This window comes from Ascaphus truei, chromosome 9 (assembly GCF_040206685.1).
Source record: "Ascaphus truei isolate aAscTru1 chromosome 9, aAscTru1.hap1, whole genome shotgun sequence".
Classification (NCBI taxonomy): Eukaryota; Metazoa; Chordata; class Amphibia; order Anura; family Ascaphidae; genus Ascaphus; species Ascaphus truei.
In genome coordinates, this window is record NC_134491.1 from 22,879,896 (window position 1) to 22,948,727 (window position 68,832).

The 68,832-nt window shown below is 45.0% G+C and overlaps 1 protein-coding gene across 2 annotated transcripts; it reads right to left on the reverse strand.

Moving 5' to 3' along the window:
* Nucleotides 1-18,097: 18,097 nt before the first annotated feature.
* Nucleotides 18,098-60,235, reverse strand: LOC142502598 (prostaglandin D2 receptor-like). Of its 2 annotated transcripts, none has more exons than XM_075613788.1 (2): nt 59,402-60,235; nt 18,098-21,241 (listed from the first exon to the last, which is right to left on the reverse strand). In XM_075613788.1, the coding sequence occupies exons 1-2, from the start codon at nt 60,206-60,208 to the stop codon at nt 21,032-21,034; spliced, it is 1,017 nt and encodes a 338-aa protein (XP_075469903.1). In that variant the 5' UTR covers nt 60,209-60,235; the 3' UTR covers nt 18,098-21,031. The 2 variants fall into 2 exon arrangements, 1 of the variants encoding a protein (XP_075469903.1); XR_012803805.1 differs by lacking the exon at nt 59,402-60,235 and adding an exon at nt 29,849-29,941 and having other exon boundaries at nt 21,108-21,241.
* Between the last annotated feature and the right edge of the window lie 8,597 nt (nt 60,236-68,832).

Sequence of the window (68,832 nt, forward strand, 5' to 3'; positions counted from 1 at the left end):
GCTGCCCAGCCCCCTAGCAGCAGCCCTGCTCTCTCCCTGCTTGGGGAAATCCCACGATCCCCCCCCCAAGCCGGTCAGGTTAATATGCCAGAGAGGTAATACCAGACACATACATGTCCAGTATTACCTCTAATGTTTTACTGGAGAGACTGTCCAAATAAAGGGCAGTCCGGTTCATTACTGGACACCTGGCAAACCTACGACTATGGGCTAGCATAGGGTCCATAGCGAGCCAGAGCTCCCACACCAACTGGAATGTGGCAGTTGTGTCATTAAGGAAAGCTGTGAGTTTTCTGTAGACCTCTATTTGATTGATTTTGTTTCTAATTACATTCAGGGCAGGAGTAGGCTGTTTCCATGTGGGAAGCGATGCAGCATTTTGTAGCTGACAATATTCTGGGTCACAAAGTTCATGCTTTTTTTTGTCACTATGAGGAGGCGTTAATTAAGGAGTGCTGGGTCAGGCCTTAGGGTAGATCTGGGGGTTCGGTTAATTAGTGTAAAAAAATGTGGGACCACAACAGTTGCTCAGATGGGGCACTCCCACCATATATGCATAAATGTTCCAACCAGTCCACATATTCTGAAACACAGCAGGGAGGTTGTGGGAAATGCTTGATGTGATCTCTCTTGTGGGGGGAGGGGAGGGGGGGAGGCGTAGTACTATCTGTAAATAACTTTATAGAAAAACACTACCCCAATCTGAGCCCTCGAAAAAGGCAATTTGTAATTAGTTTTCAGAGGATGAAAACAAGCCAGATCTTTGCTTTTAGCACAACTATATGTATTTAGGGAATAATAAGATTATGTTTTTTGGTCAGCTACCAAAGATTGCAGATTTGAAGACCTATTGAAATAAATCTTGCCTAATTTCTGCTGTTGTTGCTTTTAATACATGCATTATTACTGTAGGGCGTTACAGACTGGTGCCCCCAAAAACCTATATGAGATTAGAGTCATTATGATTCCATACAGACCCTACTATATGTGCTGATTTGGGTAGCAAAGGTGTAAAACTGTCATGATTTCACTAAAATGACATTGTAGATAATCTGAAGCAGTTTTCAATTTGCAATTAATGTGTACGAGTTTACAGATAGAAACAATAATGCTTCCAATACGTATTTCTCAGACTTTTAAACTTTACACTGAGTCCCGCCACTTATTTTGTCTATTGGGAGTTTGTGCAAATCCGTAGCAAAACAGAATACGCTGTACAGCATTATTCCTGTAAGAAGTACAGGCATACCCCGCATTAACGTACTCAATGGGACCAGAGCATGTATGTAAAGCGAAAATGTACTTAAAGTGAAGCACTACCTTTTTTCCACTTATTGATGCATGTACTGTACTGCAATCGTCATATACATGCATAACTGATGTAAATAACGCATGTGTAACAGGCTCTATAGTCTCCCCGCTTGCGCACAGCTTCGGTACAGGTAGGGAGCCGGTATTGCTGTTCAGGACGTGCTGACAGGCGTATGCGTGAACTGCCGTTTGCCTATTGGGCGACGTACTTACTCGCGAGTGCACTTAAAGTGAGTGTCCTTAAAGCGGGGTATGCCTGTAATTACTTCCAGGAGGCACACGGAAAACACAATGGGAAGTTGAAAATGATAAAAGTACTGGACATAATGGTGCATTATGCAGATAATACAGTACAGAAATATACTATGATATTGCTGCCCAAGATAATACAACCTGAGAATCCAAGATATCTATTCATTTACTCAAATATAACTGTGCCCCCGTTTTCTTTTTGTACGTTCCTTTCCGTTTTCCCTTCCAAAACGACAAGACTTCTTGTAGCTTGCATGCAAGGGTTAATTAATATAAAATGTGTTTTTCTAATACCAAGTCACAGATTGCCCCTTTAAAAGCGTTGTTCTTTATCTGTTATATGCAACTACTGCACATGGCCTTTTAATACATTAGCGTCTATTGCACTGACCTTTGCCGTCTAAAAATTAATTGACAGAGATTTTTCATTCAGCTCCAATAAAATATATCGCAGTCTGCAAATAATTCCCAGAAAACAGAGGTAATATAAAACAAGCAAATATTAAAATAAAACGTTAAAACTCCATAAAGTAATCGAAGCTCATTAGATGTGCAATTTATCATACAATTAATTAAATGAATTGCAATCGATTTAATTACACGTGTTGTATTAAATACTTAGTAAAGGTCATAAAACAAGGTCAAACACTGGGTTAATGAACACACTATTAGAAGGGTATATCAAAGTTCTGCAGCCACAAATCATTGTTTGGCCACATAACCAGTCATATATGAAATGTCACAGGCTTCTGCTGCAATTTCCTCTTTGATGAGGATATTGTCTTTATAGTGAGTTTGTTTGCTGAAGAAATCCTTCTCACGAAGCTGCAGTGTCCGCCACAGTGGCCTAAATCAAATGCAGAACATAGGCCATAATAAATAGTTTCATAACACCAGCACCGAGTTGAGTCCTAACATAACACACGCCAAGGAAATGAGCAGCTTATATTTTCCTATAAATGTGAAGACATAAGGCTTGTACAACCCACCTACACTGGCCAATTCAAAACATGTGATTCATACTGTATACCACACTGCGAATCCCTCTTGCTGCAGAGTGTGCTGTGTTGGCAAAGGACAGCCACCAAATATCTGAGAGGGAGAGGTTTGTGTCAACAGCAGTATATTAAAGGGGGAATTCCCTCTGGGTCCCCCTTTCTTTCCAGCTGCTGGTTGCAGACTGCATGCCTTGACAATTCTGCACTTAAACCCATCCCACGCTGGGAGATTTCTGCAGCACTGTGGGAGATTTCTGCAGCCAGGCTAATGGCCCATTGGATTAACACAGAGGGGATGCTTGTATTTGAATGGGACTCACGCTGTGTGAATCCTACCAGGCTAGGAGTCCCATTCAAACGCAGGGACCCCCGCTGTGTTACTCTGATGGGCCATTACAGCCTGCTGTGGACCATCTCATGAGTTACTGTGAGATGGTCACAGATTTTCCTTGGCAAGCAGTCTAAAACTGGCAGTTGCATCTGTATAGGAAGCAGGGGGTCTCTGGAGCTGAACAGCATTCATTTCAGCTTTGGGAACAACTTGCTTCCTGAGATACTTACCAGGGACGGTGCTGCCGGTTCTTCAAATCCCCTCACATAAACCAATAGGAAGTCGCGACGGATGATGTTGCAGCTTCCTATTGGCCCACATCACGTGGGAGATATAAACCTCCATTTTGTTTCCCCTGAAAGGGACGGTACCTGGGGCACCTTCGAAGATGAGTATCTCAGGAAGCTGAAATTAACGTGGTTCCGCTCTGGAGACACCCTGATACCTACCCACGTAGAACCAAAAACACAGTAGGTGGAACTCTCCTTTTAAACACTGTGGCAGGGAAGGGGTTAACCAGGCTTATAATAAAGGTCAAGCCCACTTGGTTAACCCTGACCCGTGTGTTAGGGTCTTAGAGTGTCAGCTCTGGGATCCAGATGTCACAAATATATTACTGCAACTGTACACTGATTTTGCGACATTAAAGAATTATGTGATTTTTTGCCTTTACTGGGATGCTGGGATCGGGAGATTTCTAGGCTGTAAGTTTCAGGGTGGGTTTGGCGGAGAAAGTCTTTGCAGAATGTGGTTATGTAGTGGGGTTCCAGAGTTAGGGGATACCCCAAAAGTTGTATCCGGAGATTGAGTGATATCTTCGGATACAGCTAAGCGCATTACTCCACAAACCTCGGACCCTGGAAATGTTCCTACGACTCACCGCCAGAGTCCCTGCTGCAGCATCTTCCAGACAAGGTAAATGGGTATGAAGGGGTTAAAAGATATCTGCAGGTATACACAGAGTCCTTAGTATAGCAGGGGCTCCCCAGTATAGCAGAGGTACTCACATACATGCCCAGGTATACTGAACCTAGTTTAGGGGTTAAGGGACTAACGCCAGCTGGGTGATAAAAGCTCGCCAGCTGGGTGATAAAAGCTGAGAGTTTATTGGGGGGTAAGGAAAATGTTTAATTCATGTTAGAATAAAACTGTGTAAGTTAGGTTTTAAAGTGTAGCAACAGTTAAGGTTTTCACTCTCTCTCTCACCCCAACAGACTTAGTGCATGTTAATACAGAATTGTAGAAAAGTATAGGTTATTGGAACCAATATAGTTTTAAGCAACAGTGTTTTAAGATATGGTTACATTTATGCATTAAATTAGACAGGATCTTTAGTCTGCAAAAACCCAGTGGGGGGCATATGGCTAATAGATGAAAGAGACATTTGTCCAGAGGTGCGATCTGTTTAGTTAGCAGGAAAGGCTGTGTCCTCTGGTCAAAGGGACATTTGTTCTAGAAGTGTTAAACCTTTTGTTCACAGGCAGGAGTGAGGCAGACTGATCGGCATTCATTAAGAAAGCAGGAAGCCATATGCCCAGTGACAGGTGGGGGTATTTCGAATAGTGAGTGAGCAAAATGGTGATTCGTGCACATGCTCTGTCACTTTTCTGAAGCCAGGTTGGCCAGGAGTTATCCCCTGGCAAAGCGTGTGCGTGGCCAGGGATAAAATTCCCATGCCAGAGATTGGCTGTACATTATGGAAATAGGACCTGTGAAGTTTTTAAAAGTCCCCTCCCCCTCCCCACCCATCTCCCCTCCTTCCCCCTTCCTTCCCCTTCCCACCCCCTCCACCCTTCCCCCCTTTCCTTCCCCCTTCCCTCCCCTTTCCCCCATCTCCCCCCCCCAAAATGGAGCCTTTCACCATCATTGGCCAACAGCTATAAGCCAGATGCAGAGAGAAGTATAGGTTGAATATTCAGCAATCATGTATCAGGTTATAAGTCATGATATAGATCCTTACACAAGTATGAATAATTCCGTTCCTGGCCTTGTGAAACGGCAGTGCTCACATTCAATTGTCTAGCCCCTGGGTTTTTTCTGTCAATACTGGCTGTTGTAGGGGGAATATCACAACCCACTTTTTCGCGGTGTTTCCCCCCAATTACTTCTTGGCCTGAAAAGATGCATTAGGAATTACAGGGAGGAGCGATATCGCTTTCGTATTACTACCATTCCCTAAATGCACACATGAAGATTCTGAGTGTAATAGAAGGGTTCCCCTGAGTCCTGCCATGACTCCCATGCCCTGCGTCAGTCATCCGTCTGAGTCAGGTTTGAGGCTGGTAGTTTAAGAGGTGGATGGCTGATGGGTGTGTATGGCAAGTTCCTTAGGGTCATCGTAATCATTATTATTATTTTTACAGGAAATCTAAAATAATTTGCTTTTAAATTGTTGTTGTTTAGGTGACACAGGATATGGATGCCGACCTTTTCTATTCACTCAGTCTCCAACCGGAGTGCTCCAGCAAAGCACAGCTATAATGAGCAACATGTATTCACATGCTCTGTCATCAAGTGGATATTTGGTCTGTTGAAAAGTCGGTGCAGTTGTTTGGCTAAATCTGGGGGTTTCTTACAGTATTCACGTGCAAAACTGGTTGAGATCATTGCTGAATTTTATATAGCATTTCAGTCATGCATAACATTTCCGGCGACATAGCAGAAAGTTTGCAGGAGGATCCACATATTCCACTTGCTGGACTACTGGAGTCACGCTTTATAGGAGATGACTTCCCATGTAAGTGTTATCATGGTTATTGTGTGATTAAACATCCTGTGTAGATTACATTTTGATTTTCCCCATGTGTCTTGTATAATTATTAGCAAAACTGGAGACCAGCCAAATGTTGGCTGTTCTACTCTCCAACAAAGATGGATTTTGCTGTTGAAGGGATCAAGAAATAAAATATTATTTCAAACATACACTTTTATATTTATATTTTTCTAATGTACAAAAAACTGTTTACATTTGCCTTAAATTACATAGTTTATCAACACTATCCACGGGGAGTTCCAACCTGAATTTATGGTTCGCCAATGCAATACCTCACAGGTAAAAGCACCTAAATGAATATTTTGCTGAATATTTGTTTTTTGTTAACCTAGTGGGGTAGTCCCTGAGGTTGGTCACATTTACAGTGGATTTGGTGTTAACAATTATTATCTTATGATCATTCCATCTTTTCAGATTTGGCAATGAAGACTTGGTTGTGAATACATCATTCATTCTATTGCCCCTTCATCTTTAATATGGGAAGAGAATGTGCTGACCAAATTTGGAAGTATTGGAGATATGAGAAATATGTGACTCCTGGGCATATCGTTAAGAACAATTCATGGAAGGACAACTCATAATCACAGAGAACTTGATCAAAATGCCACCTTAATGGGTTCATGGTTTTTGTTATATATATAGCTTTTGAAAAAAAAAAAAATCCTTTTGGGCTGGTGATTTCCTGTCTTTCTTGTGCCTCTCTTCAGTATTTGCTTTAATAATTACTGTGAAATATGCTATAAAAACAAAACATATGTTGCTGCTGATATAGTGTCAATATTAACATCCTCCTAGCTGTCTGTCTTTAGAGAGGTATGTCTCTGTCTCTCTGCCTATGTGTATGCATATGGCTGTATGTCTGCATCTCTCTCTGTTTGTTATGTTATTGTTATTTGTGGTTATTCTTGTTATACTGTAATTGTTGATATTTTTGTTATAATTCTAATTATTGGTTTAAAGCTGCAAAACATGCAGCACTGTCATTTATTTAATTACAAGATTGAAGCAGGGGGTCTCCGGAGCTCAAGCCTGCTAATTTCAGCTCTGGGGACCCCCTGCCTCCAGAGATACTTAGCTCCATGGTGGGTGCCAGTATCTCTGTGCCGTTTAAATGTCGCGGTCACTTCGGCCAATAGGATGCCACAAGGGATGATGTCACAGCTTTCTATTGGCCCACATGACACAGGATATTTAAACGCCACCATTTCGTTAGGCACACAACCTCCCTGCCTGTAGAGATATCTGCACTGTATCTCTATATCTGGAAGAAGGGGGCCCCAGGAGCTGAAATGAACACAGCTCAACTCCGGAGACCCCCTGCTTCTATCTTGTAATAAAAATAATTACAATTGCGCCGTGCTGCATATTCTGCTGCTTTAAACAAGAAAAAAACATACAATTTGTATGAATACATTTATGTTGTTTAATTCTACAAAGTTGTCTTTTGAAATGTAAAGTTTTTATTATAAAGTCTCTAGAAAGGAACCATTATTATCTATCTTTTTTTTGCCTGCTTTTTATCAGAAGTAGTAGGAGATTTTGAAGGTGCTCTTTCCCACACATTGGCACACCTCTTGGTGGAGGTGTGCCAGCTGCTTTGATTGGATCAGTGGAGCACTCTGTTCTTGTACTTTGTGAGGTTGACGGTGTTACTGGTTGCTCATTTGGCCGGTAAGTCTCCAGTCAATATGCTGTCTGTGGTATAATGCGGCCTGAATTAAGTAAATATGCTGTGTTTGTGTGTCAGTTTGTTGTGTTTGTGTCAATTTGCTAGCAGAACAATCTCATGTCTGTAGGACAATACAAAATGTGCCCCATAATAGTGGCTGCTACTCTTGAGACACCAATCATTAAACCCACCTATAACAGAGGTTTCACACGTGGCTGGGATAACAAAATTGTCAATTACAGATCCATGCTAAGCAAGCCAAAAAATAAAAATGCACAAAACAGATCAAATCCTGTGTCAATTTGCTGTGTGTGTTTCAGTCTGTCAGTGTGCTTCAGTGTGTCAGTATGCTGTGTGTGTTTGTGTGTAAATTTGTCAGTTACCGTTTGCTCGGTTAGTGTGCTATTTATGATTCAGTGTCTGTCAGTGTGCTGTGTGTGATTCAGTGTCTGTCAGTGTGCTGTGTGTGATTCAGCGTCTGTCAGTGTGTTGTATGTGATTCAGTGTCTGTCAGTGTGCTATTTGTTATTCAGTGTCTGTCAGTGTGTTGTGTGTGATTCAGTGTTTGTCAGTGTGCTATTTGTTATTCAGTGTTTGTCAGTGTGCTGTGCATGATTCAGTGTCTGTCAGTGTGCTGTGTGTGATTCAGTGTCTGTCAGTGTGCTGTGTGTGATTCAGTATCTGTCAGTGTGCGGTGTGCCTCAGTGTCTGTCAGTGTGCTGTGTGTGATTCAGTGTCTGTCAGTGTGCTGTGTGTGATTCAGTATCTGTCAGTGTGCAGTGTGCCTCAGTGTCCGTCAGTGTGCTGTGTGTGATTCAGTGTCTGTCAGTGTGCTGTGTGTGGGAAGAGTGTGAGAGGAAAAAGGGGGTAGTGATGAAGGGTGAGGGAGGGGGCGTAAGAGAGTGGAGAGAAATGCAGAGAGAGGGGTGAATAGTGGAGAGTGAGGGGGGGCTCGCAGGGCCGCCAATACGCTGGGGGGTGGGGGGGGGGGGACTGCTGTATCTCCGGAATATGTTCACTCATTATAGGGCCCTAAAAAATGTTTTGCCCGGGGCCCCGCACATGTCTAGCTATGCCACTGCCCCCGCACACCTGTTTCTTGGAACATAGCCAACAGCTTTCCCGGGTCCCAGGACTAAAGTCTCCACTGGGGCTCTGGGTTGTTGAAAGGTGTGTGTGTCTGTGGTCCTGCGAGTCCCCCCTCTCTCACACATCCCTCCTTTATCTCTCTCTCATCCTCCTCTCTCACCCACTCTCTCTCACTCACCCCCTTCACTCTCTCTCACCCTTTCCTCTTCCCCCTTTACGTCTCACCTCCTCTTTCTCTCTTCTCTCCCTCTTTTCCTTTCTCTCTCCCCATTGTCCTCTCTCCCATCCACCCCCCCCCTCATTATATTCACCCCTTCTCATATATACTGCAAATCACAAACTAATGCATCTCTGGCAAAACCAGACCTCCAACTCCATAAGCTCCGTGAGCTGCTTCTCTCCTCCAACAGCACTGCCAAAGTTACTGTACATTGTTACATGATTCTTTATATGGTAGGCACCGCTTCCACCAACGCATACGTTTGCTCCCGAGATTTAAATGTTCTCGTGCATGTGAAATCACCGCTAGTGATGTTTAATGGCAATTTAACATCTATCTGTATCTCTAGTGATATTTAACAATGATTTCTATGAATTAACATTTCTTTTTATCGCTAGCGGTTTTTACCGCGGAATTTTCACTTTTATGGCGTATTCAAATGAGATGAATATCGCAAACCCACTTATAAATACATCATTCTTATTAAATATAGCAACATTCTAAAATGCAATACCAATTTTTTATACTGCAAATTTATAATGCAGCAATATAAAAGTTTAATGAATCTAGCACAGAATGTCAAGGCAACCTTCAAATTATTGCCAAAGATCATGTTTACCCATATACAAATAGTTACACAAGTTAACATTATCTTTGCAAGATTTAATAAACACCGTTTTACATTTGCAGACAGCACACAGCTAAAGCTATGCTCTCAAATCAACTAATAAAATGTACTCGCGGACTCATTTTTCTCAGAACCATCGACCTCAGAGTTCTGTACAATATTTAAACACATGAAATTAATTATTAAGAAGAAAACATCAGTTCAGTACTTTTTGGAGCTCAATCACTCCGCTATTTCCTGTGAGACAGACACAAGTCAATAGGAATGTGTTTTAAATGAATATCTAGTTTAACAGGCAATTTGTTCTTACATTGGGAGCACTGCTACGGTGGCTGTAAGGATCATCTTTACGATCCGGGAAAGATGGAGATGAGGTGGCTCACTACAATAACATTCTGATACATTTCACTTGAGCTAATTATAGAACTTCCTATGGCACGCAGGATCCAGGTGGATGCAATTAGAGTGGGTTTGTAATTTTCCTTCGTTAGTAACATATGAAAACAATATAGAAGAATTGAAAAAAAGTAGAAAAATGTAACATTCTTGGGGACTTGAGAAGTTATTCTAGTTACTTCGAAGCAGCCAAGTCTATGGGGATTTTGGGCTAAAAATGGCCCAGATGCCATTTCGGTGCAGGGCAGCAGACAGTTTTGGCGGTCTACACTGGGGTCTCGGGTTGTTAAGTGGGAGATGAGGAGTTGGCGTTCCTATAAGACCCCCCTCTCTCTGACTCTCCCCCCTCCCTCCCACCCTCTTTCACCCTCCCTCTCCCTCTCACCCCCCTCTCCCGTCTTCCCTCTCCCACCCCTCTCTCCACTGGCAATAGTGCAACACAGGTTTGTCCAGTGATGGAGAGACCAATGGACTGATGACGTATGCACAAATTTGGAGTCATTTTCAAGCGTTTTTTTGGTAAGGGAAAGCAGTGATACTGATAGATGTTCATATTCAGTAGATTCCAAGTAAACAAGAGACCGACGCTGTGGATCTTCCACCAAATGCTCTCAAGCAGGGGAATTTGGAACATTAACACTGCTGGAGCCTGTGTGCTTCAAACGCTGAGTGCACCGATTTTATCTTTCCATATTTATAGTTTTGTTTAATGGAAGGACGCTATGTTGGCATTCTCTCTCTCTCTCTCTGAGCAAATGCTCTGAGGACGTCCCTGATCCTTGAGAACAATGCCTTCACGATACCATTATCACTGCTTTCACTTACCAAAATAACGCATTAAAACAACTCCAAATTTGGGAGTGCATACGTATTCTCTCCTCTCTTGTCTTCAAATACTTTCTGGGCGAGCTACCCGTCTACCTGAGCAAGCTCCTCACCCCTACCACATGCAGCACTTATCACCTGAGATCAGACTCCAAAAGACTGTTCATGGTCCCAAGGCTCAACAAAGTATCCGGCCGCTCCTCCTTCTCTTACCGTGCACCCCAAAACTGGAACAACCTACCAGAGACTCTCAGCCGCCACCAGGCGAAGTTCTTTCAAAACTAAGGCTGTCTCACATTTTAATCTGGTCTGTAACTGTTTCATAAGCCTATAATATATTATCTCTTACTGCATGCAAAGTATTGTATATAATGTATACCCTGTTCACTTATGTAACTGTATTTGTAACCATGTATCTGTCATCATAACTCTGTGCCCAGGACATACTTGAAAATGAGAGGTAACTCTCAATGTATTACTTCCTGGTAACACATTTTATAAATAAATAAATATTCAGTCCATTGGTCTCTCCGTCACTGAACCAATGTCCTGTTCCTGGTTCCCGTGTTTCCTGGGACCTGCTGCTATTCTCCTTTCAGCAGAGGTCTGTTCCTGGTTCCCGTTCCTGGTTCTGGAGACCTGCTGCCTTTCCCCCTAGCAGAGGTCTGCCTTCGTATCCCTGAGGCCTGTTTCAACTTCTGTGCTGAAGCACTGGTTTGCCAGTGTTGCTCTGTGGTGTGCCTTCCGGTCTGCAGCCTCCCCTTGCTGCGACCGGTACCATGGGCCGTGCCCGCTCCTCGCGCAGAGGTCACTCCTGCGCTGAAGCGAAGCTCACCTGATTTCCAGATGCCAAAACCCTGCCTGAATTCTGACTACGCTGCCTTCTCCAAACCTGACCCAGCTTCGTTTGATTATGAAATCCGCACTCCGGATCAGGCTACACGGTCTAAGGTTGGTGACTATGTAACCCCACCTCAGCCTCGCGGTCCGGTCCCGGTTTGTGGCGAGCATGTCCGTGACAGGCAAACTTCAAAAATGTAAGTACAGTATGCTGAACTTTTTGCTTTCAAGCTAATTTTTGAGAAACTTTCACATTGCAAGACAGCTTTGTACAACTCGCATTTTAATTTGTACACCAAGTAACGCTTAGGAGTCCATGCAATCGATTGTTCACAGAGCCAAGAGGTGTCAAGGGTGGATTAAAACTTCTTGAAACATTGATGCTAAGAGATGCATGTTCAAAAGGCCTGTCTTGGGGTCTCAGCCATTAAATACACACTGATTGGTGCTATTTTATTATGAATGGACAAAGGGATCTATTTCCACCGGCTTCGAAACTCGGGTCAAACTAATGCAAAAAAAAAACAGCACCATCAATGAAAAGAAATCCATCATTGAAAGCAACTGAAGCAGTGACTTTGATAAACCTAGTGTCATTTTTTGCACTTCTTTTGCTACAATTTTGCATCCAGGGGACCTTACAAAATTGTACGTTTGCAATATATAGGGGGTGATGCACTAAGCAGTGATAAGTGGGTTTTCTGGGTGCTATGCACAAAGCAGTGATAAGTGCTTTTAAGTGAGATAACTGCCTTTATAGCGCGATACTGCCTGCTGTGAGATTCACAAAGCAGTGATAACAGTGCAGTAACCTGCTATAATGGCTACTTAAAAGCACTTATCACTGCTTTGTGAAACTCACAGAACGCAGTATCGCGCTATAAAGGCATTTATCTCACTTAAAAGACTTATCACTGCTTTGTGAATCTCACAGAAGGCAGTGTCACGCTATAATGGCTTTTTATCTCACTTAAAAGCATTTATCACTGCTTAGTGCATGACCCCTTAATGCGATATACTCTAACTATTGTGACGTCATTATCCATTAAACCATTTCTCCATGCAGTAAAGGTATTATTATTATTTTAATGAAAGTGTCCTGGCTTTAAAATGAAGGCAAAAAAATCGTCCCCAGATGTCATTTTAACATGGAAACCAATCGCAGTTTCCTCATTGATAAATCTAGTGCCGTGTTTTAACACCAGTTTCGCCCTGGTTTTGCAGGTAGAGGACTTTGATAAATGACCACCTATAGAATTGGTGGTTCCAAATTCCAGTCCTCAAGCCCCCAACAACAGATCAGGTTTTAAGGATATCCCTGGGTGAGCACAGGTGGCTCAATCAGTGGCTCAGCCTTTTGAATGAGTCACCTGTGCTGAAGCAGGGATATCCTTAAACCTGACCTGTTAGGGGTTCTTGAGAACAGAAGTTGGGAATCACTGCCCTATAGGAATTATATGTAAGTGGGTTTATTTATATAGCATATAGAGGATGATCCAGGGCACTGCGGATATATATATATATATGCCAGTCACGTGAAAAAGGCAACGTGGATGGTCGAAACGTTATATTGCTTTGACAATAAATTTAAACTTTTGAAAATCCGCAGTGCCCTGGATCCCCCTCTATATGCTTATTCTGGCATTCTAAGCAGGGCCATCTTAATAACATTAGGGGCCCCCGGGCAGAGCAGTGCACGGGGCCCGGCCTACACTGCCGCTCCCAGCCTCCCACGCGCTCACTGGCAGCAGCAGGCACCGGAAGTGCTGCACTGCTAGGCTGCGAGCGGTTGAGACGCGCGCCGGGGTGCCGGGAGGGAGGAGTGCGAGCGGAGCCGTGGTGCCAGGCGGGGGGGGGGGGGAAAGGGTAGCGAAAAGGGGTGCCGGGCGGGGGGAGAGCGAGCGGAGCCGGGGTGCCGGGCGGGGGGAGAGCGAGCGGAGCCGGGGTGCCGGGCAGGGGGGGAGAGCATTGGTGGGCACGCATGGGCCAGGCGCGTGGGGCCCCCTATGCTGTGGGGCCCCCGGGCAACTGCCCAGCGTTCCCATACGTTAAAACGGTCTGATTCTAAGGGCTCATCCAGGGTGGCGCTAAGCGGGCGCGCACGCTCACGGTAGACACGTTGCGACAATGCACGTGTCCTGCGTGAGCGGGCGGGTGCACCTGCTCGGCGCTCAGCCGCTTGCCGAGCGAGCAAATTTGAATTTGCCCCTCACAAGCGCGTCACGTGAGTGGTTCGTCCAATGAGGACGAACCAGCTCCGTGAGGTAGAGGCCGAGCCCCCAGATGCGCGTGCACCTAGCCGGCCAAGAAAACCACGGCCGAGCAGGGCACAGCGCTGGAGCGCCAGCGCGCCTTTAGCCACCCTGGACGTGGCCTTAGACAGGTATTCCCTGAGCCAGGAGCACCGGTAACGGTAGGTATTGTTCATTATTTTGTTTTAGCGTGCAGCCTTGAATCTGTATTTATTTATATAGCGCCATCCAGGCACGTCGCGCATTACAATCCACGTGACATAATATTATAACAGATGTGAAGGTGAAATGAAAGGCAAACCACGCTTTACATTTGATAAACATCAGCATAGCACGCACAATTTTCCTTTGCTTACATTGAGATGCTGAGTTTTTGAGGGATTTATTACTTTGCAAATTTAGTAATTAAGTTGAAAGAAAAGTCAACGTGTGTAATCTTCAGATTCTATGCTTCAAAGTCCCAGAATGTGTCTCTCCAATAAAAATGGGAAATATCTCAAGGCTTTTCACGCTATTATTTCGCGTTGACACGAGTGCTGAATATTAACTTTCAAAATCATTTCCTTGAAATAGCCGAAGCTATCCCCTGGATACACATTTCCAGTCGTGAATAATGTCTGTCTTCTGTGGTTGAAAGTGACCATTTGTGATCATCGTGACACTTTGTGACTAAGTGGACTTCATTGGTAGGGTTATGAATCATTAAATAATTCTTAACACGCAGTATAAAAAACCTCAAAATGCAAACATTATACAACAATGTAGTCTGGGAGTTACTTGTGTGAATGTCAGCTTCTTCGCACACGGACTAGAGCTGACACAGGTTCAAGATAGAGTAATTTATTGATTCACTATACTGGAGGATCCTCACCAGGTCATGTTATCTATCCCAGACTGACTCCATAGGTCAATTCATCTAGCCTAAACTGATTCTTTAGCTGACCAAAACACTTGAGTGTTTGAGCAAAAAGGCAAAGTCCACATCCCCCCACTGGAGCAATGTTCATTCTTGCAACAACATGCATACTGACATATAACAGAGAAAAAGGACATACAAAAGACAAGATGGATGCCTGTGTAGCTCTGTTTCCCCCAACCTATGGGAAATGTGGCGGCTACTGAGTGTGTGGTGCTTTACCTGTGGCTCACAGGAGGCCTGAACCTCCGCTGCTGAAGCCCAGGGTGTACCTGATCCACTGGTGACAGCGCCTCCACCTATGAGGGATCCTGACAGTGCTGGATAACCCCTTCACAGGACCCAATGCAATAAGATCACACACTTAACTGGTAACAGTTTACTGATCACAGGTAAAACTATGTATATTACTAACCCACATACATTATAGGCCTCGAACGGCTGTAGCCCCACTGTGCCCTCCAACCGTAGTGTCCACCCCTGATGGGATTTCCCCAAAGTACTGAGGTGCCCCTGGGCACCCAACCTCCCTGGTGTCAACAGGAGCCAACCCACCCAATGTGTGAGAAAGTGCTGCCCACAGTAACTGAAAGTGTTATAGTTGGTGCACGTTGTGAGGTACCTGCCCAGGTGCTCCAGCACCCGGGTATGGCCAAAAAGCAAATGTAATCCGCTGGTCCAGCGACGTCGATGTCAGCGAAGCCTCCGCTTCTGTGTGGGTGAACTCCGGTAGGAGGGTCTCACCTTTGATAGTCTATGATAGTACGGTGGTGGTCTGGCCCCAGACCACAGTCCGTAAATCGCTGTGCAGCATCTTCAAATGGCACTATACACTAACTGTATACAGCTACAGGGGAAATGTCCCTAGCTAGGGGTTTCCCTGTAGCAGCCACAATCTGATTAGGTGAGTGGGGCCTATCTTGGACCTAAAAGGTTAATCTGGCCTAATCTGGGTGCCACTGACATCCAGACCCTACCTTCCCTTTCTCTATCCTGGCTCCAACTGCCTAACTCGCCTAACTGCCAGTCCCTCTAACTGTGAGAACTCCAACTGTCAGAATTCGAACTTTCATGCATCTATCAGCCCTATTGGTTGCCTGGCAACATGTGGTCTGCAGCCCCTGAGGCTGCTGAGACTTGTAGTTCCCCTGCTGTGCTATACTCCTAATGGTTGCCGCTTGTTACTGCGCATCACCCCGCACTCTCCCCAGCCTCCGCTGCCTATGGAAAGATAAGGGGACAAACATGGGACCAGGGGGGGGGGGGGGGGGGTGGGGGGGGGCATGCTATACCTGTAAAACCAAATGAATTCCACTCTGCAGAGACCCCCTCCAGTCCATATTTCACACTGGGTTAATAGCTACTTCTGTTTAATGACAATCCTGAGCATGTAAAAATACACTGTTGTTACTTCTGTTTATTTACACGATTCCTGCCATCATACGCACTTACAGATTTGTTTTCTCTAAGTCGGGATACCCTTAACTGCATATGCAAATCATTCCACATGAGGAAAACATCATATATTTAAGCTATTGTTCAGGGGGGTCTTTATAATACAGTCTGGGAGTCACAATTAATTTAACAAGAACAGGATTTAAAATAAATAAATACATGTAAAGAATGTGTTGGCTATAAAGTTTAGCAGGTGATTAGACTCAGGGCTGTATACAAAATTATAGTCACAAACAAATCTTTAAACTGACTGAAAAAGGATGTGTGCAACAAACATCTTTCCTTAGTGTGCAGGACCTATTTATATATTCTTGATTTGTATTGCCTAGCAGAAATACATTTGTAATCATTTGTACAAAGCAGAGGTGATCAACTCCAGTCTTCAAGATCCATCACAGTCCCCCAAAAAGGGCAGGATTAAAGATATCCCAGCTTCAGCACATGTGGCTCAATCAGTGGCTCAGTCGATTGAGCCACCTGTGCTGAAGCAGGGATATCTATAAAAGCTGGCCTGTTGGTGACCCTTGAAGACTGAGTTTGTGACCCTTGCTTTAGAACAGCGGTGCGCAAAGTGGGGGGGGGGGGGGACCCAGGGGGGGAAGCGAGACACGCTGCGGGGGGCACAGGGTTTACAGAGGCCCCTGCGCGCTTCCCGAAGGCATTTAAATGAATGCCGGGGGAGCTGCAGGGCCTCTGTAAACCTTACTTACCATTCCGACGTCTCCAGCAAGTGGAAAAAGTCTCCACTGCAGATTGAACCAGGGGCCAATGACTTCCATTTATAAAATGAGAAAACTATTTGAGGATTACACAATACTGTACATCAAAAGGGAAACGAAAGAAAACCTCACCATCTCTCTGGGATTACAGCGTTTAGGTCCTGTTTGTTTGTTTGTTAATTAGTGCATGTTATCACAAAAAATAATAAGTACTGTAGGCTATTGCCTTGCGAGTACTCTGTGTGTGACTTCCTGTGCTAAGGGCAGCACGACAAAAAATGCAAATATACAATAAAGAAGCAATGATAAATAATACATAATAATAATATATTAATGTTAGAATATTAATAATAATACCTTCTACAGCTCATCAAAAAGTTAAGAAGTTCCGTTTCACCGATCGCACGCTGGGGGTTATTCATTAAAGTGTGATAGTGTCCATTAGTAGGGCACTGTTACACAGAAACTCTCATTGAAGCCAATGGGATTTTTTGTGCAATAGTAGCCCGATCGGCACTATTGCAGCTTAATAAATAATCCTTATTGTAACTTTGCCTACTCTATCAGGCTGTATATGCAAACATGTGATTAGCACAATTTCTCTTTTTAACGTTCATAATATACAATAAATATGTAGGGTTGCCGGACGTCCCGTATATACGAGATTGCCACTTCTTTCTATGATTTGTCCTGTTGTCCCTGAAAGGTCTGTCGGGACGCATAATGGTCCCGTATTTTAGGGGCAATGGGTCAATTGAGAGACGCATGGTGGTCCGGCCGGCAGCGATGGCAAGAGGAGAAGAATGGCAGAAGAAGGTGGGGATGGCGGCTGCAGAGGAGGCCCGTGGCGGTAGCAGAGGGCAGCGGAGCCCGCCCCAGCGGTATGAACTGGAAGTCAATTATAACTTCCGGTGTCTGCCGCCAGAACGGGCTTCACCACAGGTAACGCCTCGTTCAGGGTGCAGGCTTCGGAGGGAGGGCGTGCTGCCGTGCGTGCTGCCGTGGAACACAATGTATTCAAATTGAATACTGGTTGTCAGGGTAGCAGCTGCCCTGTCTCCGAAGCCCGGAGTTGACGCTGGCTACAGTTTCAATAAACAAAAAAATCGTTTTTTGAAGCTGCAGCAGCGTCACTGGGACCTCGGCAGCCAATGAAATCATTCTTGAGAATGATTTCAAGACTGCAACTTGGATCCCTAACCTGCCGTCTGTAGCCCCGCCCCCTCAACTCCTGAAAACGTCTGCTGGGGATGAACACACATCGCCCAGCAGACTGCTGCCCTCCCTCCCGAACGCCCGCCCTCCAACTCCTGCCTCTGGCACCCTGAACGAGGCCTAAGTGCTGCTCACTGATACTGAGCCCTTTCAGCGAGGGGGGACCGTGAGGAGGAGGAGGGCTGAGAGATAGAGGAAGGTGGGGTGAGAAAGAGATGGGGAGGAGAGAAACGTGTGTCATTTTGTCATGAAAAAAATATAGGAAATGTCTGGATTTAAATTATATTTAATACTGGATTATGGCGTCCCGTATTTACAAAACCTACATGTGGCAACCCTATAAATACCAGTCATATTCTCAACAACCGCACACTACAACACTGTCACACAATGTGCTTTTTACCACTCTTTCCATATTGGGATATGTACAGATAACCCATGAAAATATTTTCTAACTAAGATTTTATTTGAAACATTCTCTTTCATTTCAATCTGCTGTTTTCAATTTGGTCCCTGGTCATATCCAATAGAATTAGGAACATACTTATAGCTACATTGACATACTGTACTTTTGGGAAATAAGAATATACACGTGTTGATGGTTATAAAGCAGTTGTGATGTTTGAAATGATCTGGAATCATTTCATTGAGCTTTTCCGACATCCGTGTAACTCAAGCCTTAATCACTGCAAACCAGAACCAACCCAACTCCGTTTGGACCAAGTCTCTTTGTGTTAAGTTAGTGCCAAGTGACACCTCTCACCCTGAGAGATCTGAAGCCTTTATGAATGATCTCACTCTGGTTTATAGCTTATAGGCCTCCTGATCCCATATTATTACGATGCAATTTTTTTCATAGGAATTGTAATTACTGGTGTTGGACTATTCATCTTTGATTTGCTATATGTTATCAATAGCACCTGTGCATGGGACCCCTTCACTGCCAGAGGGTCTGCCATGCATTTGAAGGGCTGAAGAAGTCATATCATGTTAATTGATGGTGAATTGGCCAACTATTTGTGAATAACGACATTGATACATAACCTTGACAAGTAGGATCTATCACGCCAGTTTACTGAAGCGGGTCTTTGCTTATTCTACTGATGTCCACTTGGTGGTTAAATAAAATAAATGTAAATAAATCTGGCTGCATATAAAAGTAAAACAATTGTCTGAGAAACAAAGTTACCTCCCAGCCTTTCAACTGCTATAAGTGCAAACATCAGTGTAGAGAATATTAAAGCTGGTTCCAGTCAATTCAATAGTTAGTTTCCCATCATGTCCATTGTACAGTGTTATTTCCAAGCAGACTACTCTCTCTGGCCCCCGGAGATGAAAATCCTCCTATAACCACCAGGGAAGGATTGGCGTTTCAGGATTAAGAACAACGTGAAATCAATGCACTGAAGACTTGATAAGCTTCGTCATTTTTCCAAGTCTGTAACTCAGAAATGGTGTGATTTTCTCACCGTTATTGTTTTACAAATACAGGTCCCCTTTGCATTATGGTTCTTTTTGCAAAAATTATATAATTGTCCATGTGTGAGCACATTTACACGTCTCAGACAGGGCGGCAACCCTGCCCTTCCCCATTATCTCTTAGCATACAGTGCTTCCTGGGACTCTGGGAAACGGCATGCAAATGAGCACACAGTGTCACCTTTTGCTTCATGTCCATTTTAACATGGGACCCCTATAAGCTTATGCCTGCCGTGTTAATGTTAATTGACAAAACTAAGGCCCCCAAAACACTGCAGATCTGGCATTTGAACTTGTTTTTTCCCTATTTTTTCCACGTCTGTTGATGAGTTTGTGCCTCCATATTGGTGCTTGAATTCCCTGCACATTTCAATTGTTCTTTACTTTGCCTTATGGTCTTGTGCATAATGCATCTATCAATAGTGTATTACAGGGGTGCGCAAACTTCTGATGCTGCGCCCCCTTGCATCCACTCCCCTGGTGTTCGCGCCCCCCTTACTTGCCTGTTGGCATCAGCAGGGGTCATGTGACGTGACGCATTGCCATGTCAACGTGTCATCTGAAGCCGGCTGAAACACGGTAAGTTCAGTTGCAGAGGCCTCATGCGATCCCCCTGTATTTAATTTAAATGCCTTGGGGAAGAGCGCGGGGCCTCTGCAACCGCCGTGCCCCCTCAAGAAAATCCTGCGCCCCCCAGTTTGTGCACCCCTGGTGTAATAGCACACAATTGTTCTTAACAATGATGCACTTAAACAGATGTTGTTGTCACTGTCACACTCATTTTAACCTCTAGACTGAGGGTGCTCAATTCCAGTCCTCAAGCCCCCCCACCCCACAAAGGTCAGGTTTTCAGGATATCCCAGCTTCAGCACAGGTGGCTCAATCAGAGGCTCAGTCGAAGATTCCTTGGAAAATTGTACCAAATACAGAAGAATTTACATTGCATCTAATCTCAGACACACTATTAGAGAGGGTTGGGGTTCCTTACAATGCATCTGATCTCAGACGCGCTATTAGAGAGGGTTGGGGTTCCTTACGATGCATCTGATCTCAGACGCACTATTAGAGAGGGTCGGGGTTCTTTACAATGCATCTGATCTCAGACGCGCTATTAGAGAGGGTTGGGATTCCTTACAATGCATCTGATCTCTGACGCGCTATTAGAGATGGTTGGGGTTTCTGAGAATTTCCCAATATAAATTATAGGATTCCTAGACCAAAAAAAAGGTTGAAAACCACTTATTTAGATAATAATGTACCCTGTATCTCAGGGGGGGGGGGGCGACTCGAGTCCTTAAGGGCCTCCAACAGGTCAGGTTTTCATGCTATCCCTGCTTCAGGGATATCCTGAAAACCTGACCTGTTGGTGGCCCTTGAGGACTGGAATTGGCCCTCCCTGTTGTGCTTCATAGGGCCCTTGGAGTGCCGGCCGTTATGACGATCAGTGTACAGTGTACTCAACGGGCAAAGGATATATGTCTACGTGTATGCAGGGCTTTATCTATATAGCACCGACAGTGTACTCAGCACGTCACAAAGAGAATTCAGTACAGGGAATTATAATAATACAATAAGCGCAGAACAGTCAGACAACAGGAAAGGAAATGCCAATCTGCCCTTCAACTGTCATTCAGCAGTCCGAGGCCAAATCCTGTGTCCTGCTTCAGCTCATCTCCTGGAGAAGCGGAGGTTTCACATTCCTCCTCGCGTGAATCCTGCTGCAGAGGGCATGGACACGAGTGTGAAATTTTGATGTCCGGCAGATGATGAAAATCCAGGGATCCACTATAGAATTGATGGATAAAAACCTCAGGACTATCAGGTCGGCATATTCATTTTTGTCATCCGTAAACGCTCCGAGGTAAACGCGAACCTGTGTTAAAGAGACATGTCGTTATAAGCAATATATACAATTGTATCAGATTTAGAAACATCCACTGGTTGTTAGAAGCATCATTTTAAAGCAGCAGAACACGGTGACACTTCCAAAAAGATATATGGTTGAAGCTGAAATGAACGCGGTTCAGCTTCCAGACCCCCTGCTTCCTGAGATAATTAACTTGGAAGGGGGTGCCGGTAGAAGCTCCGGCTGGGCTAATTGGGGCTAACATAATGGCGGCTTAAATGTCCCGCTGGCCAGTAGGAAGCCGTGACATCATCCCTTGTGGCTTCCTATTGGCTCACGTGACGTGGGACATTTAAACTCGAAGAGTTTATAATCTAACTGATAACAGCAGAGTCCTTCCCCATGATAATGTGTTTTTATTTGGAATGGTTTAGACTTAGGGCTGGTAGAAAGGTATTAGAAGCCTTTAAATATTCATGAATCATTAAATACATTTTTAAAAGCTGACGAGGAAATAGCTGACGACCCTTCAATTCGGTCAAATCACAGTTGGGCGTAATTCCTAATGGCAAGATCTGTTAATGGTGCAGTGTCAATGATCTGTTCCTCCTGCAATCACTTACAGGGAAACAGATCATGCTCAGAGCTAGGAACGATAGAGTAGTAGTCAAATTGATGCACTAAACAGGGGGGCTCAAATCCAGTCCTCAAGACCCCCCCCCCCCCAACAGGTCGGGTTTCAAGGATAATCACAGCTTCAGCACAGGTGGCTCAATTAGATCCAGCTTCAGCACAGGTGGCTCAATCAGACCCAGCTTCAGCACAGGTGGCTCAATTACTCCCAGCTTCAGCACAGGTGGGTCAATCAGACCCGGCTTCAGCACAGGTGGCCCAATCAGACCCAGCTTCAGCACAGGTGGCTCAATTACTCCCAGCTTCAGCACAGGTGGGTCAATCCGACCCGGCTTCAGCACAGGTGGCCCAATCAGACCCAGCTTCAGCACAGGTGGCTCAATTACTCCCAGCTTCAGCACAGGTGGGTCAATCAGACCCGGCTTCAGCACAGGTGGCTCAATCAGACCCAGCTTCAGCACAGGTGGCTCAATTACTCCCAGCTTCAGCACAGGTGGGTCAATCACTGATTGACCCACCTGTGCTGAAGCTGGGATATCCTTACAACCCGACCTCAGCACTGGGGTTGAGCACCCCTGTACTAAAGAATAGATCTGAGGCACCTCAATAATATATATATTCTGACCATGTTGAGATCGCACGTACAGTACATCCCTGGTCCTGTTGCTATATATTTGTGTAAATGAAGGGTACATATTGGAAATGATAGATTTAAGTGGAGAAGACAGAGCATTAAATGTTTGTGACAGGACTCACTCAGCACCTAGATGAATGCCAAAGGGCCTGGCACTTAGGGATCCTTGTGATGTATTATGTCCCATTATCTGCCAACCTACTCCTCTATGTGGCATCTTTCAACTACTGCTTTCATTTTGGAAGAAAGATTATTGCTCTGGAGTCACACAGTCAGACAAAATGCTGTGAATAAAGCGCTAAAGTGACTAAATAACTAACTAGTGGTGATCAATAATACACTCTTTAAATAAAGATAGGCTGCCTGATAACTACTGTCCAGTACAGACAGAATAACACATAAAACAAAATAAACCTGGCGCCAGATAATGTCCAAAAAGATGAGTCCTGTGATCCTCTAGAACAGCGGTGCGCAAAATGGGGGGGGCGCAAGATTGTTATGGGGGGGCGCAAGATTGTTTAGGTTGGGCGCAAGATTGTTTAGGTTGGGCGCAAGATTGTTTAGGGGGGGCGCAGGAGAGATTTTGCCAGGAGCAGAGAAAAAAAGCCGCCTGTAGCTGCAATTTTTATTTTGGCCATTAGGTGGCGATGTGCTACACAGCTACACAGCAGCATCTCCTTCTTGCTTCCTGCATCAGTGTGTGTGACATGGGGAGAGGGGGTGAGTGAGACTGGGACATGGGTGAGTGAGACTGGGACATGGGAAGGCAGTGTGAGACTGGGACATGGGGGGTGAGTGTGAGACTGGGACATGGGGGAGGGAGTGTGAGACTGGGACTTGGGGAGGGAGTGTGAGACTGGGACATGGGGAGGGAGTGTGAGACTGGGACATGGGGAGGGAGTGTGAGACTGGGACATGGGGGAGTGAGTGTGGAACTGGGACATGGGAAGGGAGTGTGAGACTGGGACATGGGGAGGGAGTGTGAGACTGGGACATGGGGAGGGAGTGTGAGACTGGGACATGGGGAGGGAGTGTGAGACTGGGACATGGGAAGGGAGTGTGAGACTGGGACATGGGGAGGGAGTGTGAGACTGGGACATGGGGAGGGAGGGTGAGACTGGGACATGGGGAGGGAGGGTGAGACTGGGACATGGTGAGGGAGTGTGAGACTGGGACATGGGAGGGAGGGTGAGACTGGGACATGGGGAGGGAGTGTGAGACTGGGACATGGGGAGGGAGGGTGAGACTGGGACATGGGGGGTGAGTGTGAGACTGGGACATGGGGGTGAGTGTGAGACTGGGACATGGGAGGGAGTGTGAGACTGGGACACGGGGAGGGAGTGTGAGACTGGGACACGGGGAGGGAGTGTGAGACTGGGACACGGGGAGGGAGTGTGAGACTGGGACACGGGGAAGGAGTGTGAGACTGGGACACGGGGAGGGAGTGTGAGACTGGGACACGGGGAGGGAGTGTGAGACTGGGACACGGGGAGGGAGTGTGAGACTGGGACACGGGGAGGGAGTGTGAGACTGGGACACGGGGAGGGAGTGTGAGACTGGACACAGGGAAGGAGTGTGAGACTGGGACATAGGGAGGGACTGTGAGACTGGGACACGGGGAGGGAGTGTGAGACTGGGACACGGGGAGGGAGTGTGAGACTGGGACACGGGGAGGGAGTGTGAGACTGGGACATGGGGAGGGAGTGTGAGACTGGGACACGGGGAGGGAGTGTGAGACTGGACACGGGGAGGGAGTGTGAGACTGGGACATGGGGAGGGACTGTGAGACTGGGACATGGGGGGGGGTGAGTGTGAGACTGGGACATGGGGGGTGAGACTGGGACACGGGGAGGCAGTGTGAGACTGGGACATGGGGGAGTGAGTGTGAGACTGGGACATGGGGAGGGAGTGTGAAACTGGGACATGGGGGAGGGAGTGTGAGACTGGGACATGCGTAGGGAGTGTGAGTGTGACATGAGGGGGGTGAGAGTGTGAGATGGGGAGGGGGGGTGAAAGAGCTACATGCGGAGGGGGTGAAAGAGCTACATGGGGAGGGGGGTGAGAGAGAGACATGGAGAGAGAGGATGAAAGAGACACTGGAGTCAAGGAGAGAGACACTGGCGGGAGGGAGAGACAGACACTTGTGGGAGGGAGGGAGACACTGGCAGGAGGGAGAGAGACACACAGTGGCTGGAGGGAGAGTGTGAGAGAGACACCGGGGGGAGGGAGAGGCAATGGCTGGAGGGAGAGTGCGAGAGAGACACTGGGGGGAGGGAGAGACAATGGCTGGAGGGAGAGTGCGAGAGAGACACTGGGGGGAGGGAGAGACAATGGCTAGAGGAAGAGTGCGAGAGAGACACTGGGGGGAGGGAGAGACAATGGCTGGAGGGAGAGACAATGGCTGGAAGGAGAGTGAGAGGCAATGGGGGGAGGGAGAGAGACAATAGGGGGAGGGAGAAAGAGAAACACACTGGGGGAGGGAAAGAGAGAGTGGGAGGAGGGAGGGGGAGACACTGAGGGGAGGGATAGAGAGGACAGGAGGGGGAGAAAACAAACACGCTGGGGCACACACGCCAACATCACGTGTGGCTAGATTCAAGCGGAGGGGTCTGTGTTCCTTTAACCCCGCGGGTGTATGTGCGTGCGTTGGATGCCGGGTAGAGAGGAGGAGCAGCGTGAGAAGGGAACTAGCCACACGTGATGTCGGCGTGAGTGCCCCAGCGTGTCTGTTTTCTCCCAGCCCGGCATTCCCCGTGACTGCAGGGGGACTTTGGTGACGGTTCCAGCGTTAGAGTGGCTGCTCTGCGCGACCAGCACAGGGTTATCTTTGGACACTCACCTCAGCTTGTTACTGCCTGTTGTCAACCTGCTTCTTGTAAGTAGGGTTTTGATTTTACCATCTCCGGATCAACAGATTTCTCTCACTGTATTATGGTCTTTTTTATGGCATAGTTCATTATGTTTTAATTAATTATTTTAGTCTGTTACTTTTTAGTTTGTATGTAGTGTCCATAGCATAGGCTGACATCACCCAACAGTTATATGCTATAATCTGTTTTTGTTTGTCTTTTTTCTCTTTTCATGACCTGTAAGCATTTGTGCGGATTCTAGAGGATCACAGGACTCATCTTTTTGGACATTATCTGGCGCCAGGTTTATTTTGTTTTATCTGGAGTCACACGATTATATGCACTGAAAGGGATTGTGTCTTGTGCAGCAGGTTTCGACAATGCACTGATCTGCAATATGTTGCTGAACCCCCCCGGAGCTTAAGGGATGAGTTGTACTTGTGCTGAAAATGCGCCTTGAAAAAACTCCGACAGGAGCGAAACGCACGATGGGGTATAGAGTAGTGACTCTTGATCACATGGTTATAAAATGACGTCAGACGCCACTGGGGGGGAGAACTGAGAGGTGGACAACTTGTTAGACGCCGCATGAACTGTTGGAAAGTTCTAACCAGAGAGTGAACTTGCTACTAAATTAAATAGAAAGTATCAAACAGCATTGTAACAACTTAAAATAATATTACAGATAATATATGACAAACAATGGCCTCCAATCTACATAGGTTTTTGAGCGCGTAGACTGAAGACATTAAGTAAAACCAATTCTTATATGTATTTAACAGAAGCTACTAGACATAATTTCAGTCAATATTGTTTTTTTGGGAGGTAAAAGTTAGAAGACTACTCTGCAAAATGAACTTGTAACACTAGTCATTAAGGATGGTCCAGAAAAGGGAATGAAGTCATAGAATTATTAGAGCCGTACTGTGCTTTCAAAGACAAGATAAGCCATTTCTGTATTTCAAAATAAAATTAATTTCGTGAACAAATGCTATACCACAAACCTCTAATAAAATTATTGTTTACCCTGACACAGGGTTCAAATCTCAATATTAGAGGATAGATATGCATTAAGACATAATCAGAGGAATAAAGAGGTTGGCCCTCGAGTGGTCTTTTTGATACTTTTTTTTACCAAGACCCCTCGGATGTCAACCTCATTATTCCTCTGGACTGTCGGTGTGATCCACCTTGCCGCGGGACCACCTTTGCTGAGCACCGGTGGCACGTTTCGCGTTTACGTGAGAGCACCACGCTATGGTATTGTATATTAAGGCATAATGAGCAATTTCTTCCCAGCACAATGTCACTATACTAAGTAATCTGACTGTGACACTTCCGGACGGTTCTAGCAATGCTAGACCTATAGATAGCAACATTATCTGTCTCTTCCCAGCACAAGAGATACAAGTTGCAAGAGTTAATTAACTATTAGTCTCTCAAATATCACAGTAGGTCATATTTTACAGCTACTATTAGCTCATCATATATTGGGGTAACTATTTGTACATTATCTTGTTCCCCGTCTCTATCCCCTGGATCTAGTTCATTTGAGTCTCCCACTCAATTTGTTATATTTTAAGAAATTGTCAATAAAAAGTTTGGTCTTGCTAGGGAGTTTCTTTTTGTATCACTAAGTTTCTATCGATATAGTCATAGTAACTGTTCCATATTACCATTATAAGACATCCATAAGTGCACATTTTGTAGGGTTGGTGTTTTCTTTTTGCACATACAGTATGTAGTAACCTAATATTACTTACCTAAAGTGAGACACTTCACCTGTCTTTTTGGCAATATATTGATCCTTGAGCAATCATGACTCACACCTTTAAAAGAAATACTTAAGACTTGAACTTCTGGCCTTATTCACTCAGACTCTGCCATGTTGTATGTGCCAACGCCATCAACTGGAATGAAGCTGAACTGTTTCTCAGCATAGGGAAGATGTCTTCACAGATTACTAAATAAGGATCTAGGACTTGGTTTGAGAGTTTTAATGAAGGTTTGGTCTCTCTTTTACCTCCTGAAGCGGCAATTATTCCCACGACCAAAGTGAACTAATTCCAGCGACATGTTCAACATGTTTTATCTGGGCAATTTACCCAAATCTGACACCTGTGAGTATTTGTAATGAATTTCTAAAAGTTAGACTTGGGAAGGGTTTCATTTCTAGGGTTACTCCTGTCTGTGTGATCAGCAAGAGCTTGTACAGCAATACCCCCCTCTCCACCCCCCCCCCCCCACTGTATCTTAATTGGTTCTCAGATCAAAGTCTATTACAGCAAGCCGATCAAGGCACAGCCCTCAGGTTTAGTGTCTCTTTGCAGACCACCAGCAACAAACCAGACTAGGAACTCTGTTTATATACTGTAGGTGGCTCCTTATTGCGCTATCCAAGTTATCCATTCGCTGCCCTAAGACCCCTAAGCTCTTGTTACCAAGGCTGACTCTGCTACAAGGACACTAAGAAATTCAGCTGTCTGACTCTGTGGGATTGCACCTTTTAAATGCTGCGGCTCAAATAGTTGTTCAGTCTCCACGATTCCCACTCCCACGCGTACCTGCTGCCACTGTCCTGTTTTGACAGCTCAGAGTGCTTCTACTTTTTCATTTTCATCTGTCTCTGTCGCATTCTTTGGCTTTTCTCACGTTTTCGAGACATGTTTATGGAAAGTAATTTTGGCAAGACCTCTAATATATGGTCCTCATTATCATTAATTAAATGCCTTACGACACATCCCAAATCACTGGATCGTTGTTATCATTTCAGCATTCTCACATCATTTTTCTATCATCCCTCAAAGCAGCAGTCCCATTTTCTTTTTAACCTGAACCTGGCCTCTTCCGGACCTGACTGGTGGTCCATCGACTGGCTGGCACACTCCGGTTCCTGGCATATTTGTGTCACCAATAAAAAGTCGCAATGTCATCTCCCAACGTTGTTGCATCTTTTTATTGTCTGCCAGATCGATCCGGGGTCACTAAACTAATTGTATCTTGAAAACCACAGGGATCCCGGAGGTCAGGATCCGCACCGAGGGACCTCGCAGTTCAGGTAGTATAAAATAATCGATCAGCTGTTTTATTAAGCCTTTAATAATATGAGCAGACGTTGTATATTCTTCCTGTGCAATCATTTGTTGTGCTGCTTTTGAAATGAACCTCGTGGGCACACATTTGACAAGTTATTACGCGTGTTAAAGTGTAAGACAAACATGAATGTTCTACAAGACGCTGCATAACTGACTGATATGACAACATTACAAAATATGTACTGTTAAATGAATAAAGTAGAAATAGCCATGTTAGTCCAGTTGCCATAGTGCAGAATAAATGAGTACTTGAGTATTAGGCGATCCCTTTTTTTATTTGGACTAACAGTAGATATTACAAGGCATGCGTTTGAGAGTTCTCCTCTCTTTCTCAGGTCAGCGATACTGCTTTACAAAGTTTAACAGCCATGAGCTTAGGGCTGTCTTGTTTTTCATCTGTGTTAAGCTCATGGAATCTTTGTAAATCAGTATCGCTGACCTGAGGAAGAGAGGAGAACTCTCAAACGCTTGTCTTGTAATATCTACTGTTAGTCCAAATAAAAAAAGGTATCACCTAATACTCAAGTACTCATTCACTCTGTATTGTTAAATGGGCAGTTCTAAATGTGCGTTTTACAAGTCATTCATGCCACCTATTGGCAGTTCAGTTGAACTCACGCAAGCTGGAAATCAGTTTGATTTGATAATAGCTTTTTTTCCTATCGATCTGTAGTGCAGGATTGGTCACCAACAAGTCAGGTTTTAAGGATATCCCTGCTTCAGCACAGGTGGCTCAGTCCTATGCTGAAGCAGGGATATCCTAAAAATCTGACCTGTTGGCGGTTCTTGAGGCCTGGAGTTGATCACCCTTGCTGTAGTGTATTCTCATACTTTCAGTCTGCAATCCTGGAGCACGGGGAGGTAAATTTGTATTCACCAGGTAACAAAGAACACCCCCATGCTGTGGTGTATGCCTGATTTTAACCAAACATGGTTTGATTTTATTGAAGATCAAAGAAATCAAAGCAATCAAATCATTCTCTATAGTGTTTGTAGTTTTTATGGAGCATCAGTGGTGTAATGTGTCCCTCCCAAACAGTTTAAAACATCCACTGCATCCATCAGGGGTGGAACCAGTCACTGGATGCCCCCCCCTCTCCGGGGGCCCTGCCTGTGAAGCGGGTCCTTATGTAGCGGCAACGGAGGGAGCCCACACAGGGGGTTATTGCAGAAGTGGGGCCCAACTTTTGTGCTAGGAGCTCCAGCACAGGTAGGGTCGAGGGAGGGGGGACTTTAGAAATATCGGCTGCTAAAATAAGTGCCGGGACAGTGTTTTGGCGCATGGAGGATTGCCTAACCGGCGGCACTTATATTCACAGGAAACCCATCTCAATCCTGACTGATCGAGCATATGATCAGCGTTACAAACTAAAAACAGTGCCCTCTTGTGTAAAATGGGGAGACCCAACAATTAGGTATATACCTGTGATGTCTCAAGGTGAAGACCATGGTTGCAGCCTAAAAAACCTCGGGCTTTCTCAGAAACCCAAAACAGTCACTGTGTGTAGAGGGTTCTCTTGGGGGCAATGTGTCAGTCCAGGGATTATATGGAAGAGAGAAGAAACAAGGAAACACAAATAGTGTAATAAATTCAAACCATTGGAATTCTTCTTGTGGTTCTTTAAATCCCCAGCAGGGCGGCTGTGTGGAGTTGCCAATATGATGCAACTATGATGCGCTTCACTCTGTGGCTGTTAATTAATATAAAAAAGGTTGTCTCTCATTCAAATGCTTTAGTGCTTTATGAGCTCACATTAATCATTACATGGGTCAGAAGTGCTAAATCAAGCGGAGGAGACAGGGACCCCACAAACTGGGGGGAGGGGGGTGGAGAATTATTCTGGGCCCGGCAGTCCAGCGCTGGAAGTTGGGCACCGAGCAGATGACAGGCCCAACTTCTGCGTCCGGCTGCTGCTGTGGCTCTTTGCTGGATGTTGGGTCCAACGTTTGCATCTGCGAGTGGGACTGGCGTGCTATCAGTGGCCTGCCAAACCCGCGGTATTGTTTTTTGTATTTGTATAATGTGTGGGTATTGTTTGGGGGGTAGGGGGAGTAGGTAGTGCATGGGTATTGTGGCAGGGGGGTATGTATTGTGTGGGTATTGTGTATGTAGAATTTTGAGTGTGTGTGTGTGTGTGACCAGTGGGGTGGAGGGAGGGAGAAGGGAGGGAGAGAGAAAAGGGGGGTGGGGGTTGAGAGAGAGGGAATGGGGGGGTAGGTGAGAGTGAGGGAATGGGGGGAGTGAGAGAGAGGGAAGGGGGGTAAGAGAGAGGAGGGGGAGTGAGAGGAAGAATGTAAGATGGAGAGGGGGAAAAGAGAATAATACATTGGGCTGGGGTAGTGTGAGAAGGGGGAGGGAAATAGAGGTGGGTGAGAGTGAGGAGGTGTCTGAAGAGTAAGAGGGGAGTCTCGCAAAGGCCGTCAAAACTCTAGCCCTGTGTCCAAGGAGAGCTATGAGCTGGGAGGAGAGGTCACATTGCTGATCTTTTCAGTGCTGGAAGCCTGCAGTTATCTGGCAAGGTCGCAAATAACTCTCAATGGTTAGACAGAGATTTGGACTGTATTTGGTGACCAGAGGAGCCACAATGTGGGAAGAAAGCACAGACCAACACAGGCTGAAGGAGCGGCTCAGCGAGTAAAGGCACTGACTGATAACAATGACACTGTGGGCAAGTCACTTTATCTCCCTACTACAAACAAGTGAGGAACACCCTAATTTCAGTAGCGAATTAAGCATATACCTAGTTCCTACAGATCTTACTAACGCTATAAACAAAAGGTAACATTTCAACCAGTTTGCATGGGGAAGAGCGTGGAGCCTCTAATTCTCTGAGCTTCTCCAGCGTCATCTCCTGGCATCTCCTCCTGCATGGTCACATCATCATGGTTCTGCGATGTCCAACGGCATCACATTGCCATGACAATGTGACGACTCATGGCGCTGCGATGCCCCATTGTCATGGCAACGCAATGCCATTTGACGTCGCGGAGCCATGATGACAGGACCATGCAGGGCGAGATGCCAGGTGGAGGAGAAGCCGCCAGAAGATGCTGCCGGAAAGGTCGAGGCCGAGGCCCCGGCACATGTCCCTGCACTGAGCCCCGCAAACATCCCAGCCGGCCCACTGGAGCTGCTACGCCGGGGTCAGTTGTCCCGGCTCTCGCCCCTTCAGCTGCCCTGCTTATACTTATTATTTGGCATAGCTTCAGCAGCAGAGGTCCATCACAAAACTATACTTATGATTTAAGAACATATTGAGGGTGCTAACACGTCCATTCATGACAATTATTTGGGGTTCAGCTTAAGAAGAACGTGAAAGTAGGCTTCAAAAAGGTCTTGCAATAAACAAGCAAGGGACTGGTTGGACAGCGGACCTGAAGAAAAATATGAAACTCACCGGGTAAGTGAAAAAATAAAAAAGATTTATTACCGGAAACTACATATTAAAAAACACAAAACAAAGATACAAACAAAAAGAAAATCTCCCACGCGTTTCACGCCCAGAGGGCGCTTTCTCAAGGAGTACAAAGAGGCGAATGAAAAGGTAGATTATTTAACCCCTCCTTCTTTATCAGAAACATCTGAATAGAATTTATAATTAAATAAAAAAATGGCATAAACATATGTTATTAATATCTGTCGGAGCTCACCAATAAATACTATGTTGATTATCAATGTCCGTCAAAGCAAAATATCAAAACAGATTTACTGCGATGTCTTTGTACACATGTTAAGGAACACATGAAATGTAATGTGTTATACCAAGCTCTAGAATCACATAGTATAAATGAGAGCTCAAAGGGCCAGAGTTACAATAATGATCATTAACACTAGCTACAATGGTTAAACAAATAGGAACTACCCACACATTGCATAGTATGTTAATCATCAAACACACACACACACACACACACACACACACACACACACACACACACACACACACACACACACACGTAGAAGACATAAAAAAGGAAGAAAAAAGTGAAAACAGAGATCAATAGATGTATCAAAAGAAGCTTTAGATGTATCAAGGAAAAAAACTTTATAGGGCTGAGTAGTTGGTGTAACAAAAAATATTGTAGTTGCTACACATGTATTGTTATAGAAAACAAAAGTATCATAGAATCATAACTATAGCAACACTGTGTGGCCAGTGGCTGAAAGAAACACAGCGTTTACACTGATATATTATAACGTTCTCAAATGTTTTCACAAGAATATATGTCACCTAGAAAGAACATAATTATTGCAACGAGTAGTATTATAAGCATAGCGACATATAGTCAGGAATGTCCCCATAGATGATGAATAGGGAGTTGAATCAATGGCCAACATCAGGAATATAAATAAAGACCTTGAAGATGTCACAAACATCAATAATATCAACAATAGTAAATCATTGGACACATGAGTCAATGTATATGCAAAATTAAATAATTGACTCTACATAACATTCAATATAGGTATAGAAAAAGTCAATAATGCATTCACAATCAATCAAATGCCGACATGGGAAACCCAGAAAAGATGTATATAATCCATAATAGAAAGGGTATCCAACTATAGAAAATATTTTAGATCCCACTCAGAATTTAACACCTTCGGCATAAGTGTGTCCAGTGAAAAAATACAATAAGCCTCTCTTTTGTAAAGAACATTCGTTCTATCACCTCCTCGTGTATGCATTTTAACACGCTCTATGGGAACACACTTAAAGTTAGTAAGGGACCCTGACTGACATATGCTGAAATGCTTAGAAATGGGGTGTATCTGATCCTTTTTCAAGATATTGCATGATGCGAAGTTTAAAAGGTCTAGTAGTTAGACCTATATATCTCTTGTTGCACCCACAAATCAACATATAAATTACAAAATCAGTGTTGCATGTGATGAATGACAGAATGTTAAATGTTTTGGTTCCCTCCATATTGTCAAACACTTTAGTTCTCAGTGTATATTTACAAATTTTGCCACAGCCACGTTGAAAACAGCCCATAAGTGTTGGACAGAAATCTCTTGATTTAAGTTGTTTATCTGATTTCAGCATGCTTGGAGATACAATATTTCCAAGTGTTTGAGATATCCTAAACACAAATTTAGGGTCTGTTGCTACAATTCCTCGTAGAAGTGGATCTGTGGAAAGAATATTCCAATCTTTTGATAATAAATTTAATGCAATCGCCTGGTTACTGAATTGTGTGATGAAATATGGAGGGTCAAAATCAGTATAATTTTTCTGAGCAGCTCCCCTACATCCTGTCCTGTATCGGTTTGATTCTGAAACGTTGCATGGTCAGGATCAACTAGGTCCTCTCTATTTTTGGCTAATGCATTGACATAGGCATCCTCAAGTGTGTTTTTATTGTATCCTCGAGAAATAAACCTTTGGAACAATTCCTTGCATCTAAACTGAAAGTCCTCCATGTTGGACCAGTGAACACGTAGTCGTAAGAATTGTCCACATGGTATACCTTTAAATAAACGTTTATTGGGACAATTAGTGGCATGAAGTACAGTAGTTAGAATTTTCTTTTCGAAAAATGTCTGTGTGTACCTTTTGATCAACTCCAACATATAAATTTAAAATCAAGAAAGTGAATATGATGTAGATGATATTAAAAAGTAAATAAAAGATTATATGAATTGGTATTAATGTACTCAACAAATGAATGAAGTTCATCTAGTGACCCCTTCCAGATAAAAAGAAGGTCGTCTATGTAGCGACGGTAAAAGAAAATCAGATGACGATAGGGGTTTCCCTCTCCAAACATGTGGGCAGCCTCCTACCAACCCATGAACAAATTAGCATAGGATGGTGCGAAGCAGGTGCCCATGGCAGTCCCATGTGTCTGGAGATACAAACCCCCATCAAAAAGAGTGAGGAGTCATCCAATGTAACCCAAATAAAATTGGGACACCAGTGAAAATCTGTAAAGAGTGATAAGACATGTGATGTGTCAAGAAGATGTGAACGAAGTGTGGATACTAGTGGTTGTAACTTAGTGGTCAATGTATATAGAGAGGTGCTCACCTAGTGACCCTATGCTGGAAACTATACGATCAGGTGGTGAGTGAAGGGATTTGTGTATTTTAGGTAAATGATGAAAGATGGGAGTGATGGGATGCATACAATGTAAATGCTCATACTGTTTGGCAGAGAGGACCTGAAGGTTCTTACCCATGTCTAATAGGTCATAAAGTTCCCAAAGACAGGAACTAGTTGGAATCGACTTTAACAAGACATATGAAAGCAGGTCATTCAACTATCTATGTGCTTCCGAGTCGTAATATATACGATCATGGACAACAACAGCTCCACCTTTATCGGCATTGTTTATTACAATATTTTCATTATTTTTTTAACGATGGGACAGCCTTACGTTGTTCAGGGTTCAAATTATTTTGGTGTTTAGGATCTTTTGTAATTTGAATACCCTTAGAGAGAAGAAATAAGTCTCTTTCAACCGCTCGTTGAAACACATCAAAGGCACTTCCTTTCACATAGGTTTGGCAGAATATGGATGCATTTTTTAGATCCGAATCCTCCCTTCCTATAAAGAAGGTTAAAGGATCTTGTTGGTCTCTCTGGTCGTCAAATAATTCTGTCATATCTTGAAGAAAACAATGATCTTTGAAGGTAAGGTGTCTTGTAAAGTCAAAAAACGGTAGCATGTCTTGTTCTTCATTAGTAATTAAATCACTTATATTCGATGCAGGTGCGTCATTGTTGACTTGTCTTTGTTTGAAAAATCTTTTTAGCGTTAACTTATGAATACATTTGTATAAATCAACAGTGGTTGTAAAGAGACTGAAATTATTATCTGGTACAAATGTGCAAATGTGAGGCCCAAATTGAGCACCTTCAATTCTGCTTGTGTCAAAGTGTGTTTTGAGATATTAATCACATTAGTATCTTCTATACTTAGCATCTCCTCTTTGCCAGGTTGTCCCCTCGATTTTGCTTTTGATCTCCTTCTCTTTCGTCGTCGTTTTTTGACGGAGTTGCACACCTAGAGGTTGCATTCTGACTCCAATGTGACTTTCCAGATGCACGTGCCTCATCTGCTGATGAGGTAATGGAATCGCCTTCTGAAAAGGAAACACCATGTGTGGCGACATCATTATCAGAAAGTTCAGAATCTGCCTCTATGACAACTTGTTTTGGGTGATTTTTTTAAGGATAGATTTAGCCGGTTTTGATGATTTCTTATTTTGAGAATTATTACGAGAAGATGGTCTTGCAGACACGTTACGGTTACTGGTTACGTTCGTAATCTACTCTCGTTCATATTTATTCTGTTTTGTTTGCATTATGTTTTTTTTCAAGGCTATTAATCCATTGAGCCAATTTGTCATCTAATTCTTTGAATTGATCAATATGTGTGAAGGCCCTTCAAAAAGTCTTGCAAGCAACTAGACCGGCAAACTTGAAATTAAATAAGGAGACATGCATTTTTGGGGTTAAATAATTAAGGTTTGTTGATTTTGTTCTTTCCCATGAAGGTATAAAACATAACAAAAGAGAAGTGTCAGCCATTGAAATGATGACTCGTTCGCAATCAAAGAAGGATGTTTAACAGTTTCTGGGCATGTGAACTACTTTGAAAAGTTGATTTCTAATCTAGCAACAGAGAGCACCCGAGAGGAGACTCTTGGAAACTAGAAATGGTTATAGGTCTTGATCAGGAGGAATCATGAACAATTGGTGCTGGAGGCAATGTTAAAGTGCTAGGCACCAGAAAGGTCTATTAAAATTTTGGCAGGTGCTGAGTGCAGGTATTCTCTAGAACAGGAGCGTAGCTACAATTTTTGGGCCCCTCTGCAAACATTTTGTAAAGGCCCGCTCTATCACGCTCTTCCCTCGTCCTGATTTCTTGGCGCGACAGGCCGGTCATGTGAGCGTTCACCCAATGAGGGTGAACCAGCTCAGTGACGTCACTGGCACACCCCCAGACACGCCCACGGATGGTGCGCGTACCATGGCCAGGGAAAGCACCCGCTTTCCCTCAGCCTCCGCGCGCCTCTGCACGGCTGCATTTACCATATCCGCAGCCTAACCCTCACTCTCCTCTCCTCCTCTCTCTCCCCTAATATTTAACTCTCTCCTCCTCTGTACCTCTCTCTCCCCCTCCTCTCTAACTCTCACACTACCCCATCCTCCCTCTCTCATTCTCTCCCCCCTCCTCTTGCTCTCTCCCACTCTTCCCCCTCCACTCTAAATCTTCCCCCTTTCTCTCTGTTTTCCCCCCTTCTCCCTGTTTTCCCTCTCCTATAACTCTCTCACTGTCCCCACCCTCCTCTCAACTCACACACGCAATTCCCCCTTACTCTCACTCAATTCCCCCTTACTCAATCCCCTCTTCCTCTCACACACAATCCCTCCTTCTTCTCACACTCAATCCCCCTACCCACGTCACACTCAATCCCCCTCTATTTCACTCAACCCCAATGCCCACTTACTGTACCTTGTGGGACAGGGGCGAGACCTCATATCCTGCATCAGTGGGAAGCTAGGGCCACACAGGTGGATGCAAAAGTTGGGCCCGATTTCTGGGTAGGCCCTACAACGTTAGGGCCCCGCAGCAAACAGTCCCCGGCAGCCAGACACGGTGGTTGGGACTGACCTCTGGCCATGCCCAACTTCCAGTGCTGGCCAGCCGGGGCCCCCCCTGCTGTTGGGCGCTCCTGCATTGCAGGGTTTTGCAGTATTGTAGTTACACCCCTGCTCCAGAAGCACGATAACTCTTGATAATCCATGGTTTATACTACCAGATTATTAACTGATGGGGAATGCTGAAAACATGGCAGAAGTATGTTTTAGCTGCAATTTATATGCCAAGAAAATGTATTTTTACAGCAGATGCATGGACCAGACCAGTGGCTTTAGCAATGTTGATCTAATTGTAAAAGGAATCCTCTTAGCTAACCACCAACTGCAAAGAATCAAATGAAAAACAGAGAAGGGTGAAACACTAATGATCCCTGCAAATGTCATAAAGGAAGGGTGAATGGTTCATCCTTTCACGATAGAGCTCCTTACCAATTCCCCACTTATCATAAAGGTATAATACACCTCATTGTCAATCTACACTTCACCCTCAGGGTGCCAATTAGTGTAAAAAAGCACTAATAAAGGGTTAAATAATAGTGATAAAGTGTACTTAGAATAAATTGGTGCAAAATACAATACTATGTTACAATAACAAATATCACATGAGCTGCCTTAAAAGTCTAACTGGTTTTCGTTGGAAACCAGATTGGATAACTTGGAAACAAAAATACTTCTATGGCGGTGTGACAACGATTGACTGAGATCAAACCTTGCCAAACGATTTCCTTGGAAATAGGCTCTGTTGTTCAAATCCACTTTGCCGTTGGCGATGCCTCAAAACTGCACACAATGCTGGAGGGGGTTTTGCAGGTGGAAACAAAAGAGAAAAACAGTGCCACAATGGTGCGTTACCCTTGGATATATTTCACAGATTAACCATGTTGAAAAGTACCTTGTGAAAGGCCAATGCTATAATCACAGGATTACTTTAATAATGGATGTATTACATATAAAAAACATGTAAAAAAACACAATTAAACCTACGAGGAAGAGACACCTAAGTCTTGAAACGCGTAGGGTTAAACAAGACTGGGCAGCACGGAGCAGACTAGTGGAATCCCCACAGCTGATGTTACTGACGTCAGTTGGCGAGATGGAGTGACAGATGCGATTGTGCACCTCCACGCCTGGCAGACCAGCTGTGACGTCACCTAGAGGGGCGGATCAATTGGAGGCAGTGGACGGCGGAGCAGAGCCGGGCAACGGATCAAGCACATGTCCTAAACATCACCATTGGGGATTACCACCGCGAGACTGCAATGTACTAGGCTCATGTCCTAGCAACGTCTAGTGAGTAGGATTCTAATTTTTATAAGCAATGGAGAAGACCATTTAGTCTAACATCATTGTGATGCACCAATTGTGTTTTTGCTGTGTAATAGTGAAAGAAAGGCGCTAGCTCTACTAGTGTTCACTTATAATATACAGTGAATAAAATTCAAATCAAGTGATACATAAACATAATTCAGTGAAAACGTGATAAATAACGTGAATAAGTGAATTAAAACCCCCTGCTCAAACCCAGCTGGTAGGGACTGGTTCCACTAGTCCCACAATTCGTAGATATCCGTTTGCAATCCAGGGGGAGACCAAAGTTTCTGAATGTCTCTCTGCTATATCATCCTGGATGGCCCTCCGCCGCCTTAAACTCAACATGGCTAAAACAGAGCTCCTCATACTACCTCCCAAACCTGGCCCTACTACCTCCTTCCACATTACTGTTGGAACTACGATCATCCACCCAGTAGACCAAGCACGCTGCCTAGGGGTTACACTCGACTCCTCTCTCACATTCGCCCCTCACATTCAAAACATTTCTAAAACTTGTCGCTTTTTCCTCCGCAATATAACAAAGATACGCCCTTTCCTCTGTTGCTCGACTGCTAAAACTCTGACTCAGGCCCTCATTCTCTCCCGTCTTGATTACTGTAACCTCCTGCTGTCCGGCCTTCCTGCCTCTAACCTGTCTCCCCAACAATCTATCCTAAATGCTGCTGCCAGAATCACTCTACTCTTTCCTAGATCTGTCTCAGCATCTCCCCTCCTGAAATCCCTCTCCTGGCTTCCAATCAAATCCCGCATCTCACACTCCATTCTTCTCCTCACTTTTAAAGCTTTACACTCTTCTGCCCCTCCTTTCATCTGAGCCCTAATTTCTCGCTATGCACCATCCCGACTCTTGCGTTCTGCTCAAGGATGTCTTCTTTCCACCCCCTTTTTATCTAAAGCCCTCTCCCGCCTTAAACCTTTTTCACTGACTGCCCCACACCTCTGGAATGCCCTTCCCCTCAGTACCCGACTAGCACCCTCTCTATCCACCTTTAAGACCCACCTTAAGACACACTTGCTTAAAGAAGCATACGAATAGCACTGTGAACATTCTGAACACATGATACATAAAGCTTGGCCCCCTGCAGACGCACTTACCAGAACTCCCTCCTCCTGTCTCTGTACGTTCTCCCTACCTACCAATTAGATTGTAAGCTCCTCGGGGCAGGGACTCCACTTCCTTAATGTTATGTTTGTCTAAAGCACTTATTCCCATGATCTGTTATTTATATTATCTGTTATTTATTCGATTACCACATGTATTACTACTGTGAAGCGCTATGTACATTAATGGCGCTATATAAATAAAGACATACAATACAATACAATACAATATAAGGGAGATAAAACAAAATACAATCTAAGTGCAGACAGTTTGATAACTTATGGGTTAATTCAGTGTCTTGGCTCATATGTGTGGCCTACTCACAAGATGCAGGTCAAAAACGGGCAGTGTGACACAGTGGTCTTTGCAGGAAGGACTTCTATTCCAATGAATAATGGAGACCTTCACTCTCAGCAAAGCAGTATAGAAGAGAAAAGATTTCCATAGTGCAGACCACTCATAAAAAACGTGCCTTTATGGGGTTTTAAAATTGAACACTTACAATAAAAACATTTAAATAATGCGTGTATCACAATACTGTGACCGAAGAGAGTTTGCTGTTGACTTCTGGCTCACCCACCACCTCCTGAGATCCCTCTGGGGTGTACTGGTCCTGTCAGCTCCGGTCCTCGAGTAGGACGCCGCTCTGTTCTGTCCCTGGAGTGTCCTGAGGAAGCCTCGCACCGTATTGGCGAAACGCATAGAGTGGTAGCCGCCCAGAGGAGGAGAGAAGCAGTGTCAGAGATTGCAGACCCACAACCGGAAGTGACGGATCGCGGCCAACCGGAAGTGACATATCGGAGCTAACCGGAGGGGACAGGACAGCACGCCTTAGAGGGAGCTCCAGGGACAGAACAGAGCGGCGTCCAACTCAAGGACCGGAGCGGACGGGACCAGGACACCCCAGAGGGATCTCAGGAGGTGGAGAGTCCAGCGTAGCGGCGTCCCACGCAGGGTCCACAAACCGGAGGTGGTGGGTGAGCCAGAAGTCAACAACAATCTCTCTTCGGTCACAGTATTGTGATACACGCATTATTTAATTTTTTTTATTGTAAGTGTTCAATTTTAAAACCCCATAAAGTCACGTTTTTTATGATTGGTCTGCACTATGGAAATCTTTTCTCTTCTATATACACCGCTGCTTTGCTGAGAGTGAAGGTCTCCATTATTCATTGGAATAGAAGTCCTTCCTGCAAAGACCACTGTGTCACACTGCCCGTTTTTGACCTGCATCTTGTGAGTAGGCCACACATATGAGCCAAGACAAATCACTGAATTAACCCATAAGTTATCAAACTGTCTGCACTTAGATTGTATTTTGTTTTATCTCCCTTATATGCTCCCCCTGGATTGCAAACCAATTGTGTTTTTTACATGTTTTTTTCTATGGAACATTGTCACGTACGACCCCCTGCTAGCACACGACCTGCATACGGGACAAGGTTTAATACCGACGCTCGCAAGTGCACCCGCTCTTCACCCCCGCAAGGGTCCGTCAAATGGACAGTATCCCCTCATACAGGATCAAGGATCAATACACAACCCGCAAGCTGCCCCACTCTTCACCCACTCAAGGGTCCCTCAAATGAATTGTGTCTCTCCTCAAGCCGTCCCAATATACCACCGCCATGAACAGCACACATGAGCACGTGACTTAGACATGCAACCAGGGTTAATGCACAAGGCTACTCTAGCAACCCCTCCTTCTCCTCTGCAAGGAACCAGCGAGTTAGTATTAACCCCTACCCAATTGCACATCATAACCATCCACTGCCACCACCTGAGGTTATGCAGATATGATAACAGATCTTAGACTAACATCTGTCAGGGCCCCAGGTCCCTGTTTATTATAGGAAAAACTATGCACTTTAACACAAAATCAGTTGTAGTAACATGTGCCCGAATTCGTAAGTTATTCTCTCCAGAGCGCATGTTTTACATGTTTTTTTCTATGGAACATATTCATTATTAAAGTAATCCTGTGATTATAGTATTGGCCTTCCATGAGGTACTTTTCAATATGGTTAATCAGTTAAATATATCCAAGGGTAACGCACCATTGTGGCACTGTTTTTCTCTTTTGTTTCCACCTGCAAAATCCCCCCCCAGCATTGTGTGCAGTTTTGAGGAATCGCTAACGGCAAAGTGGATTTGAACAACAGAGTCTATTTCCAAGGAAATCTTTTGGAAGGATTTGATCTCATTCAATCATTGTCCCACCGCCATAGAAGTCTTTTTGTTTCCAACTTACACTTCACCCTCCACTGAAGAGTAGGTGAGTGTTTATGGCCGACAGAAAGGAGATATGTGTAAATATTCATATTTCAACCTAGGGTGTTTGTGCACCCACAGTTTATCTTTATAATAAGGGATCTTTGTTACTGGCTTTGGCCAGATTTTAACTGCACTAAATCACAAATAAGCATATGCTTCATTTATTTAAACCCTTCTGGCACTTTCACATACTTCACAAAATTGAGTCCACAGGACAATAAGAAATTGCATATATTCAGTGTAGGTCCCTGCTAAATGGAGGTTCCCTTGACGAAGTTGGCAGGCATGAATCATGTTTTGGTCAAAAGATGCAACTAAATGACTCCTTTGTTACACGGACTTGGGTTCAAAATGTAAACATGCCGCTAGTATATTTGAGCCCAAATGGCAGGAGCGCTGGAATTGTTCTTTGTTTTCCATAAAGAAAGGGTTGCCAGAAGAAAATTGCTCTACAAGTGTAATACACTACTGAACTGCAGACATTGACTTTCAGCGACAGAAGGAACCACTTTCAAGGGCAGTAAGATTGTAATACTGACGAGTCTTCGAAAAGAAATGCTGCTCAAGATCATTTAGGAGAAGAGAAGTGCAAAAAAAGTGCAGAAGTGATGTGTCTGCTGCAAATGAATCAAGACCTACTGTAGCTAATGTCCTAACTGCTTTCCATGCTTGAGATACAAACTGCCAACAAGCAGAGCCACTGAAGTCTCACGGATTCACACATTTGTAATTTTATATCCATATATTTTTACAGTATGCAAGGCTAGGTATGAAGGGCTTTGATGGGGCTTACAAACCCCTCACTTGCAAACCAGCAGTACTAACAAAGGTTTGCCAGGCATGCTGCATAACTGCTGGAAACTCCCCTGTTCAAAAGTCAGGCAGCTAATTAAGGCAGAGGGATAGCACCTGCAGCCAATCTCATGAGCTATATAGTCAGGCTTCTGAGAACACACAGAGGCTCATTCTGGTCTCAGCCAAGGAGGAGACAGGAGCCCAGTGGTTATATTGCTGTATAGAAACCCTTGTATGTATATTTTTCTGTTAAGAAGTGTCATATGTAAACCTTATGTTAAGAAGTGTGTCCTCTGCTTATTGAGAGGTATTAAGGGACTGGACAATAAAATACTTGACACTGCATGCTGGCATAAGGACTAATTATTAAGCAGACTATGGAAGTTTGTTACAAGGGCATATTTCCCAGACATTGTATTCCAGATGAATTATTTAGTGTTAACCGGCGACAATTTTCCAGTGGTGAATTTAGGCATTTTGCCTGGGATTAGAATTTTTGCTGCACAATATCTAGTCCAAATGTACAGGTGGAAAACTCAAGCAATACTGTGAACAACTAAATGAAAACACTGTTTAATGTGGGTCTGATTTGTATAGAGCTTCATTAGTTTACTGATGTCCACCATTGGACAATGGATTTTCTCAGTCTAGCTGTTGATGGAGAGAAGGATGAGGACAACTCTACCAATCATTGAGAGCTTGCTGATATCTCAGGACAATAAAACAAATAAACATTTTTCAAAAGAGGCAAAAGAACATGAGAAAATAAACAAAAATATTACTTTGACAGTCGGCAATCTTTCAGTCTAACCCAGGAGATTGGGTTTGTCTGTGGAATCACATCTCTTATACCTGGGGCCAAAGAAGTGCAAACATGGAACAAGTGCCAGCAAGGTCTCATATAGTCCATACAGACCAGGGAGACACAGTTTGGAGACAGTTTGGAAATAGATACACACATTACCTATACATTTGTGTATCTATTTACTGTACATGAAAGTCCAGACACACAGACAGCCAGTGGGGAGCCTTGCATTATAATACCTGGAACATATAATGAGGAGAAGGGCATTCAACAAGATGACAGCAGAGATTTAGCTGAAGAGCCAACACTGAGAAGATCAGGAAAGGACATCGACCACCCTGAAGGACTCATTGAGGCTTGTTAACTAAACTAGAGACAAGGAAGTTTCAAAAAAAAAAAAGAAATACGGGCCAAGAGTCAAATATAGCTGTATGTAGTATGTACATTATATATAGTATCATTTATAGTGATGTACCAAGCCCTGGGTAATTACTCGGTACCCGGCGCCTTTTAAGCTACCCGGACATTATCCGGATCCGGCAGCAGGGTTGGATCCAGCGCCGGGTAATTTCAGAGTAGCTTAAAATACTTCAACACTTACCTGTAGCCGACAACGGAAGGTGAGGAAAACCGCGACGACATCTGGAGCAGCAGCGAAGTCCTTGTTCAGCCGGCGGGAGCAGCAGGAATACAGCACAGTTGATGCCAGTGGGAGCCGGGGAACCATGGGAACGGAGCAGGAGCGTTCCTATTGGACAGCCGGCTCCTCCCCTGGTATTTAGGTCCGATGTGCATGTCCTACCGAATTGCTGTCAGTGACCTGATTTTAGCTTAATAAAGTCAATAAAACATATACTATTTACACTATGGAGCCCGCGCTGTCCCTTTTTGTTTTATATATATATTTATGTGTGTGTGTGTGTGTGTGTGTGTCAGTGTCTACAAAGTTTTGATTGTAACAAGTGCTACAGACAACCAGTTTGAGAAGGTATTTCCATCCTCAGAGACTATTAAGACATTTTCCCATTCACAGATTGTAATTCTGTAATATGAGTCTTATCCCTGTTTGTATTCCATAGTACTCAAGTTCTTAGAAGTTTTCCACACCCTGACATACTTTCTGCAGCTGCTCACATCTCTGCAGGTATATACTAGTACTGTATATACTAGTCATTGGGTAGGTGCCGTCAACTGGTATGTAGATTATATTGAAGGTGGCAAAATGTGTATTTTGTCAATGATAAAGCATCTATTTATATACATAGTTCTGTAAATCTCAAACATATGATTCCGTTCTGATGTGTGATTAGCTAATGTTAGGTTCTGCAACCAAGGTGCATTATCAACAAAAACACCTCATTGAACAAATGTTCTTTTTATTATTATTGGTGAATGTCGTTATTACTTTGGGGAAAAGTGCACCAGGGGCAGATAACTCACAAAAGGAACATACCTAGAAGTGTGATGCTCTTCTGGGTTAGGCTGAGTCCCCGCTGGCGCTGAGCGCGCTCATGCTTGGAGGGCGTGAGCACCCGGTGTCCTGTCATTTACGCGCATGCGCGCGGGGGGGGGCCTTGAGCGCGCTGGAAAGTTAGATTTTTTGTTTACATAAGTGCAGAGCGCCGGTGAGCGGGGACTTACATATATCTATATATGTAAGTAACCGTGGCAAGCGCCGCCCGCTCAGCACGCTCAGCGCTAGCGGGGACGCAGCCTTAAGGAAACGTGTTGTTTTTGTGACCTCTCACTATACAGAAACTAAGGTTGGGCACTTGCATGTGATGTTTTTGATCTTTTTTTAACATTTAATCATTGGTTTACTTTTGGATGTGGTTTTGGTTCTACATGTAGCCCCCCCTTTGGGGTCTACTAGTTCGTATAAAGGGTTAACATCCTTAATGGGTTAACTGTGTGGGGTCACTCAGGTTAATCCCCTCCAACAAAGGTGTAAGTCAGCCTGCTTACACTAGATCCCTATCTTGTTGCACTCAAAGCAAGAGCATTGGAACGATCAATGCCTTGCTTCATTTGACTCCTCTTTATAACAATAATGAGCACTACCATCAGACTGTACTAGTACTTACAAGGTAACTTTACAACACTTGACCTTATATATCTAACTAGTATCTGATGATATACGGTCTCATTAGTGTTGTGATACTACAGTATCAAACCGTATCTTATAGCAGGGGCGCGCAAACTTCAAACCCCCCTCCTTACCTCGCGTCATTTGACGTCATGTTACCATAGCAAACCGTGACGTCACCTGACCCCTTGGCGTCATTTGACGCCATGTTGCCATGGTCACGCATGCTGAAGCCGTCAGAATCCCGGTAAGTAGAGGTTGCAGAGGCCTCGTGCGGTCGCCCTGCATTTAATTTAAATGCCTGGGGGGAGAGTGCGGGATCTCTGCAACCGCCCGCGCCACCCAAACAAAAACTAAAAGCAGACTATGAGCATGCTGGCAGCGTGACATGCTTGAATGCATTTAACTATTTCAGCTTAAGTATCTACTGTGGAAGTCACTGGCCTGAAATTGTTGCCCACTGATAATAGCCGAGCAATAGCCATATCAAAATGTGCAGCAGTGGCACACTGTGACACAATCAAGGTATTGTCAGTATCATTGTCTGTGCAGGTGCAGAGCTGCTAATTATCTTCACAGACCTCAGGAGCCCAGATCAGAGGGTAAACACACGCTCACATCGCTATTAGGTGGTGATAACAGGCAAAAAGCAGAACAAAATAACAAGAAATGTAGTTAGCTATTTAAGTTTGTCACTGCGAGCACACTCATAGTCTCACTGTTCTGGGTGGGGAGTCCTATTTAGGCGATTACGTCTCTCTTTTTGGCTCACTAGTGACAATAATACTCCGAGCTTTATTGAGGTTTTTGTTCGCTCCGCCTACCTCCTATCCCAGTACTTGCTTTTGACTTGCAGTTCATAATTTACACTGTGATACGCGTTTTAATTTATTTACTCAATGTACCTTTTTACAAGGGTGTCGTGCAACTAGGGGAGTTCTCTGGCAGTGTACACCTCTCTGTACCCTCCATTGTTTTCTGATATTCACTTATTAATTCACCTTGTTGCACCTACCGCCTAACACTAGGATTATCCACTTGTTATTCAGGTTCATTTGGTGCGGGACTTCTCTCCCCTTTTTTTGTGTGTGTGTAGACAGCAGGCTTAGCAAGGGTGCCCAATGTCAGGCATTAGCCACAATGGCAAGTAAGATCTTATCTTGCATTAAGTGGGGTATGGATGGAAGGGAAGACCGCATCATTTTGCCACTGTAAAACCACACCTTGAATATGGAGCTCAGTTTTGGGCACCAGATTGACTCGATGGACATACGCCTTTTTTCAACCTCATCTACTATGTAACTGTGTAATGTAACTGTGTGTTGACTTTATTTATACCAGTCCTTTAGGATATATTTGCTAAGATCTAATATTTCTGCATCATGCACCATACATTTAGCAGCTTCACGTTGTAGGCACGAGAGGCTGTGTATACTTGCTAGAAATGTGAGTCAAGTTTGCCAAGTCTTCTGAAAGAAAAGCAGCAGGATACAAGGTACCTGTTAACTGAATATAATGAAATCATGCTGGATCGTTACCAAGAACTCAGCTGGGAAATGTTTACATACTTTGCGTACTAAGCTACCAGAATACATAGAAATATGTATTGACAAAGAACTAACAGCTGAATATTTGCAGAGATATTTGCAGGATGTAGACGGGAGGGGCTGTCTGGGCCCGGTGGGGTTGGGGGCCCAGCTTTCTGCCCACACATTAATTCTTTGTGGGGCCCTGAGATGCCACAGGAAGATCAGAGAGGGGAAATCCCTGCCTCTGCAGAGGTCCACAGGTGGGCGTGGCCTAAGTCAGGGGGCGGAGCCCCGAGATGCCACAGGAAAATCAGAGAGAGGAAATCCCTGCCTCTGCAGAGGTCCGCAGGTGGGCGTGGCCTAAGTCAGGGGGCGGGGCCCTGAGATGCAGCAGGAAGATCAGAGAGGGGAAAGCCATGCCTCTGCAGAGGTCCGCAGGTGGGCGGGGCCTAAGTCAGGGGGCGGGGCCCTGAGATGCAGCAGGAAGATCAGAGAGGGGAAAGCCATGCCTCTGCAGAGGTCCGCAGGTGGGCGTGGCCTAAGTCAGGGGGCGGGGCCCTGAGATGCAGCAGGAAGATCAGAGAGGGGAAAGCCATGCCTCTGCAGAGGTCCGCAGGTGGGCGGGGCCTAAGTCAGGGGGCGGGGCCCTGAGATGCCGCAGGAAGATCAGAGAGGGGAAATTCCTGCCTCTGCAGAGCCTCCGCAGGTGGGCGGGGCCTCAATCAGGGGGCGGGGCCTCAAGGACAGAAGTATCTGTGTGTGAAGCTGCAGCCTGAGAGGTAGGCTGGGAAAGGGGAGAGGGATGTCACGTTGCCACGGCAATGCAACGTCACATGACCCCGCTGCGTCATTTGATGCGTTGCCATGGCGACGCGTCACCAGGAGTGTCTGAACCAAGGTAAGGAGAAGTTTACAGAGGCCTTGCAGCTCCCCCGGCATTAATTTAAATGCCTTCGGGAAGCGCGCGGGGCCTCTGTAAACCCCATGTCCCATGCAGCGAATCTCGTGGCCCCCCACTTTGCGCACCCCTGGTCTAGGGTGTTTGGTCGTGGCCGTTTTGCCGTGACAAAGTCACAGCCACTCACCTCGCCACCAAGGTAAGCCCCTAACTTTAGCCCTTACCCTAAAAATCCCCTCAGCCTAAAAACCTTACCTGGCCCCCTACCCTAAAAATCCCTTGCCCTGGTTCCCTACCCTAAAAATCCCTTACCCTGGTCCCCTACCCTAAAAATCCCTTACCCTGGTCCCCTACCCTAAAAATCCCTTACCATAGTCCCCTACCCTAAAAATCCCTTACCCTGGTCCCCTACCCTAAAAATCCCTTACCCTGGTCCCCTACCCTAAAAATCCCTTACCCTGGTCCCCTACCCTAAAAATCCCTTACCCTGGTCCCCTACCCTAAAAATCCCTTACCATAGTCCCCTACCCTAAAAATCCCTTACCCTGGTCCCCTACCCTAAAAATCCCTTACCATAGTCCCGTACCCTAAAAACCTTACCATAGTCCCGTACCCTAAAAACCTTACCATAGTCCCCTACCCTAAAAACCTTACCATAGTCCCCTACCCTAAAAACCTTACCATAGTCCCGTACCCTAAAAACCTTACCATAGTCCCGTACCCTAAAAATCCCTCAGCCTAAAAACCTTACCCCGATCCACTACCCTAAAAATCCCTCAGCCTAAAAACCTTACCCTGGTCCCCTACCCTTCAAACCCCTTACACTAACGCTAATTAACTACCTTGGGGCTGAAACGAGCAGTGACGAAAAGGCGGTGATGAAGTGTCCCTCGGCGGCTAAATGGCGGTGGCTAAAACCTTGCGGCAAAGCCGCCGCGTCCACTCGTCCCATTCCCCCTTAGGAAGGTTGCTAAGATGAAGGACCCCAAGAGGTTGGAAAGCCTGTAGCATAGCAAGTACTTGTTGGTCCAATAAAAGGTATCATACCCCCTCCTCCTCTCCCTCCTTTGTTACTACATGGAAGAAATCACCAACACGGCTCCCCACCCTTCTTCCCTTTCATCACATGAAGAATCATATTTATTTTTGGTTATTCTGTGGTCATATGTCTTTGTGGTCATTTACACATGCCAGACATTGGCTCATTTAGTACTTTCCCAAGGAGCTACTTCTGTGGCCAAAACTGTGACTTCATGTTATCTTGGGCACCAACTTTACTGTAAATGGAATTTTTTTAAAAAGCCACACTTTCATTATTCAGTGATTATTGCCACATACTATTCTTTTATCTTTAGCATTTGGGAGAGAAATTGTTTTCTTGTTGTTTTTTTTATTTTTTTTACAAGACTATAAACTTTTATGTATTACTGTATTTCATCAGGATTGTCAAAATCTGCTCAAAAACAACTCTGCAAATGTTTTGCCAGATACGTAATACTTAACCATTTAATGGCTGTCTGCCGCAGCTATAAAAAAAAGTTTAACAAGAAAAAGGAAGATCAAGAGAGCAAACATAAGGTTAATTAAAGTGAGTTCTTTATTAGTAAGTTTCTATTTAAAGCTGCAGTTCAGTCAATATCCTGCATGTGTGTTTTTTTTTTAATAAATCAGTTCTGTAGTAAGAAAAAATACTTTTAGCATTTTCTGTTTTTAAAAAAACAACTTTGAAAGACAAATTTTCTTGTATTCTATTTTAACAGCCATTTGCTAAGGCACTGCCCCTTCATGTCCTGTCACAAGCCCTGGCACACCCCTTTGTCAGCCCTGCCCTCCCTCTAGCACATGTCAGTGCAGGAGTGCTCATGAATATTCATGAGCTTCCACTGAGAGACAGAAGCAGAAAAAAAACAGATCCCTTCACTAATTATGTCACCAAATTTTGCAGATCAATACATGGAGAACGAATTGACCTGCAGCTATACAGTTCTTTAGGTAATTAGAGATTGCCCACATGAAAATATTGAAGTAAAAAATAAATAAATAAAAAAGACTGAACTGCAGCTTTAAGGGACATAACCCCCTGTATCAGAATATTACACAAAGGCAGTGCTAGCAAATAGTGTACTGGTGTAATGTACAAATATACAACTACTCATTTCTATTGTGCAAGGGTAGCGATAACAAATAATGTCATTAGGCAGTGTACACAGATTGAATTCTATCTTAGCGTCGGAGCAGGATAATAGGGCACAGACTCATAAATAAGATAGCGAGAAGGAGTTGGAGACATTTACGAGACTAGAAATTGGACACGGAATAACTCTCTCTCCTAATAGTTGATAGGGTTAAAATGTTGACATTTTGAATACTTATTATTATCATTGCTCAGCATTAGTAAGATGACTGATAAGTTGATGGGGAGGGGGGGAGGGGGACACGGTATCACACTGACCACAACAGGAGCAGGGCTTCAATTATAAAGTAGCAATGAATTCAATTTGTACATGATGCATAAAGCCCTATAGGGTCTTTGTATCAACGCAATTGTGGAACAAAACCGGGGTACCCTGAACTTATGTATCAAAACATTTTACTCAATATCAGTAGGAGGAATTGGGGAGAGTTACATGGTGCACAGATTATGAGATGTATCACATTATGTGTATCTGCCCCAGTTTGCACCTTGGGGAGGGTCAGTAGGAGGCGTTGGGGGGAGTTACATGGTGCACAGATTATGAGATGTATCACATTCTGCATCTCTGCCCCAGCTTGCACCTTGGGGAGGGTCAGTAGGAGGCGTTGGGGGGAGTTACATGGTGCACAGATTAGAATGAGATGTATCACATTCTGCGTCTCTGCCCCAGCTTGCACCTTGGGGAGTCAGTAGGAGGAGTTGGGGGGGGGAGCTACATGTACACAGATTATAATGAGATGTATCACATTCTGCGTCTCTCTGCCCCGTTATTTTTCTCTTCTATTTACTCCAGAAAAATCCCCCACATCTGGAGTGGCGTAAGTCTAACATACTGAATGAGATTAAGGTTTCAAGGATGATCAGCGTGCCTCATCATAAAGGGAAGTTATAAGGAGAGAAAGAAAAGCACAATAGTGAAGCACGTTCACAATATTCTACGTGCACAAGAGATGGTGAGATATGCACTTACATGCCAGTGCATGCGTTCAGACACGTAAAGGTTTCTTTAGCTCCTCCACCCCCAAGATTTCATAGAAGGATTCGGAAGCCTTTTTTGTTAAAAGTCCAACTTTTATATATAAAAATTCAGGATACACTCACACTGACAGTGTAATAAACACAAACGACCCGTTGAAAGCACTTCAGATTTCTCTCCGGTTCCCGCGACTCCCACCGCCGATCCACGGGGGTTCTGAGTCACTTCCGGTTTCTCGTGCTCTCCTGAAACTTGTTCTCCGGCAACCCTACACGTTTCGAAGGTGTTCCTTCCTTCTTCATCGGGGTAAGTATGGTATGTCCGTGTGTTCCCTCATATTATATCCCTCTCTAGTGCTGCTATACAATTAACTTTAATTAAAACATTATGCACATAGAGATTCAAAATTGGGTCATCATAAATACATAATAGCACTGATACAATACTTAAACTGAAAAAATGGTTTCAAAACATACAAAATATAAAATACAAAAGTGCATACATTTTCATAAATCCATTTCTTTGAAGACTTCTGCTGGCGTATAATTAATTTCAATACAAATATATTTAAAGAATCAACATGAAGATCGCTATGCAACCTATCTATTATACCTACTGTAGATGTAAGATATTGTAACTAAGTTTAAAATGTACTTTTCAAATAAGTAGTTTGTACAAAGAGACAATTTATTTTGGTCCATGTGATAACACAAAATTATTTAGAGGTAGCAATTAAACAAAAGGGGATTGCTACACAGAGTTTCTTGAATAGCTATGTGAGAAAACAGCCCAAATCAATATTTATATTTAATCCTTTTGGTGTTAAAGTTTTAAACTTGTGAATCCACAAAGTTTCTCATTGGGAGATTTTTTGCACCAAATCACCTCCACTTTTATTCAATTCGACTTTATCTATCCACATAAATCTAAGACCTTCTGGGTTACTTGAATGATACTTTTTGAAATGACTCGAAACACTATGGGTTTCGAGTCCCTTTTTTATATTTAGATAATGCTCCCCAATACGTTGTTTTAAACACCTTTTGGTGCACCCAACATATTGTTGGTTGCAGGGGCACACTACAAGGTATATTATCCCTTTGCTTTCACAATTTATGAATTTCTTTATTTTGAAAATTTCTGTTTGGAAGAGAACTCTTTGCCTATCAAGCCATATTTACAATATTTACACTTTCTACACTTGAAAATGTTTTTCCATTATGCATTCCTTTAGAACTGGATCCTCTTGAAGAATATGATGATAATTTTTCAAATCATTTCTATTTTCTTGTATTCTGAATTGAATTGTGTTATAAAAGTTACTGATTTTTCATTAAAGTGATTCCTTTTTTCCCTTTTGAGTTCTATTCGTTTGTCTCTATCCTCATTTAATGCTTGTAATTTAGCCTCTTGTATAAGTGTATCTCTGTATTATTTTTCTGTAAACCTTTCTGTTAATATTTTGGATTGTTCCAAAAAGGTACTGCTACAGTATCTGTGCAGTTTTTCCTAATTCTTTTGAATTCCCCCCTGGGAATAATATTTAACCACCTTGTATTAACCATACTGGATGAGAGGATATAGCTATTGCTGTCTACTGGTTTGTAGAATGTACGTGTCTTAATTTGTCCTTCATCGATATAAATACAAAGATCTAGGAATTCGATTTCCACTGTACTGAAATTATAAGTGAATTTTAAATTAAGGTCATTTAAATTAATTTTTGTCAAAAATTCAACTAAACTTTCCTTACCATCACGCTAAATAAAGATAATGTAGTCTATAAATCTTTTCCAGAGCACCAAGTTTGTGCCCAGGACACCACCCGTCCATATGGCATCCTCCTCCCATTTGCCCATGAACCGGTTGGCGTAGGTGGGCACAAACCTGGTGCCCATTGCCGTTCCGCATAATTGTCAATAATATTGATCATTAAAAATAAAATAATTATGGTTTAATATGTATTGTATACTTTCCAAAATTCATTTATTTTGGTCTTTATGTAAAGATGAATATAAGTCCAAAAAGTATTGAATTGCCTCATGTCCTTTCTGGTGTTCTATGTTGGTGTATAGTGATGTGACGTCACACGTCACTAGTATGTAATTTTCTCTCCATGCTGTGGTTTTTAAGAGATTAATGACATGTGCACTATCTTTTATATGTGACTTCAATTTGGGAACATAACTTTGCAACTGATAATCCACATATTGTGATAAATTGGAGCTGATTGAATTGATCCCCGAAATTATAGGACGGCCTGGCGGATTTATAGATATTATTTTTTTGTTCTTACCTTCTATCAACAGTTCTTTAAGTATATTTTTATATCTCTTTGTTGGATTCTGTTGTAATATCATATATGTTCTCTTATCGCCTAAGATTTTCAATGATTCCTCGTCATATCTTTTCCTATCCATCAATACAATTCTTCCTCCTTTGTCTATAACAAAAAACAGACAAAGATGCCCAAAGCTACTTCCAATGTGACTAAAATACACAGTGCAATACCTATATATTCTCTTGAAAAAAGGGTAATTTAGTTTAACCCTTTGGCCAAAGCGTCTTAAGCCTGCTGCCACTTTCAAGTCATGACCGTAGCAGGTCCTAACACTCCCTGGGTTAAAATTCTTATTAACCTGTATAATTACAGGAAGAATGATCATATTGAATCTGTCGTAACCTGGCAAAATGAAACTGACCTGCCAACTTGGAAAGTGGGGAGGGGCATGCTTAAACCTTAGGGGGGGGGGCACTACCCTCCCAAAAGCAGCTGAGCAATCTGTGTGTTCCTCCTTTGTCTGCACTCTTTATTACTATTTTTGAGTTATTTGTTAATGTATGTAATGCGTTATTTTCTTCTTTGGTAAGATTTTGTTTAATTTGACCATTTTCTTTCTGTAGTTTTTCCAATTCCTTATTGACTAATTGGTGAAAAGTTTCTACATAATTGCCTTTACTTTGGCTTGGGGGGGAAAAAAGTACTTTTCTTTTTTTTAGGTTCGTATGTCTAAAAACATCCGACTCTAGATTATTTTCTCTTTCTATGTTTTGTATTTCTACATGATTTCCTGTTTCTAAACTATTTCGTGCAAAATAACTTTTAATAGCAAGTTTTCTCACATATGTATTCAGGTCCATATATAGGTTTAGTGTTGATCGTTGGGAAGCGCAAACATGTGGAAATAGAATAAATATTCTAATGGTGCAGTATGGTTGTAATACTAGAACACCTTGGTAACATTAAAAAGAAATTAACTACTCATAGTGTGTCAAATCATTTTTTATTATTTCACAATGCTAATCCAAAAGGTCTTACATTTAAAGCCATAGAACAAATTATGCCCCACTGGGGAGGGGGAAATAGAAATTCCGCTCTTATAAAGAGGGAATCCTATTAGATGTTCGAACCCCAAACAATATCCCCCTCAGGTTTAAATGTAGAATTTGATGTTAAACCATTTCTATAATGCATTATTGTGTTGTCTAATCCCAGTCTCTTGTTTTCCTTTAGATTCCCTCACAAGTCATTTACATAAATCAGTTTTCTTTAAGATCGCTATATGTGTTATATAAGTTTATTTTAATTTATAGACTTAATACCGTTTTAATTTCTAATAGTTTTTCTATTTTAATATTACTATTATTTTAATATTGTTTTTATTAAACTTTTATTACTGTATCATGTCATTGTGTTTTTTTGAACTCCATATATGTATGATATGGAGGTAATCAACTATGCCAATGGCTATGTTTTAGCTTTAGTTTTAGCTTTTTCAATCACCCAATTACCCAATTAGTTATCAACCTATGGGTCTCCAGTTTATAGTATATTAAGCCCTTAGTCACCACCTAGCGACACTCCTAAAGAACCCAAGGAAGGTGAAACGCGTAGAGTGTCGCTAGTCAACGCATCACACAGCTGACCGGAACCTTGTATCCTGCTGACGCCACTTCCGGTATCGCTGAAACGCATCCGTGAGACGCACGCCACGCAGAGAAGCAGAGTGCAGGGGAAGCAGAGAATCTATCCTGCAGCCGAAATCCAGTTGTGAGATCTAAATGCCTGTTTAAATCTTGAACCATGTGAGTGCATTGCACCTTACCTATTCCTATAAATGTTTGCATAAAGTCTGCACTATGTTCCGGTTTCTTTTGGTCTTATAAGGTACCCGTGGGCATAACGAGGTGTACATCCATACCACCGCAGCTAAAAGATACCATTACGTGTACTTATTCCATCTCACATTTGTGAGTATTCTACCTAAAGATTTTAAGAAAACAATTTCACTATTATTACAACCATACTGCACCATTAGAATATTTCTTCTATTTCCACATGTTTGCGCTTCCCAACGATCAATACTTCATTTACTTCACATGGGATTGAGAGAGAGATCCCACCACCGGGTCACAGCAGCATTCAGTATATGTGCTTGTACTTAAAATTGTTATTTTTCACCATTTGCACTGATTTTTTTGTTGCACAGAGATAATTAGAGCGCCACTATTGATATATTCACTTTTCACCTATATATAGGTTACAAGGATTGTTTGCAGGTCGGAGCAAAGGTTAATCTCTTTTGTAATACTTTTTTTTCTTGTTCAGTTAGTATATGTGAGCTTAAATGGAAAATTCCTTTTTCATGTATTGGGCCCTTCTTTTTAATGGTCTTTGTCCCTCCCCTGCTTCCTCGCCTGTGTCTGAGCCCCATTTTCGCCTCATGGGAGATGCTGTGTTTTTTTTGCTTGTCCCACTAGGGAATTTCTCAATTCCTCTCGCCACTTTATGTTCTTGTCCCTCTCTAAAAAAAAAAAAAAAAGTATTATTTCTGCCGTTTCCTAATTTTTCTGGCTCCTGCTCATACCTTCTAGATTTTTTTATCATTATCTTCCTCATTTCTTTTTTTGTTCTTTGTAAATCTCTGATAATCTTCCCTTGGTCTCTGTTCTTTATACCTCTCTTTGCTGCGATCTTCATGTTGTGTTTTAGATTCATTTCTTTTATATCTGGTACCTTCTGCCAGTCCTGTTTTCTTTCTATGGATTGATGTCTTTTAAAACTGTCTTTGTGGTTCTCTACTTTAGAATCAGACCGTTCTTTTTCTCTAAGAGTTTTTTTTTTGACATCTTTTGTTATTTTTAGATGAATTCCTTCTTGTATTTGCTGATTTCTTTAAATTTCTATATTTCCTGATTCATAATCTTATTTGTCCCTTTTATATTTACTTTATTTTATTTCAATCACTTCTTTTTCAATTTGATCTAATTTCTCCGTTAGATTGATGTCTAGCTGTTGTACTTCATTAGTACAGTATATTCCATATTTTTCCATTCTATTTTTAATTTCTTGAATTTCTATATCAATCCTATTTAGTGATTGTCTTCTATGGGAAATGAACACATTCATTATTTGAAATGAACAATTATCAAGGAACCTATAACAATTGAGTAGACAGCACTCACTCAGATTAAAGAAATGCACGTGCAGGACCCAAATTCCCCCACAATTTATAGTCACAATCTAACGTTCCAGCACTCTCTGACTCTGAGAAAATATGATACTATGGGTATGCCACAATAATAAGCGATTTAATGTACACAAGATAATATTTGGAGTGATGCGGTGCAAATGCACAAACACAGATAATCCAGTGGTGATTGGGGTGAAAAATAAAGAGATAGGTAGTGGGACAACAAACGGATAAGAGAGTGAGGACAGTACAAACAAGGGGGGAGGGTTATCAGGGGGCTACGTTTTGGGGGGACACCCCTTCCTCAGGCCTGTTCCCTCGGGTCTTAAAAGACCATAAGGTACTTCCCTTTTCCCAGACACCCCAATAACCAGAACAGCACTCAAAGAGCAACACAATGCAAATAGAAAGCTGAGAAACAGCAAGCCAAGTACTGAGTACACCAGAGAAGGAGTAATACGCAAGGTAAATCAAACCATCAGGTTACACGACCATATGTCTCTCTTTTTCTTCTCTCCCTCTCCCTTTACTGCAGCGCTCCAGTGAATAATGATTGTGGCATACACATAGTATCATATTTTCTCAGAGCCAGTGAGTGCTGGAACTATAGATTGTGAACAATTATCAAGGATACGGTTCCATTCACGAATAAATATATCATTGTTAAAATCAAAAGTTGGAGATTTAAAAAGGAGTAATCCCCTAGGGATACGTTTACTGCAAATATATTTGCTTTAAAGTAGTTATATCCCACCACTGTTTTAATTCTGTAATCATGATTTTCTCTAGATATGAAAATTCTTCCTCTTTACTCTTTGTTTTACTAAATGTAAATCTCTCATTATCTTCCTCTGTGCAAAATACTTTTTCTAAGTTTATACCTCTTTTTTCTCTTGTTTAAAAAAATGGCTTTTTTTTCCATTTTAGAGTTTATCTATATATCAATACAGTATATGAATTTTAAACAAATACAAAACAGTATGTAGATATAACTTTCAGTGAGCTGCTATCCTGCAGGAGATGTAAAACTCTGTTTTTACACATGCAGAAAATGGTACAGTGCTGCTAAACCAGGGCTAGTCTGACACCGCCACCTGTGCTGAAGCAGGAATATCCTGAAAACCTGACCTGTTGGTAGCTCTTGAGGACTGGAGTTGGCCACCCCTGGTCTAAACTCACTTTTCTAGGGGGTCGGCGTTGATATACAGAACCCTAAGTAAGGAATTATACAAATTATTTCAGTACGGGTAAATGAGCCAACACATATACCGGATACACGTATCATACCGACTTTGCACACCTTATTAGTGCAAATAAAGATATATTATGACAAATAATACAGTGACCACCAATTGAAAGACTAGTTTTAAAGTAATACTCATTTGATTTGCATGAAGAAACAGCCGTGAGACTTATTTACTTCCAACTACAAGGAACTAAACGTGGCAGGGAAACGTGGCGTATGCCATGGATATCAGTTTCCAGAAACTACAGACTGACAATGCACATTATGTACGAATGTGAGCGTTGTTGTTGCTTTTGTTGTTGCATTGTCACTTAAATGGGCTTGATGAAAGAACGAACACCTGTAACAAACCAGCATGTAGACTTCATAATGGGGTCATTAGCCATGATCAGCTCTTTACGAGGTCTTCGGTATTAAACGCGTTAAACAACAAAAGTCAGAAATAGATACAGCATTTAATAATAATAATAATAGCATGTTCTTGTATAGCGCTGCTAGTTTTACGCAGCGCTTTACAGAGACATTTTGCAGGCACAGGTCCCTGCCCCGTGGAGCTTACAATCTATTTGTTGGTGCCTGAGGCACAGGGAGATAAAGTGACTTGCCCAAGGTCACAAGGAGCCGACACTGGAATTGAACCAGGCTCCCCTGCTTCAAACTCTCATTGCCAGTCAGTGTCTTTACTCACTGAGCCGGTCCCGCTCCCTAATTTAATAATATTTAATAATTTTAGCATTTAATAATATTTCTTAGGCAAATTAAAAGTCAGTGTATAGCGAGCCAGCATCAAACAAGAACCAGATGTTCATAGCTGTGCTTCTCTCCCATGGCATTTGCAATGGTTTCAACTAAATATTTTTTAATAATATCTCATGCAAATTTACCCACAAGTGGTATTTTTATTTGCTGTACCCTGTACGGTGGAGGGTTTTGATCATTTAAAAAAAAAAATGAGGTTTTACCCACTTTAACATTTTTAATGTCTGGTTACACCCACGTACCAGCTTCACGTTGTATAGCCAGAATCAACCTCGCACTGATGAGACCCAAATGGTCGAAAAAGCTGTCTGTGAGTAGGTTTACTGGCTCTGCACTTCTTCAACCCAGGCTGTGCTGAAAAGCTGTGTAATGCGGCAGGCATACGCTTATAAGGGTCCCATGTTAAAACAGATAAGAAGTAAAGAGTGACACACTGTACTCATTTGCATGTCATTACCCAGAATCCCTGGCTGCAGTAGAAGCGCTGTTTGCTAAGAGATAATGGGGAAAGACAGGGTTGCAGACCTGCAAATGCACCACAAGTGGTATTTTTATTTGCTATATCTCGTAGACTCTGTAAAGATTGGCTTGCATCATTGCATGTGTGTCGACAAGAGCTAAACCACTATAATATATTGATGAATAACTCTTAAATGTATTTTGGATTAATTATATTTGCTTTTTTATCATATGGATTTCTTATTCGGAGTCTTAATAGAATGAATGAAACAACAAAACACCAAATCCCAATAACCTATCACTAGTGTTAGTTTACATTTGTCTATTAATGCTGAAAGCTTATTTTAATTCAAGCACTGGGTATCTTTTAACAAAATAATTATCTTATGTAACAACAATCTGTAGACATATGTACAAAGGATACATACTTACAGTTAAGGGAAATGAACACACAGCAAATAGAATTGTCATAACAGCCAATAGTATGAGATGATCCAGCTCTTCCATGCCTACTTGCTTGGCTTCTTCATGGTTTTTTGTGATATTGGTGACCATATAACATTTTTGGTGTTGACTCTGGTACATCTGATAAAGGTTTTTCATAATAGCTATATTGAAGATGATAATGGCTACAACAAATAGTCCCATAACAGTTCCATACAATACAGAGTAAGCAAGGACGCCGGGGCTGGGCTCCTCCATGGTCATTCGTATAAAGCACCATGTCCCAGGACAATACTGTTCGTATTTACCGAAGCCCAGAAAGGGCATAGAGCAAAAAACCAGGCTGAAAACGCAGACCCCAAAAGGGACCAGCAGTCCAACTTTTCTGGTGATGTGCACGTGATAGAAAAAAGGGTGTCCCAGTGCAAGCCAGCAATCAAAAGCCATCGCCAGGAGGATGAGCATGGGGGCTAAACCGAAGAAAGTCATGGAAAAGCCAAAGATGTGGCACAGGCTTCGGTTGTCAGCCAGCCCAACCAAGGTCTGATTGTTGGAATAAGCAGCCAGCACCATGGGGCTCACAAGGCACTTCCCCGTCAGATTTATGAGTGTAAGGCCAGTGACCAGTATATAGAAAACTGAAGTCTTTTTGCTCTTCACATGAAGCTTGTGCTGCAATAGAATGAAAAGGGCGACGAGATTTCCCAGGAGACCAGCACTGAATAACAGCGTGCTGGGCACGACGGAGTGGTTACCTTGAATGACTTGGCTGGTAGTGCATGGGTAAAGCGCCATATGAAGACAGAAGGAGGTAACAGTGCAGTAGTACTAGAAACAAAAGAGATCCAGAGTGAAAAGTAACACCTGTGTGTGTTGAGTTGCTTATGAGTGTGGAGCCTTTCTTTGCTCTCTGCGTCTTGAAACAGGAAGGCAGATTAATCACTCCCTTTTATTGAGGGAAAGGTGGGCATGCATGGGAAAAGCAAGGCAGTGGATATACACACTGTTGAGTGCAAATAGCTGCACGGCACCGTGTGGTTATTTGCACTCAACTGTGAATATCCACTGCCTAAAAGCAAGTGGCATGCAAAATAAGTAGACTTTAATAGTCGTGTCCTCATTTTACATTACAAGGGAAGAAGGCCAGAAAAGTGGTCAATAACAAGGAGGAAGTTCTGTAAATCTAGTTCAGCTTGTTATGGAAATCACCTTAAAAAGTGTTTGTTTTGTTCTATGAAACCAGCACTATTGCAACATTCTAGGTGTACAGACCAATTATTGTGCATTGTACTAACTAACAATCTTTGTTTTATTTTCTAGAGATACTATGATGAGAATCTCGTTTCCAGGAAGTAAATCTATTATCAATCTATATTAATTTAATAACTCAATATAACAGTGACAGTAAGAATGCAGACAGCACACTGAGGGTCAGTTAGAATGGATATATGCTGCTAAAAAGTCTGGGTGGGGGGGGATTGTATGTATTTGGGTGATGGGGGGGGGGGGTTGTATGCATTGTTATTTGGGGGTTTATATGTATTTGGGGGTGGGAGCTCCCAGTGTCCTTTTATATTTCTATTCTTGGAATGTGTGTGTGTGTGTGTGTGTGTGTGTGTGTGTGTGTGTGTGTGTGTGTGTGTGTGTGTGTGTGTGTGTGTGTGTGTGTGTGTGTGTGTGTGTGTGTGTGTGTGTGTGTGTGTGTGTGTGTGTGGCCTTATGGCTGCTATATCTACCTCTTCATTTAAACTATCTGTCAAAGCATCAACGTATGGACCTGTTTGGGTTAAAATAATAAATCTAACCAGCATCAATTCTTATACCATGTAATAACATCATTGTAGGTTCCCAGAGTCTTAATGTTGTACCATTTATATCGATACTAGAGGGAATTAGTTGTGTGCAGACCTCATATGGGTTTTTCTTTTTAATCAATGTCTCCTGGCTTTAAAAGTATGAAAAAAAGAGTGCTGAAGAAATAAAATTCAAAGTAATGAATATACACAGTGTATATATATATATGTAACGGGTGGACCCCCCTTGTCTGACCCACCCAATCTCACATTGGCCCGTGTGGTCTAACCGGTCCCAATTACGTGATCGTGTATGGTGGTGCACCTGCAAGTAACAGGACTCCTGAGTCTCCCGCTTGATGGTATTAGGGGATGTCATCAGGACAGGTAGCTGAGGTAGTGGGTGCGAGTTCAACTTACTTCATGTGCAGCGCCTCCACCTCATCAGGATCTGTGCTTCCGCAGGGAGATGGTCCTGGTGAGGAACTCCTTCTTGGTGGTGCCATCCACTGCTGAGTAACTTCACACTCACACAGTGGATGTATATGCGAACAAGACATCTTTATTTGCATGGTATGGGCCAGCTGCCCCTCACAGATAGCAACTCAGCCGCTCATCTCTGTGCAGCACTCCATTAGGAAGGTCCCTTCTCCCTGTTTAGAGCTGCTTTCCACCTTTACTCTCAAAGAGATTCCCCAGCTTCTCTGGCTGCTGTAAGCTCCTCTCTTGAGCTGCTCTGTCTGTCAGCTCCTCTCACTCTGCTGCGTCTGCTCACTGACTCACAGCTAGCAGGAGACACTGCAACACTGTTGCAAACCTTCACGTGCCTCTCACTGAACAGAGGCAGCACAACAACAGGAAACTGACTTCTAACTTTAGGCAGTGCTGTGTCTTATATCACCCCCCAGAGAACAAACCTGCTCTGTACCACTAAGTGTGGGCACAATGCATGTTGTCACTTCCTTTGGGGACATATGACACCTCACCAGGGTTTGAGGGCAAACCTCCATTGATTGTTGTTGGCAATCCTGCATACTTACTTACCAGGTTTACTGCCAGCATTTTTTATATATATATATATATATATATATATATATATATATATATATATATATATATGTGTGCTAAAACCCGGTGTGTGTGTATGGCAGGTTCTCTGACGGCACGGTATATAGGGGGCCGCCATATTGTTGCGCAATACTGTGAGGACACGGACAAGGTCGTAGGTCGCGCATGCGCAAGGGGAGCGCGCGAACGCGGGGCCAATAAGAAAAGGCTCTGATAATGGACGGCAACTCCCGCGAGCTCTGGGGGCAATCACCTGATGCTAGGAGCCAATGAGAGGGCGGGGATTACGAGAACGGGAACAGGAAGCGTGGGGGCAGAGACCACGTTAGGCAGAGGAGCTCGGGACCGAGCGAGAGGAGGAGTGTGATTGCAGGGGGTCCGTGACCCGCCTGCATAGGCCAGAGATTACCCCCAGGCCCCTAGGAGATTTTCCCTGAGTCACCGTAGGCTGCGGTACTGTAGGGACGCCCGGTAGTGGAGAGTATTGTCATCTTAGATAGGGACAGCGCACGGAGTTGTGGACAGTCATCTGGGATCAGAAGGCTGGACATCTCGGCGTCCGGAGGATCCGAGCGGGAGCAGCGGACCCTTTGTGAAGAGGCGCCGGTCACCGCCGTGACCGGGAGGTACTATTGTCATTTACGTGCACCAACACCTGTCATCAGGCGCTGATCCCGCCTTAGGAATAACTCTAGTAGGACAGTAGCAAGTGGCTAGCGGACTGCGTACATTGGCTAACCTACTGCAAGGACAACCCTCTATAGAGCGTGGCAGAGCCACTGTTGTACAGGACATTTTCCATTAGGAATGTGGCCGAGCTGCCTAGTACAAGGACTCCAACGTATAGAGCATAAGTATAGTGTTATAAGATAAGTGTATGTATATTGGGCGATTGCCCCGGTTCATATAGAATATAAGTTCATGATTGCGCACAGTAAACTTGGTTGCACGCATTGTTGGTGTATTTCTTGCCCAGGGCGATCTTACGTAACGGGGATCCTGGGTAAGTGGAGGCGCTGCGCTAGACTCATTACCCCAGGCTCCCAGCTAGCGGAGGCTCATATCTCCTGGAGCCGCAGGTTAAGTACAGCACTAGTAGTCCCTTAGGAAGGTGTCCAGAAAAAGGGCTAAATATATATATATATATATATATATATATATAGTGTTCGACAAACCTATACATTTGCACGCCCCGGGCGAGTGGATTTAATATCGTGGCGAGCTCCTATTGGCCCAAGCAGCACACGTGTGGTACTAGGTGGCGAGTAGAGATTTGTCGACCACTGTATATATATATATATAAACACACATTCCCAGCTAGCTCAAACTCCCACACACACCACATCATGAATATATATTTATGTCAAAAAGAGTGCGGGCGTGGCAAATATATACAAAAAAACACAGGTGTGCCCAATGCTACATCCAATTGACAAAACATATAAAGTATAAATACTTATTACTTGATATGTTTTGTCATTTGGATGTAGCATTGGGCACCCCTGTCTTTTGCTGTATATATTTGCCACGCTCAGCAACACTCTTTTTGGCATAAATATATATTCATGATGGGTGTGGGAGTTTGAGCTAGCTGGAAATGTGTGTGTTAATCAATTTCTGGTAACAGTTGTATGCACCTCCCCCCAGAGCTCACTCCTCCTCACCTTTTTAACTTGGGAGGTCTTTTCACTTTGCTGCAAAGAACAGGACCTACTATGGTTCTTTCCCCTCATACAGAGGTAAAGGGGAAGGGTTCATAGTGTAGTGTAGGACCTGCATTAATTTGGTTATACCTTGATGTGGTATGCAGGCTTATGACGCTTTGGCCAAAGGGTTTAACTAAATAACCAAGTAAATATTATTATTATTATTATTGAAGTATTTAAACTTTATACTTATCACTTTATATGTTTTGTCAATTGGATGTAGCATTGGGCACCCCTGTCTTTTGTGTATATATATATATATATATCCAATAAAGAATATCACTTGTGAGCACATTCACATGTCTTAGGGCTGTTCTATACTGCGTGCGCTTGCTATGTCGTGCGCTGAGGTTAGTCAGCCTTTCTTTAATGGTGTCGCGCGCGCACGGCAGTGAGCGTGGAACCGGCCGACAGGGGGGAAGATGAAGAAAACAAAGAATTTGCGCCGCTACCCGCCGTATGAAATGTGTGTATGTATACAGTATGTACAATGTTAATAAACAATTTATTAAAGTATTTATTTATTTCAAAACTTATTTAATACACACACATACACACACACAGTAACTCACTCACTCACAGCATACACACAAAAAGCATGCGGCACGTGCAAGGCTGACCATCCCCGAGAGCGCTCCCCACGGCTCTCACCACCCTTAGGCCACTCCCTCACCCAGCGCTCTCCCTCACCCCCCACCCGCTCACCGCCCCCCCCTCCCGCTCTCCCCCCGCTCACTCCCCCCGGTCATCCCCCCCCCCCCGCTCACCCCCCCCCGGTCATCCCCCCCCCGCTCACCCCCCCCCCCCCCCACACACACACAGCACACTCTCTGCGGCTCTCCCCTCACACAGGCCGCTCCCCGTCCCAGAGGCCTCTCCTCCGGCTGTCTCCGCCTCTCCTCCGGCTGTCTCCGCCTCTCCCCGCGGGAGGCACAGCACCTCCTCACCGGAGCATCTCAGCCTCTCCGCTGAGGAGCCTGAGGTGGAGGAGGAGGGCGGCCGGTACCCGTAGGAACAGGAGCGCGGCCGTGTGCAAGGTGAGGAAACGCAGGGGAATTACAGCGTCCCTGACTCCCGCTGCCCTTTGCCCCCCCCTACCTCCCCCTACCCTCCCTCTCCCTGCCCACCTGCCCCCTGCCCTCCCTGCCCTTTGCCTACTGCCCTCCCTCCCCCCTGGCCTTTGCCCCCCTCCCCTGCCCTCCCTCCCCCTGCCCTTTGCCCCCTGCCCTCCCTGCCCTTTGCCCCCTGCCCTCCCTCCCCCTGCCCTTTGCCCCCTGCCCTCCCTCCCCTGCCCTCCCTCCCCTTGCCCATTGCCCCCTGCCCTCCCTCCCCTTGCCCTTTGCCCCCCCTCCCCCTGCCCTCCCTCCCCTGGCCCTTTGCCCCCTGCCCTTTGCCCCCTGCCCTCCCTCCCCCTGCCCCCTTTGCCCCCTGCCCTCCCTCTCCCTGCCCTTTGCCCCCTGCCCTCCCTCCCCCTGCCCTTTGCCCCCTGCCCTCCCTCCCACTGCCCTTTGCCCCATGCCCTCCCTCCCCTGCCCTTTGCCCCCTGCCCTCCCTCCCCCTGCCCATTGCCCCCTGCCCTCCCTCCCCCTGCCCTTTGCCACCTGCCCTCCATCCTCCTGCCCTTTGCCCCCTGCCCTCCCTCCACCTGGCCTTTGCCCCCTGCCCTCCCTCCACCTGGCCTTTGCCCCCTGCCCTCCCTCCACCTGGCCTTTGCCCCCTGCCCTCCCTCCCCCTGGCGTTTGCCCCCTGCCCTCCCTCCCCCTGGCGTTTGCCCCCTGCCCTCCCTCCCCCTGCCCTTTGTGTCCTGCCACACTCCCGCTGCCCCCCAAGCCTTTGCCCCCTGCCCCCCCAGCCCTTTGCCACCTGCCCCCCCGCCCTTTGCCCCCTGTCCCCCCTGCCCTTTGCCCCCTGCCCTCCCTCCCCCTGCCCTTTGCCCCCTGCCCTCCATCCCCCTGCACTTTGCCCCCTGCCCTCCCTCCCTCCCCCTGCCCTTAGCCCCCTGCCCTCCCTCCCCTGCCCTTTGCCCCCTGCCCTCCCTCCCCCTGCCCATTGCCCCCTGCCCTCCCTCCCCCTACCCTTTGCCCCCTGCCCTCCCTCCCCCTGCCCTTTGCCTCCTGCCCTCCCTCCCCCTGCCCTTTGACCCCTGCCCTCCCTCCCCCTGCCCTTTGACCCCTGCCCTTTGCCCCCTGCCCTCCCTCCCCCTGCCCCTTGCCCTCCCTCCCCCTGCCCTTTGCCTCCTGCCCTCCCTCCCCCTGCCCTTTGCCCCCTGCCCTCCCTCCCCCTGCCCTTTGCCCCCTGCCCTCCTTCCCCCTGCCCTCCCCTCCCTCCCCTGCCCTTTGCCCTCTTCCCTCCCTCCCGCTGCCCTTTGCCCCCCTGCCCTTTGCCCCCCTGCCCTCCCTGGCCTCTTGCCCCTCCCTGCCCTTGGCCCCCCCACCCCTCCCTGCCCTTTGGCCCCCCCGCCCCTCCCTGCCCTTTGGCCCCCCCGCCCCTCACTGCCCTTTGGCCCCCCCGCCCCTCCCTGCCCTTTGCCCCCCCCCCGCCCCTCCCTGCCCTCTGGCCCCCCCCGCCCCTCCCTGCCCTCTGGCCCCCCCTGCCCCTCCATGCCCTTTGGCCACCCCCGCCCTTTGGCCCCCCCCGCCCCTCCCTGTCCTTTGGCCCCCCCGCCCCTTGGCCCCCCGTTTGACACCCCCACGCCCCTCCCTGCCCTTTGGCCCGTCCTGCCCTTTGCCCCTCCCTGCCCTTTGCCCATCCCTGCCCTTTGCCCCTCCCTGCCCTTTGCCCCACCCCTCCCTGCCCTTTGGCCCCCCCGCCCCTCCCTGCCCTTTGGCCCCCCCCCCGCCCCTCCCTGCCCTTTGGCCCCCCCCACCCCTCCCTGCCCTTTGCCCCTCCCTGCCCTTTGCCCCTCCCTGCCCTTTGCCCCTCCCTGCCCTTTGCCCCTCCCTGCCCTTAGCCCCTCCCTGCCCTTTGCCCCGCCCCTCCCTTTGCCCCGCCCCTCCCCGCCCTTTGCCCCGCCCCTCCCCGCCCTTTGCCCCTCCCTGCCCTTTGCCCCCCACCGACCCTCCCTGCCCTTTGCCCTGCCCCTCCCTGACCTTTGCCCCTCCTTGCCCTTTGCCCTGCCCCTCCCTGCCCCCACCCCCCCACCCCTCCCTGCCCCCCCCCGCCCCTCCCTGCCCCCCCCGCCCCTCCCTGCCCTTTGCCCCCCCTGCCCCTCCCTGCCCTTTGCCCCACCTGCCCCTCCCTGCCCTTTGCCCCCCCGCCCCTCCCTGCCCTTTGCCCCCCTCCCTGCCCTTTGCCCCCCCTGCCCCTCCCTTTGCCCCCCCCCGCCCCTCCCTGCCCTTTGCCCCCCTGCCCTTTGCCCTCCCCACCCTTCTACGCCCCTTGGACCTCCCCCCCCCCGCCCTTCGATGCCCCTCCCCCCGTCCTTCCACTCCATGCCCCCTGCCCTTCCACGCCCGGGCAACGCCGGGTATATCAGCTAGTCTTACTATATATTTCTGAAAGCATTGTATGTGTAACGGGTATTCCCCCCCCCCCCCCAATCGCAGATCTGATGTGGGTGCAAGGAACATGCAGTGTTACCATAGGTGTGGTGCATTACCTGTTGGGTTGCAGGAGGGCTGAGCTTCCGCCACGGGGAACCTGGGGCAATATTAATACTAGGGGTACTCACTTACAACGATGCGATGGGGAGTGTACCTCGCAGGACAATCACTAATAACCAATACTCACACACAGTGATATATATTAACTGATACCATTTACTTAGGAACATATGATAACACATAACATGACAGGTGTCCCTCTCACGAGGAGACACTAACTGCGACGTCTCGCAGGAAGCTTCCCCAACACCAGGTGATCCCACCCAGTGTCCAAAGAACCCCACCCAATGTCCCGCACTCTTGCAGAGAGAGGCAATGGGTGACTGCGCAGTCACTAGTTATACTAAGGGACCGTTTGTGCACTTGTGTATTAGATAGTACCTGCCGAGCACTCCCGTGCTCGGATCTCCAACTGGCTTCACAAAGGATCAGTCGTGTGATGGTTCCACCTGATCCTACACCGGACTCCTTGCACGCAGACCGCCAGTGCGGTCCCAGCCTGGAAACAGTCTCTTAGGACCCCAACTTGGATCCGAACCTCTTAGCAGGAACCGCAGCGTCCGCTGTGTCCCTATCTAATCTATCCTACTGTGACAGGATCCCTAACCTAGGACCTGTCCCTACAGCACTAAGTGACACGCGCTATACTATAGGCCGTCCCTACAGCACAGCAACCTGTAATGGCTTTGGGGGAAACTCATAGGGGCCTATAGGGGTAGCCTATCTTATGCAGGGGTCCTTGACCCCCTGCACCCGCACTACCTCCTCCCGAACTACCCAAGTCCCCTCAGCCTCACTTCTACCTAACAGGTCCCAGCGCCTACAGCAGCAAGCTGTAGCTCACTGGATGCTGGCAGCCAACGTGCTGCGCAACAAGGTGCCTGCCTGTCAGACCTCACAGCACTGACAGCCGTGACTCTGAGAAGGCAGCACTACACTAAGGGCAGCGTCCCTATCTTGGGCCTCCCTCAGCACTTACCCACTAACCTAGTGGGGAGTTGGGGCCTACCTGGGGTGTGGGTACCTATATGGGTGCAGGAGCTGCACTCGCTCCCCGCACCCTCCTTCCCTCACAGCTCCCTGACTCCAACTGCTGTAAGTGACAGGGTCCCTAACCTGAGGGCGGTCCCTGGCAACACTCACTCCACTGGGCGACTCAGAGCTAACTTGGGCCTTGGGGGCTGCTGGCCTAGTGCAGGGAGTCACTGACTCCTGCACCCTACCTCCTTCACTTGGCTGCTCCTGGGTCT

Excerpts from the sequence above, each read along its gene's own strand:
- LOC142502598 (XM_075613788.1), bottom strand. The coding sequence starts at position 60,208 with ATGGCGCTTTACCCATGCACTACCAGCCAAGTCATTCAAGGTAACCAC. Across the intron at positions 21,242-59,401 it reads TGTGTTCATTTCCCTTAACT|GTTCGCGTTTACCTCGGAGC; the intron begins GTAAGTATGTAT and ends TCTTTAACACAG.